This window comes from Hypanus sabinus, chromosome 1 (assembly GCF_030144855.1).
Source record: "Hypanus sabinus isolate sHypSab1 chromosome 1, sHypSab1.hap1, whole genome shotgun sequence".
Classification (NCBI taxonomy): Eukaryota; Metazoa; Chordata; class Chondrichthyes; order Myliobatiformes; family Dasyatidae; genus Hypanus; species Hypanus sabinus.
Window position 1 is genome coordinate 10075413 of NC_082706.1, and position 72089 is coordinate 10147501.

The following is a 72089-nucleotide window of genomic DNA, read 5'->3' on the forward strand; positions in this document are numbered from 1 at the left end:
TTCTATCACCTCTTCATTCTGTGAGCTGAATTTACACTCCCCCCCGTGTAGTACGCTTAAAGGTGATACTCCTAATCACGTGTTGTCTGGTCAGCAGACGTGATCAGGGCATCTGATGATACCAAACAAGCTCTTTCCAACCCGACCCTACTGGCTTCCCAATGCACCCACAGCCATTACTACTGATGCTTCAGATTATGCTGTGGGTGCTGTGCGTGAACAGTTGGTCAAAGGTGTGTGGCAGCTGCTCGCCTTCTTCAGCTGGCAGCTCCGCCTCCAACCCCCCCCCCCACTGAAAGGAAGTACTGATGTACTGATCCTCTGACCGTGAGCTTCTCAGTCTCTATCAGGCCATCATTGTTTTCTTCTAGAAGGTCGCCATTTCACAGTGTTCGTTGACCACAAACCCCTTGTGCACATGATAACTAGAATATCAAACCCTTGGTCTGCACAGCAACTATGCCACCTGGCCTACGTATCAGAGTTCATAAATGAAATACAACAAATCAAGGGGAAAATTAATGCCATGGCTGGTTGGTTCTTATGGCCAGCTGTTGAGGCCGTACACATTGAGGTTGACTATGCCAGCATGGCAGTTACCAAGCTACTGACTCAAGCCCAGGCTTAGCAAACAGCAGTCATGGGCCTGCGGTTAGCTGACATTAGGTTCACTTGTACTATTGTGGCTTTTCTTTAGCTTTGTGACCAAAATTCTACACTCTACCCAGGCTAATTAATGCTGTATACAGTTTCAGCATATCTTAAAAAATATATATTTATTTGTAAATTGGGATCTGAGTGCACCACCCAGGCACCCTGCAAGGTCAGAGCTTATTGCCTGTCACTCACAGTCTCTGACACAGTGGTGGTAAGCTGACACCTTGAACTGCTACTGTTCTTTTGGCAAAAGTACTCCCACAGTGCTGGAGGGTGGAAGTTCCAAGACTGCAACCAGCAACAATGAGGGATTGGCTGAGGCATGGCAAAAGCATGTGAGCGTCATGCAGCCAATGTACTTCTGATTGAATGATCACCAATGAGGTGGCTGTGTATTTGTACTTTAAACAACCACAGTCATCTTCCTTTGTGCAATGTTGGACAGCAGACACTGGAGTCTGTTCCCATTTATGCCATTGATTTCAGTGCACAGGGCTCCTAGGTTTTGCCGTCAGTCAAATGATCCCATAAAATGGAGGGCAGTCAATCCTTCCTCACACTTGGATCAGGGCTGTGAAGAGGTCTGGCGATGAGTGGTCCTGATGAAACTCAAAGTATTGGTAGCAGATTATTATTAAGTGTCACTTGAAAGGACTGCCATTGACACCTTTCAGCGCTTTGTTTCAGACTGAGATGCCTACTCAGCAGATTGGCTTTTCCTATCTTTTATAGAAAAGCTAATAGAAATGAGCTCATCTATTATCCTGAAATAAAAAAGCCGGAAGAACTCAACCAGTCGAGCAGGTGATAAGCAACATCAGTCCTGAGTGCACAAGACCATTTAAGAAAGCCATGAAAGACAGATAAATATAATGGTGGGAAGTGACCAGAGAGCAGTTTTACACCAAGGTAGAAAATTTAGAGGGTTGCAAAGTTCTGTGACAGAAGTTAAAATGTTGTTCTTCTAGCTTGAATTGGACCTCACCACGGCAGTGGAAGAGGCTGCATACAGACAAGTTAGAATGGGAGCAGAATTGAGAATAAAACTGACGTACAACAGGAAGCTCAGTGTCGTGCTGCATTCAGAACACAGGCATTCCACAGAGCAATCACCCAATCTGCATTTGGTTTCTCTGACGCAGTGCGGACAATGGCGTGAACATCAAATGTAATGCACTAGATTGGAAGAAGTTCAAGTGAATTGTTGCTTCACTTGTTTGGGCCCTTAGATGGAGGGAAGGGAAGAGGTGATTTGCTCTCCTCAGAAGGTGCCTTTGGACGAGGCGTGGTGGTGAGAGCATGGACTGGTGAGCCCCAGTGAATGGTCTCTGTGAAATGCAGAAAGGGGAGCAGAGGACAGATGATCAACTGATCTGACTTGTCTCCACTTGGTCTTTTGCCTTGAGGTTCACCTCCCCAACACCCTCTCTTCATCTGTGCTTTGAAAACTGTAAACCCCTTCTCCCCAACTCTGAAGAAGGATCCCTTAGTATTGGTGAATCTTTGGAGTTCATCGCCACAGATGGCTATGGATGCCAGTTGATTGGGTATATTTAAAGCAGAGGTTGATATGTTCTTGATTAGTAAGGGCATCAAAGGTTACGTGGAGAAGGCAAGAGAATGGGTTTAAGAGCAATGATAAATCAGCCATGATGGAATGGCAGAGCAGACTCAATGGGCTGAATGGTCTAATTCTGTTCCTTTGTTTTATGGACTCAAAACATTAATTGATTTCTCTTCCACAGATGTTAGTTGACTGGTTGAGTTTTTCCAGCAATTTTTGTTTCATATTCCAACATCTACTCTTTATTTATTTTCCGGCAATGAGTCGGATTGGATTTGCCCTGCTTTTCATGTGGATGCCTGAGGAATTTTCCACACTGTCAGGTGGATGCTAGTGTTGTAACTGTACTGGAATGGTTTAGCTGGAGATATAACGTCGCTCTGGAGCACGGGTCTTCCGTGTTCAGTTCTACAGCTCGGGAAGGTGCTCATTTTTGTAGCCTTTGCCCTGTCCAGTTCTCTGAGCTATTTTCCTGTTCTATAGGAAAATAACATGGTTAAAGAAGGCATTTTGTTTGTTGCTTTCCCCTTTTAGCTGAGAGGTGGACTAGAAGAGCAGGTAAGTTATTTTGGGACATTACCTTGACTGTATACAGTTCTGTTTAGTAGAGTAATGGAGGGGATAAAGAGGAATTTTGCTAAGACTATAGAAAATTCAGCTGTGAGAAAGATTGATTGGGAATAGAGGTGTATAAAAATCTGTTGAACTAAAGGAAGACCATATTTCCTTTAGTGTAAGGGTGATAAACACCAGAGGACAGAGATTTAAAAGTAATTGGAGGAAGTATTTAGAGCAAAGGTGAGGAAACCTTTTTCACATAGAGAATAGTAGAGTCTGGAACTTATTGACCCGATAGATAACAAGTGCAAAAAGCCATAAGACATAGGAGCAAAATTAGGCCATTCGGCCCTTCAAATCTGATCACCATTTCATTATGACTGATCCGTTTCCCTCTTAACCCTATTCTCCTGCTTTCTCCCCATAACCTTTCATGCCCTAATTAATCAGGAACCTATCAACTTGCACCTTAAATGACCCACTGACCTGCCCCCACAGCCACCTGTGACAAAGAATCCCACTGATTTACCACCCTCTGACTAAAGAAATTCCTCATCTCTGTTCTAAATGGACGTCCCTCTTTTTGAGTCTGTGGCCTGTGGTCCTGGACCATTCCTCCCCCTCCCCCCAAAAGAAACATCCTCTTAAAATCCATTCTCCCTAGGCCTGTTAACATACGATGGGTTTCAATGAGATCTCCCCTCATTCTTCAAAATTCCAACAAGTACCAGCCCAATATCTTCGATTGATACTCATATGATAAGCCTTTCATTTTTAGAATCATTTTCGTGAACTTGCTCTGAACACTCTCCAGTGTCAACGCATTCTTTCTTCATCCTTCTAGTCCTCTTGAAATGATTTTGCCTTCTTCACCCATTCAACATCCAAATGAACCTTCAGGGAACCCTGCAAGAGGACTCCCAAATCCCTTTGCACCTTGGATTTTTGAATTTTCTCTTCATTTAGAAAATAGTCTATGTTTTTATTCCTTCTACCACAGTGCATAATCATAAAATTCCCAACATTGTATCCCATCTGCCACCTTTTTGCCCATTCTCCTAATCTGCCAAAGTCCTTCTGTGGCCTCTCTGCTTCCTCATCATTACCTGCCCCTCCACCTATCTTTATATTGCTTGCAAATTTGGCTACAAAGCCATCTACTTCGTCATCACAGACCCCTGTGGGACACCACTAGTCACCGGCAGCCAACCAGAAAAAGCCCCCTTTATTCCCACTGTTTGCCTCCTGCCAATCAGCCAACACACTATCCATGCTAGTATCTCTCCTGTATTACCCTGGGCTCTTATCTTGTTTAGCAGCTTCATGTGCACCACCTTGTCAAAGGCCTTTTTAAAATCCAAGTGCAAAACATCCACCGATTTTCCCGTTGTCTATCCTGCTTGTTTGTTCTTCATTGAATTCTATCAGATTTGTCAGGCAACATTTTAACTTCAGGAAATCACGCTGACTTTGGCCTAATTTGTCATGTGCCTCCAAATACCCCCAAACCGTATCCTCAACAATTTACTCCCAACATCTTCCCAATCACTGAGGTCAGGCTAACAGGCCTATAATTTCCTTTCTTCTGATTCCCTTCCCTTCTTGAAGAATGGAGTGACATCTTCAATTTTTCAGTCCCCCTGAACCATGCCAGACTCTTATTGATTCTTGGAAGATCATTTCTAATGCTACTATAATCTCTTCAGCTACCTCTTTTAGAACTCTGGGATGTAGTCCATTGTGTCCAGGTGACTTATCTATCTTCAGACCTTTCAGTTTCCCGAGCATTATTCCCTAGTAATAGCAACTCCACTCACTTTTCCCCTTGACATTCTCAAACCTCTGGCATCTTACTAGTGCCTTCCAGTGAAGAATGTTGCAAAATACTCATTCATTTTGCCATTTTTTGTCCCTCATTGCCACCTGTCCAGCAGAATTTTGCAGCTGTCCAATATCTACTCTCTCCTCTATCTTATTCTTTATATATCTGGAAAAAAGCCTTTGGTGCATTTTTGTTATTATTAGCTAACTTACATTCATATTTCATCTCCCCCCCATGTTTTTTTAGTTGCCTCTGTTGTTTTTTAAAATTCCCAATTCTCTATCTTCCAACTAATTTCTACTCAATTATATGCCCTCTCTCTTGCTTTTATGTTGGTTTTGACTTGCCTTGTCAGCCACGGTTGCATCACCTGCCATTAGAATACTTCCTGTTCTTTGGGATGTATTTATCCCGTGCCTTCTGATTTGCTCTCAGAAACCCCTGCCACTGCTGCTCTGCCATCATCCCTGCTAGTGTCCCCTTCCAATCAACTTTGGCCAGCTGCTTTCTCATGCATCTGTAATTCTCTTTACTCCACTGCAATACTGATACATCAGATTTCAGCTTCTTCCTCTCAAATTACAGGGTGAATTCTATCATATTATGATCACTGTTACTTTAGAGTTCCTTATCTTAAGCTCCCTAATCAAATCCAGTTCATTACACAACATCGTTCAGAATTGCTGATTCCCTAGGGAACTCAATCATAAGCTGCTCCAAAAAGCCATTTTGGAGGCACTCCACAAATTGGGATTCTCTTGGGATTCAGCATCAGCTTTATTTTCCCAATCTATCTGCATATTGAAATCCCCCATGACTATCATAAAATTGCCTTTTTGACATGCTTTTTCTATCTTCTGCTGTAATTTGTAGACCAAATTCTGGCTACTTTTCGGGGGCCTATAAATAACTCCCTCAGCCCTATCGTTCTTACCCTTGCAGTTACTTAACTCTACCCCAAAGGATTCTACATCTTCTAATCCTATGTCTCCTCTTTCTAAAGATTTGATTTGATTTTTTACCAGCAGAGCTACTCCTCCTTCCCTGCCTACCTGCATGTCCTTTTGATAGATTCTAAATTCCATATCCTTGGATATTAGGCTTCCAACCACAACCTTCTTTCAGCCATAATTCTCTGATACCTACAGCATCATACCTGCCAATCATTAACTGCACTAAAAGATCATCTGTCTTATTCCATATCTTGTGTGCATTCAAACGTAACACCTTCAGTCCTGTAATTGTCACTTTTCCATTTTGTCCGTTACACTGCAACCCATCCCACAGACTGCAATTTTGCTCTATCATCTGCCTGTCCTTCCTGACAGTCTCACTATACACAACCTCTGCTTGTAAACTAACATCTCTGTCCTCAGCCCTATCACTCCAGTTCCCATCCTCTTGTCAAATTGGTTATAACCCACCCTATCAGCTCTAGCAAACCTGCCCACAAGAATATTGGTTCAGATGTAGCCCATCCCTTTTGTACAGATCAGACCTTTCTCAGAAGAAATCCCAATAATCCACAAGCCTAAAAGCTTTTTCCCTGTTACCTTTGGCACAGGGAAATCAAGAATCTATCCATCTCTGCTTAAAATATACCCAATGACTTGGCCTCTGTAGCCACCAGTGACAATTAATTCCACAGATTCACCATCCTCTGGCAACAGAAATTCCTGTCATAGAGGGTCTTTGAAGAAATGAGATGTGCGTGGTTATGTTGGGAGGTTCATCATCAATGAACATGACAGTAATAGCTTCATAATGTGTTATAACTTTTTTATGTGTTTCTTTTTTGATTTCCAGTCCAAGTTTTATTTGCATATTACTTACCTCAAGATCTGTACTGGTTGGTCTGAGTGTGTAAACTGGGAAATACTGCAATTAATTGTTTGACCTGACACATGATACTATGTGCAATTTTTGCTTACATAAGTAACATTCTTGCAGAATATAATGCTTTCAACTTTTTGTGCACTCCTGTCAGGGTACAGGGAAGTGGTACGAGCGGCAAGATTTACAAGTAATTGACATCTTGCTACAAATGATTACTTTATTTGAGGCTTCAGGACTGAAGAAGAGTCTTGGCCTGAAACGTTGACTGTTTGTTTATTTCCATAAATGCTGCCTGGCCTGCTGAGTTCCTCCAGCAATGTGTGTGCGTTGCTTCTTCCCATTATTTCTCTCAAGGGTGAGGGTGAGCATTCAGAAGTGTTGGTACATATTGTTAGCAATGATATAGGTATACGTGGTGAGGAGGTAGCGAAGAGAGATTTTAGGAAGTTAGGCAGAAAGCTGAGAAACAGGACCTCTAAAGAAGTAATCTCTGGATTGCTGCCTTTGCCAGTGAGGGTCAGAATTGGATGATTTGGCAGGTGGATGCATGGGTGAGGAACTGGTGCATTCAGATTGATGTCTAATTGGAATCTCATCTGGGCATGGCATGACCCATACAAACGGGGAGACTGAACTTAAGGGGGATCAATATCCTTGTGGGCAGGTTGACTTCAGTTGATTGAGTGGATTTAAACTCATTTGGCAGTGCAACTGGAACTGGAGTGATAGTGCTGAAGATGAGGTAGTTGGTTTACAAACAGAGGCAGTGTGTAGTCAGACTCCGAGCAAGGTGAGGCTGATGAAGGGGCAAAATTGCAGTCAACAGGATGAGTTGCAATGTGAAAGGTGAAGAAAATTGACAGACATTGTATCGAAATGATAGCCAGGAAGGCAGACTGGGTGGCGTGGCTCTATTTGTAAAAAATAAAATTATATCATTAGAAAGAGGTGATCAGGGGTCAGAAGGTGTTGAATCATTGTGGATAGAGCTAAGGAACTGCAGGGGTAAAAGATTCTGATGCTAGTTATATACAGACTCCCAATCAGTAGTAAGGATGTGGTCTACAAATTACAATGGGAGATAGAGACTGCATGCCAAAAGGGCAATGTTGCAATAGACACGGGTGATTTCAATATGCAGGGAGATCGGGAAAATCAGGTTGGTGCTGGATTCCAAGTGGGGGAATTTCTAGAATGCCTCCGAGATGGTTTTTTAGAGCAGCTCATGGTTGGGCCCACTGGAGGATCAGTTATTCTGGATTGGGTGTTGTGCAGTGAACCAGAATTGATTAGAGAGATTAGATTAAAAGAGCCCTTAGGGGCAAGTGATAATAATATAATTGAATTCACCCTGAAACTTGAGAAGGAGAAGGTAAAGTCAGATACATCAGTATTATAGTGGAGTAAAGGAAATTACAGAGGCATGAGAGAGGAGTTGCCAGAATTGATTGGAAAAGAACACTGGCAGGGATGACACCAGAGAGCAGGAATTTTGGAAGGCACAGGATAATTACACCCCAAAGAGGAAAAAGTATTCTAAAGGCAAGATGACACAACCATGGCTAACAAGGGAAATCAAAGCCAACATAAAAGCCAAAGAAAGGACATATAATAGAATAAACATTAGTGGGAAGTTAGAGGACTAGGAAGCTTTTAAATACAAACAGAAGGTTAAATACAAACAGAAGGTATTAAGAAGATAAAGATGGAAAATGAAAGTAAGCTAGCAAATAATATTATCGAGCATACAAAAAGTTTCCTCAGATACTTAAAGTGTAAAAGAGAGGTGGGAGTGGATATTGGACCAGTGGAAAATGATGCTGAAGAGGTAGTAATGGGGGACAAGGATGAATTGAATAAGTATTTTGCATCAGTCTTTTCTCTGGAAGACACTTGCAGTACAGTGGAAGTTCCAGGCATTGGGGGCATGAAGGGTGTGTAGTTACAAAAGCTAGAGAGAAGGTTCTTGGGAAACCGAAAGGTCTGAATGTAGATAAATCACCTGGACCAGATAGTGCACACCCCAGGGTTCTCAAAGACATGGGTGAAGAGATTGTGGAGGCATTAGCAATGATTTTTCAAGAATCACTAGATTCTGAAATTGTTTTGGAAGACTGGAAAATGGCAAATGTCACTCCACCCTTCAAGAGAGAGAGGCAGAAGAAAGGAAATTATAGGCCAGTTAGCCTGACCTCAGTGGTTGGGAGATGTTGGAGTCGATTGTTAAAGATCAGGTTTTTGGGGTACTTGGATTCACATGATAAATTAGACCATAGTCAGCATGGATTCCTCAAGGAAAAATCTGTTGGAATTCTTCGAAAAAATAACAAGCAGGATAGACAAAAGGAGAATTGGTTGATATGTACTTGGATTTTTAGCAGGCCTTTGACAAGGTACCATACATAAGGCTGCTTAACAAGATAAGAGCCCATAGAATTACAGGGAAGATTCTAGTATGGATAAAGCAGTGGCTGATTGGCAGGAGGCAAAGAGTTGAAATAAAGGGAGCCTTTTCTGATTTGATGCTGTTGACTAGTGATGTTCCACAGGAGTTAGTGTGTGTTGTCCCGATTCTTTTTATGCTATATGTCAATAATTTGGATGATGGAATTGATGACTTTGTTGTAAACTTGGAGGGGAAGGTAGTTTTGAGGAAGTAGAGAGGCTAAGAAGGACGTTGACATATTAGAAAAATGGGCAAAGAAGTGGCAGATGGAATATTGTGTCGGGAAGTATATGGTCATGAACTTTGGTAGAAGAAATGAAAGGACAGTATTTCCTCGGTGGAGAGAAAATTTAAAAATCAGAGGCGCAAAGGGACTTGGGGGCCCTTCTGCAGAATTCCCTAAAGGTTAATTTGCAGGTTGAGTCTGTGGTGAGGAAGGCAATTGCAATGTTAGCATTCATTTCAAGAGGACTAGAATATAAAAGCAAGGATATGACATTAAGTCTTTCTTAAGTGCTGGTGAGGCCTCACTTAAAGTATTGTGAACAGTTTTGGGTGGAAAAACATGATGCTGCTGCTCAGGTGCATAGTTCACGATCAGAATCAGAATTATTATCACTGACATATGTCACGAAATTTGTTGCTTTGTGGCAGCAGCACAGTGTGATACATTAAAAAAACAGAAATTACAGGGAGAATCAGCTGACACATGATTATCGCAGCCTTGACATGAGCAGATCTGGAAGCTGTTGGCAATAGCTGAACCAAACTCTGACTATATCCCAGTGTTCGGCAGATATGGATTGAACTGATTTGTCATTGATGCAAAGTGATTTCCCACCTCTGCTGCTGCATGTCTAAAGGAAAGAACAGGAAGTTCACTACTGACTTGTGAAGGGAGTACAGTAACTCAGATCCTGCTACCTGGAGGTATTGCCATGACTATTTTGATGGAATGAGTCTCATTTGACAGAGTGCCATGCAACAGCAGCAATTATTTAATTTGCCTGGAAATGGCACCAACTGATCTAATCAACTGTTCTCTTCAGTTTTGTCCTTGCGTTCTGTTCGCTGGAACACTGACAATGATTCCCATAGGATGTTGCAGAACTCACTGTATTTTTGTTATGACCTTGCCTTATTTTGTTCAAGCATTCTGGCTGATGTTTCAAATGTTGCAGAGCTGAGAAGAGAGATAATTTACTGTGTTTTACAGCCATTCCAGGTTGCAGAAACTGGCTGTTTGTCTTGTTTCAGGCTGGAAACATCAGTGTGTGATTCCCAGGTCTTAATTTTGTAAAATGTTTTTGAGTGGATTCAACTGCGTAAGACCTTTGGTCAGTCCTGAACACTGAAGGAGGGTGGTCTGGGGATTTGGGGTGTTTTTTGGATTGGTTGAAATAATTTTTATAAAATAGAGCAAGAGTAAAAATTATCACTGAAATATTTCCCTGTCTGCTTCCTACCTTTCAGCTCATTTCTGTCAACCAGGGTAAATAAAATTTTCAGAATTGTTTAAGCATTGAGCAATTGGTGTCAGTATGAATGCTGCGTTGTTGATATAACTGAACAAGCCTTAGCCACCTGAAGAGTAATGCCATATGTGTGTATATTTTTAAGCATTTGGCATTATTATATATATATTTTTTAATCTACTTCTCTATTGCTAGTTCCAATTCCTTGCTTTCTGCAGATATAGCTTTTACTTTGTGTCTAACAAATGTACAAGCCCGGATGGTGGTGATCGACAATCTTATTTGATCAGGATTTGGTCCTCAGGGAACTGTTTGTTTTGTGCATACCCTTACCCTGGCACACTTTGGATAATGGAAAACTAATTAAATTTATAGTTTTATAGTTCAGAGTTGCACAGTCACACAGAACAAGGCAGCAGGCCATTGACATCCCAAGTCTGTCTCAACTATAGAGTACATCTTTGCATGAACCCTACACAATCCTGTTGTTATTCTCCTCAGATTCTACTAGGGACAGTTTACTGGGGACTTCAACCTACAAACCTGAACATCTGTGGGATGTGGAAGGAAACTAACAGCACCTGAGCAAAAGCCACATGGTCACAGCAGGAACATGTAACCTCCAAACGGTCGGAGGTTTAGGTTTAAATCTGGGTCACTGGCCAGCATTCTATAGCGGGGAAGATGGATTCCTTATAGGAAAGTCAAATGAGGAAGAAGCGGACTGTTGGGTTGTGTTGACATTTTGCTATGGCATTGTGTTTTGACATCAAATCATCGAGAAGTACAGAACAGAAACAGGCCCTTTGGCCCAACTAGTTCATGCTGAAACCACTTAAACTGCCTACTTCCATCCTGTACCGGGACCAAAGCCCTCCATAGCCCTACTATCCATGTACCCATCCAAACTTCACTTAAACATTGAAACTGAGCTTGCATGCACCACTTGTGCTGGCAGCTCATTCCACACTCGCACAACCCTCTGAGTGAAGAAGTTTCTCCTCATGTTCCCTTTTTAAAATATCTCTGCAAGGGCTCTGGCAATTTCCGCAATTGCCTCCCGTAGGGTCTGAAGGAGCATCTTGTCAGGCCCTGGGGATTTATCTACCCTGATTTGCCTCAGGGTAGCAAACACCTCCTCCTCTGTAATCTGTACAGGGTCCATAAAGTTGATGTTGCTTTGCCTCTGTATTCATCCCCTGAGTAAGTACAGATGCAAGAAATGCATTTAAGATCTCCTCCATCTGTTTTGGCTCCACACATGGATTACCATTGTGATCTTCCAGAGTACCAATTTTGTCCCTCTGGGTCACTGGACTCCACTTTGAGGAAAATGTTTGCATATAGGAACCTCAAATGATGGAAGGGCTGACCACAGGGCTGTGTTGATATATCTGCTGTGGTGTCATGTTTTGTTTGGGTAGGAAAGGCTGTGTTCTCAAGTTGATTTGTTTATGATGCCTTCTACAGCAGGGAAGTGTTGAGCCTTGTATGACTGACTACTTGAGGCAGGTTCAGCAGCCAGATATTGAAGGGTACGAGAATGAACCACAACTCTAAAAGCTTATTTAAGAAACAGAACATGATTTTAAAGCACTTTAGTCTGCTGAATTTTTACAGTTGATGAAATCAAAACCCCAATCAATATTTGTCATTGAAACTCTGCGTATATGGCATCTGGCAATGTTGATTCGCTGGAAGTAAAGGATTACCAATAATCTCGTCTCTGTAACATCTCACAATAAAAGAGATTGCATTGAATGCACAAGCTACAGCAACACAAAATTGCTTAAAGGAAACATGCAAACACACAAGCAGAATCATCATTTAACTGGTACTAAAGGAAGAGCCTTTGCATTTTTTTAAGTATTCAATTTCTGTTGCCTTCCACCAGTGATATGAAATTAGCCCTGTTTCCAGCGGTGTTTCTTACAGTAATCAACAGCCTAAAAAAAAATCCAAATAGAAATAAGATATTTTTGTATTATCAAATTCACAATACTCTTTCATTTTACAAGCACCTGATCTTTAAAATTGCTTACATTTTTCTTAAGTTCCTCTAGATTGATTATAACCTGTTATGGGTAACCCTAGGTAATTTCTGAATTAAGTACATGTTCAGCACAGCATTGTGGGCCGAAGGGTCTTTATTCTGCTGTAGGTTTTCTACGTTTCTATGTTTGTTAATTTTATTTAGTGATACGGCATGGTAGCAGACCCTTCCAGCCCAATGAGCCCATGCTGTCCAATTGCACCCATACGCCCAATTAATCTAGTAACCAGCAGGTCTTTGGAATGTGGGGAAACCAGAACACCTGGAGTAAACTCACGCAGTCATGAAGAGAATGTACAAGCTCCTTGTAGACAATGGTGAAATTGAATCTGGGTCACTGGCACTGTAGTAGCATTAGGATAACTGCTATGCTACTGTGTCTTGTCACCATTTTGGCTGCATATGGCATGCTGCGTGACAAGAAGGGCAATGTGTTTTTTTAAGTAGAGAGATAACTGCAAGGTGTATCTGAAAGATCAAGAAAATGGCACAGAAAAGGAGTTGAGGCGGGCATATATCATAGTGAACGGTGGGGCAGGCTTGAGAAATGGAGTGTCCTACTACCCCTCCTAACTTTTCTTTTGTGAAAGAACACAAGAAGTTAACGTGAGGGCATACCGAGTAATTAAGATAAATGTTACTTTAGCCCACAGCGAAAAAAAAGTCAGAGTACAAGTATAGAGATGTCTTCCTCTAATTATTTAGATCCCTGGTGAGACTGCATTTGAATTACATACAGGTTCAGTTTCCCTACCCAAGGAAGGATCACAGTGACTTATCCAACTTGATGCTTTCCAAAAGCTCCAGCACATCCTTTTTCTTAATGTCTATAAGCTCAACCTTTTCATTCCACTGTAAGTCATCCCTACAATCACCAAGATCCTTTTCTGTAGTGAATACTGAAGCAAAATATTCATTAAGTACCTCCACAATTTCCTCTGGCTCCATACACACTTTTCCACTGTCACACTTGATTGGGCCTATTTTCTCACAACTTATCCTCTTGCTCTTCACATACTTGTAGTATGCCTTGGGGTTTTCCTTAATCCTGTCTGCCAAGGCCTTCTCATGGCCCCTTCTGGCCCTCCTAATTCCATTCTTAAACTCCTTCCTGCTAGCCTTATAATCTTCTAGATTCATATCATTACCTAGTTTCTTGAACCTTTCATAAGCTTTTCTTTTCTTCTTGACTAGATTTTCAGCAGCCTTTGTACACCATGGTTCCTGTGCCTCACCATCCTTTCCCAGTCTCATTGGAATGTACCAATGCAGAACACCAGACAAATATCCCCCGAACATTTGCCACATTTTTGCCGTACATTTCTCTGAGAAAATTTGTTCCCAATTTAGGTTTCCAAGTTCCTGCCAAATAGCTTCATATTTTCCCTTACTCCAATTAAACCTGTCTGTTCCTGTCCCTCTCCAATGCTATGGTAAAGGAGATCAAGTACAACCTCTCCTCTTGTAGGCTTATCTACATATTGTGTCAGAAAACCTTCCTAAACACACCTAACAAACTCCACCCCATCTAAACCCCTTGCTCTAGGGAAATGCCAATCAATATTGGGGAAATTAAAATCTCCTACCATGACAACCTGGTTATTATTGCATCTTTCCAAAATCTGTCTCCCTATCTGCTCCTTGATGTCCCTGTTACTATTGGGTGGTCTATAAAAAAACACCCAGTGGAGATATTGACCCCTTCCTGTCCCTAACTTCCACCCATAGAGACTCTGTAGACAATCCCTCCATGACTTCCTCCTTTTCTGCCACCGTAACACTATCTCTGATCAACAATACCCTGCCCTCACCTCTTTTGCCTTCCTCCCTGTCCTTTCTGAAACATCTAAAGCCTTGAACTCTTAAGTAGCCATTCCTGCCCCTGAGCCATCCAAGTCTCGGTAATGGCCACAACATCACAGCTCCAAGTATTGATCCATGCTCTAAGCTCATCCGCTTTGTCCATGATACTCCTTGCATTAAAATAGACACATCTCAAACCATCAGTCTGAGCGAATCCCTTCTCTATCACCTGCCTATCCTCCCTCTCACACTGTCTACAAGCTTTCTCTATTTGTGAGCAAACCACCCCTTCCTCCATCTCTTCAGTTCTGTTCCCACCCCCCAGCGATTCTAGTTTAAACTCTCCCCAATAGCTTAAGCAATCCTCCCTGCCAGGATATTAGCCCCCTCAGATTCAAGTGCAACCTGTCCTTTCTGTACAGGTCACGCCTGCCCCAAAAGAGGTTCCAATGATCAAAAAATCTGAATCCCTGCCCCCTTCTCCAATCCCTGAGCCACGCATTTATCCTCCACTTCAGTCTATTCCTATACTCACTGTCATGTGGCACAGGCAACAATCCCAAAATTACTACCTTTGAGGTCCTGCTTCTCAACTTCCTTCCTAACTCCCTGTAGTCTGTTTTCAGGATCTCCTCCCTTTTCCTACCTACGTTGTTGGTACCAACATGTACCACGATCTCTGGCTGTTCACCTTCCCACTTCAGGATATCGTGGACATGATCAGAAACATCCTGGACCTTGGCACCTGGGAGGCAATCTACCATCCGTGTTTCTTTCCTGCGTCCACAGAATTGCCTGACTGACCCCCTAACTATAGAGTCCCCTATCACTTCTGCCATAATCTTCCTTTCCCTACCTTTCTGAGCCACAGGGCCAGACTCTGTGCCAGAGTCTCAGCCACTGCTGCTTCCCCCAGGTCAGATGTGGGAAGTCCAGGAGTACTTATTGTAAAGGGGGACAGCCACAGGGGTACTCTCTAGTATATGACTCTTGCCCTTCCCTCTCCTGACTGTTACCCTCTTATCGGTTTCCTAAGGCCCCGGTGTGACTACTTGCCCATAGCTCCTATTACCTCCTCACTTTCCCTGATCAGACGAAGGTCATGGAGCTGCATCTCCAGTTCCCTAACACGGTCCCTAAGGAGCTGCTGCTCGACGCACCTGGCACAGGTCTTGCCGTCCAGGATGCTGGCAGTCTCCCGGACATCCCACATCTGAACACATCCCAGTACAGAACACCGGCCTCACAGACATACTTTCTATTCCTATTCTTCACAAGTAACTTACCTTGCCTCAACCTGTTATCGCTGAAGCCCCATTAATGCCAAAGCCCTCCTGTTCTGACTCCTTCTACTCTGTCTCCCGCTCTATAAAGCTGTCTTATTTTAAAACTGTTCCTGCTGGTCTAACTCACTGGCATCCATGCGCCTGCGCAGTCGTTCCTTGATCTTTGTTCCTGATAGCTGTAACACACTTGTGGAAGAATGAGGTTCTGTTCCCTGAGATTGCATTGGGCTTCATTGGAAAAGAGTAAATAATACATTATCTATCTGATGTCACGATAGTATAGTGGTAAGCATGACACTATTACAGCTCGATGCATTCCAAAGTTCATTTCCAGAGCTGTCCTGTCTCTGTATGTCCTCCCCATGAAATATGTGGGGTTTCCCTAGTTGCTCCGGTTTCCTCCCACATTCCAAAGACATAGCAGGTAGGTTAATTGGTCATTCAAAAATTGTCCTGTAACTAGGTTAGGGTTAATTGGGATCGTGGGGTTGCGGGGCCGGTGCCTGGAAGGGCCTAATCTGTGCTTTATCACTAAATAACCGTTGCAGAATACCTTGTTCCTGTTGTAGTCATGGTGGCTCTAGTGCAGCCCCCCTGATATTGGTATAAATTATATTAAGGTCTTTAAGTTGGATGCGACCACAGTGTGAAAGGCAGGCTCTCGGATCCCAGTTTTGTTGGTTCAGTGCAATACTCCAGGAGGAAAAATAAACAATCAGATCTGTTTGTCACCCACTGTCTTCTTTTGTATCTCTGGCTGCTAAGACTATTCCTGTATCACATCAAAAAATGACGTTTACTTACATGACACTTGTCAGCTGTTTTTCGGTCCTTACACCACTGTGCTGGTCCCCAAGTACATTCATTCTCTCCAAGCAGTCGTTCAGTCTGTTTCCTTACACAGAGGTCCAGTTCCTATCAGTAAATCAGAGGCATAGATAGGGTGGATAGTCAGTACCTGTTTCCCAGGGCACCAATAGCAAACACCAGAGGGCATATGTACAAAATTAAGGGAGGGAAGTTTAGGGGAGACTTCAGGGATAAGTTTTTTTTACACAGAGGGTTCTGAGTGCCTGGAATGACTTGCCAGGGATGGTGGTGGAGGCTAAAACATTAGGGGTATTTAAAGAGCAGGGAATCTGCAGATGCTGGAAATTCAAACAACAACACACACAAAATTCTGGTGGAACACAGCAGGCCAGACAGCATCTATAAGAAGAAGCACTGTCGACGTTTCGGGCCGAGACCCTAGTCCTGACGAAGGGTCTCGGCCTGAAACGTCAACAGTGCTTCTCCTTATAGATGCTGCCTGGCCTGCTGAGTTCCACCAGCATCTTGTGTGAGGGGTATTTAAGAGCCTCTTGGACAGGCACATGGATAAAAGAAAATTAGAGGGTTATGGGGTAGTGTGGGTTTAGTACTTTTTTTAAAGGATTATATGGGTTGGCACAACATGGAGGGCTGAAGGGCCTGTACTGTGCTGTAGTATTCTATGGTTCTAAATGTGCAACATTACACTAGTTAAAATTATTTTGAACCATTATGGGTTTGTACAACTCCAAAAGATCATGCTGGAAATATTCAGCAGCTGAAGAAATAAACAAAACTATCACTTCAGGTTGATTAAAATTACTTTTCGCCGAAACTAGTAAAGGTTTGGAAGCAAGTGTAATTTAATTAGAGAACAACTGGGAAAATAATGGAGTGAAGTCAAGATGGCGCTAAGTGGCGACTCCTCTGTTTGCATCTTCAGAAACATTTATATCTTTGATATCTCTCTTTTCCCTTTTCAAGGTTCTTCTGAAGACTCTGGCCCGGAGTTACTCTCTGACTTTGGTTCTCGGTGGGAATGGGACCCGCTCTCAGGGCTTAAAACTGGCTGCTTTTCAATATCTCAAGGAAATGGCCTGAAAGGTGAGCCTGTCTTTTTCCCTTATTGGGGGGGGGGGGAAGAGAGAGAGAGAGGAAGGAGAGGAGAGGAGGAGGAGGGAGAGGGGGAGGGAGAGGGAGGGGAGAGAGAGAGAGAGAGATGGAGGGAGAGAGAGAGGGAGGGGGAGAGAGAGAGGGAGGGGGAGAGAGAGGGGGGAGAGGGAGAGAGGGACAGAGAGAGAGGGAGAAGGAGAGAGAGAGAGGGAGGGGGAGAGAGAGGGAGGGGGAGAGGGAGGGGGAGAGAGAGAGACAGAGGGAGGGAGGGGGGAGAGGGGGAGAGAGGGAGAGGGCGAGGGAGAGAGGGAGAGAGAGAGAGATCAAATTACCAGGAAAATGAGTTGTCTTTGGGGTACTGCAAGTCTGTGTCTTTATTGATGCTTTGCTGCATGCTTGAGTGCTTGGTGTTGGGCTCAGGGGCGTTTGGGGTTCTAATATTTAACAGTCATTCATTCTTTGAGGAACTCCTCTGTTTTCGTGGACGTTCGCAAAGAAGAAGAATTTCAGGATGTATATTGAATACATTTCTCTGACATAAATGTACCTATTGAACCTATTGAGAGAACAAAGGGTAGAGAGCAGAATGACCGTGGACACAGTTTGTTGATTGTCGCTCACCTGTTTGTAGATGTGAACTGAGGTAAATAAAGGGAATGGCAGACAAAAGTATGTGCTGGGACAATAAGATTTGGAACATTGGAACTTAAAACAGTACAGGTCCTTCGGCTTATCATGTTGTGCTGACCCTTTTACTTATGACAAAATCAATCTAACCATTCCTTCCCCATACAGCATTCAATTTTTCCATCATCCATCTTAAATGTCCCAAATGAATCTGCTTCTAGCAGAACCCCAGGCATTGTGTTCCATGCACTCAATATTGTTAAAATAATTCACCTCCTATACTTTCCTCCTTAAACCTTAAAGTTAAACCTCTCACTGCTCTGGGCAGAAGTTCCCACTTGCTTCAAAAGGAAACAATTTTACCAGTGCTTAAGAAGAATAATGTGAGCGGCCTTAATGACTATCACCCAGTAGCACTCACATATACAGTGATGAAATACTTTTGAGAGGTTGGTTATGACTGGACTGAACTCCTGCCTCAGCAAGGACCTGGACCCACTGCAACTTGCCTATTGCCACAATAGGTCAATGGCAGATGCAATCTCAATGGCTCTGCACACGGCTTTAGACCACCTGGACAACACAACTACCTATGTCAGTGTGCTGTTCATTGACTACAGCTCAGCATTTAATACCATCATTCCCACAATCTTGATTGAGAAGTTACAGAACCTGGGCCTCTGGTGTGTGCTTAGCCCACTGCTCTATTCTTTATATACACATGACTGTGTGGCTAGGCATAGCTCAAATACCATCTATAAATTTGCTGAATTTATATAAATAATATAATATAATAATATAAATACACCCATTGTTGGTAGAATCTCAGGTGGTGACGAGAGGGTGTACAGGATGGAGATATGCCAACCAGTGGAGTGGTATCACAGCAACAACCTGGCACTCAACGTCAGTAAGACAAAAGAGCCGATTGTGGACTTCAGGAAGTGTAAGATGAAGGAACACAGACTAATCCTCATAGAGGGATCAGAAGTGGAGAGACTGAGCAGTTTCAAGTTCTTGGGTGTCAAGATTCCTGAGGATCTAACGTGGTCCCGACATATCGATGCAGTTATAAAGAAGGCAAGACAGCAACTATACTTCATTAGAAGTCTGAAGAGATTTAGTACATCAACAAATGCACTCAAAAACTTCTACAGATGTACCGTGGAGAACATTCTGACTGGCTGCATCACTGTCTGGTATGGGGGGTGGGGTGGGGGGGCTACAGCACAGGACCAAAAGAAGCTGCAGAGGGATGTAAATTTAGTCAGCTATATCTTGGGTACCAGCCTACAAAGCACCCAGGGCATCTTCAAGGAACGGTGTCTCAGAAAGGCAGCATCCATTATTAAGGTCTTCCAGTAGCCAGGGCGTGCCCTTTTCTCACTGTTACTATCAGGTAGGAGAGATAGAAGCCTGAAGGCAAACACTCAGTGATTCAGGAACAGCTTCTTCCCCTCTGCCATCCGATCCCTAAATGGACATTGAACCTATGAACACTACCTTACTTTTAAAAATAAATACTATTTCTGTTTTTGCACAATTTTTAATCTATTCAATATATGTATAGCATAATTGATTTACTTTATATTAAGTATTATTATTATTTTTCTTCTTCTACATTATGTATTGCATTGAACAGCCGCTGCTAAGTTAACAAATTTCATGACACATGCTGTTGGTAAAAAACCTGATTCTGATTCCTTTATATTAGCTTATTCCCAACTACCCCCCCCCCCCACCACCACCTCGGAAAGTCTGGTTGTCCACTAAATCTATGCATCTTATCATTTCACCTCTCATCCTCCTCTCCAAAGAGAAAATCCCTAGCTAGCTCAACATATTCTCATAAGGCTGCTCTCTAATCTGGGCAATGTCTTGGTAAATCTCTGTACCCTCTCTGAAGCTTCTACATCCTTCCTATAATGGGCCATCTAGACATAACACAGAAATCAATGTGAGAAATTCTCTACTGCTCCTAACTGATTCTATAACTTTCAAGGGCTCTTTATAATTTTATTTGCACAGTTTATCTTCTTTTACTTATTGGTTTATAGCTGGCCTTTGTTTATGGATAGCTTTTTGTAAAATTTGATTATGTCTTTTTTTTTCTGTAAATGCCTGTCAGAAAATGAATCAAGGTAATACTCACAAAATGCTGGAGGAATTCAGCATCTATGGAAAAGAGTAAACATCGACTCTTTATTCTTTTCCATAGGTGCTGCCTGACCTGCTGAGTTCCTCCAGCACTTTGTGTGTGTTGCTTTGAATTTTTAGCATTTGCAGCCCTTCTCGTGTTTGCGAGTACATGCTAACATTTGCACAATGATAATACACTTACTTTGAAATTTGAATTAATTGTTATATTTGATGAAGCCTCATCACAACTGGCCAGTCTTGACACAAACTATATTGGCTGGCTACCTGAAATTGTTGAATTCAATATTCAGCCCTGATGACTGTAGCACAGCTATGGGAAAATAAGGTTCTTTTCCCCAAGATTATGTTGGGTTACATTGGAGAAATGAAGGCAAAGTCAGAGAGTTCAGAGTTGGAGCAGGATGGAGAATTAAAGCAATAATCAGCCAGAAATTCAGGATGTCCTTACAGATGTCTCAGACGTGTTCTCTGAAGTGGTCAGCCAATTCATCTTTGCTTTCTTCAATATACAGGAAACCACAATGTGAGCACCCAATGAGCAAAGTCTGGGGGAAGGAAATGGGAATCACTCCCTTGTGGATGGAATGTCTGGGGCCTTTGGTGAGGAAGGAAGTAGATGGATAGGGGTTACTTTTCCTGCAGCTGTAGGGAAAATGGTGTGAATAGGACAGGAGGTGGATGAATAAACCACTATGTTAGGAATGATCCCTTTGGAATGCTGGATGGGAAGGTGATGTCTCTTGATGACATGACATCAGAGGTAATGGAAATTACCAGGAAACCATTGCAAAGTGGACAGGGAAACCATTTTTGGTGTGGGGAGGGGAGAGGGTGTAAAAGCACAAAAGGAGGAAATGGAACAGATGTAGTTGACCCTAGGGGAAGGAAGCTGTGGATATGGAAGCACGGGTGGGTAAGTTTCCTTGGTTAAGAACAGGTGAATGGAGCCATCAGAGGGAAGCAAGATGGGAGGAGATGCAGTTGAGGTAGCCGTGTTCCAGTTTAAGATGGCGTTGGTGAAGTACAGCAACAATTTGCTGACATCAAACACAACTATTAACTACATTTTATTAACTACACTATTAACTATATTATTAACTACACTTTTTCTCAAATGATCACTGCAATCAATAGCTTATAACTTAGGTTTCAGAGCTGAGCTTTTGAACTGCCTGTACAACTGGGCATTTTTGAGGTGTGAACTGAATTCTCGAAGCTGCTGGACAGTTGCAGCATGGCATGTATGGGCTGAATTGAGACAGGGGGACCCAGGCCCAAAGGCAGGGAATGAGCCAATACTTGGCTGCTGGACGGACTTGGAGCTGATTTGAAAAAGCAGAACATAGGCAAGGCAGAGTTGAGTCAGCAGGGCCTTGGCCCGAGAATGAGGAACAAGCCGAGGTCTAACCGATTTAAGTGCCAGGCAGAATTGAAAAGGTCAGGTATGGGCCAGCTTAAGGCAGCATGCTCTGGGCCTGAGAGTGTACTGAAGTGACTGGGACCCGATTCAAGAGTGAGGAAAGACTGAAGTTTGGCCAATTTTAGCGCCGGGCTGAATTGAAATGGTGAGGGTGTTGGGGCGGGAGGCAACCTATGGGCTGGTGTTCAGCTCGCTGCTCTATGAAGCTTACTCATCTCTGTGCCGAACTGAGGCAGTGGCCTGCAACTAATGGGCTCCTGGATAAGCCGCGACCGTCTTCGTGGCTGTGGACTCGCTTCATGAAATTCAGCCTATTAACTACTTGCATGACTCACTTGGCTCCCACTATTACAGTAGTTCTTTGTTCTCTCCAACTTCAGCCACAATAGTTACCCATTTCTGATTAAAGGTCACTGACCCCAGATATTACCTCTCCTCCTGCTGAGCTTTTCTAACGTTTTGCAGTTGTGCAGAGATCCAGTATCTGCAGATTTTTTAGCTTTCCAAATGGATCAATCATGCCCATTTGTAATTCCAAAGGCATTTTGTAAAATAAGGGGGATACATCCTCGTGGAATAATAACATTAACTATCTGCGATATTTTAAACAGCCCAAATTAGTGTGAGCCACAGCAGACAGGATCAGCAGCTCACATAACTTGTCATGCAGCAAAGACCCCTGTGCTCCCTCCATATTATCACCTACCAGTCTCACGATTCATAATGGTGAATGCAAGCAGTCATTATTTCAACTAAACATTTCCATAAAGAAATATCTGAACAGTAATTACAAAATATCCCTCTTTGCAAACGTGGAGAAAAACTGAAGGATATCATTTAAACTTACCCGACAAATGTCCTTTTCCTCCTGGGACTTTTGAAGCAATTTGCTAAGCTCTTTCTTGTAAGATTGAACGAAGTTTTCACACTGAGAAGACCAAAGCAAACAAAGAAAATCAGTTCCATCCAGGTAGAAGTAACAAATTCTGCTGTACATTGTTCTTACCATCAGTACAGTGTACACCAACTACCAGAAAGCAAAATGAGACAGTTACAGATGAGCATGGGGAAGTATTACATAGAACACTTCAGCCCACATTGTTGTGCCGATCTTTTAACCTACTCTAAGATCAATCTAACCTTTACCTCCGACATAATCATTTTTTTATCATTCATGTGCCTATCTAGAGGTCCTAATCAAAATCAAATCAAATCATCTCTAGTTATCATTCAAACAAACATAGATACAGCTGAATGAGACAATGTTCCTCTGAGGCCAAGGTGCAAACACACAAAATAGCAAGCAAAAAAGCATATTCATTAAAGATAATATAGATAGCCCAAGACTCAGATGGTACAGTCTCCCAGCAGTCCACAAACGCACGGAGTCCAGCCTGTTACTCCATTGCTCGAACACAGGAGAGTGGCACTAACGGGAGAGGCCAGTCCCCAGCCAAGCTCGGATGCCACACTACAACACTCACACGTCTTCTCACCTGGTCCAGCAGCAGCAGGCAAGCCTGATCATTGAGGCTTAGTCCTCACTACATGGAGGCTGCACAGCTCCCATGTCGCCTGTCACGCCACCAGACAAGGGTAAAAGGCTGTGGCAGCCTACATTATCATTGCTCAATAGAGAGTGAAATATCCGAGACAATCTCCTACCGTTATACCGCATGCCACCTTTGCGCACCAACTTCGATGCCTTGGAGTAGCAGGCAGTAAAATGCTCTGCAGCCAGGTCTGCATCTCCGAACCCGCATCTGCTCTGACATCCCAAATGGCTCCTTACCTGAGTTTCTTAAATGCCCCTAATGTACTTGCCACTGCCAGTACTTCTGGCAGAGCAATCCATGCACTCACCACTCTCTGTGTAAAAAAATATAGATGTTACCTCTCCTATATTTTCCTCTAATCTGCTTAAAATTATGCCTCCTTGTATTAGCTTTTTACACCCTAGGAAAAAGTCTCTTGCAATACACTTGATGTGTACCTCTCACCATCTTCCACACCTCTAGCAAGTCACCTCTCATCCTCCTTCACTCCAAAGAGAAAAACCCTAGCTCACCCAACCTATCCTCATATGACATTTCCTCTGGTCCAGGCATCATCCTGGTAAATCCTTTCTGCACCCTCTCCGCTCTCCAAAGGTCCACATCCTTCCTATAAAGAAGTTTCAAAGTACATTTATTATCAAAGAATGTAAAAATTATACAACCTCGAGATTTGTCTGTTTACAAACAGGCACAAAGCAAAATACCTGAAATAACCCAATTAAAAAAAAGACCAACACCCGATGCATAGAGAAAGGAAAAAAAAACAATTCATGCAAACAATAGGAGCGAGCAAGAACATTTCGAATCAAGTTGAGTCCTTAGATCCAAATCCTTGGAGCAGCCCGGACTAGGCCCAAAGCCTCAGTCTCAGTTCATCATATTAGCGGGACAAATCTTCATGAAACACAGCAGCCAGGGCAGTCTCATATCCTCAGCGCCATGGAGAGAGGAGTGAACATCACAGAAGAATGAGCAAAATTGGCTCTCCCTCCAATTCTGACACCCTGTCTTTCCAGTTTACCTGGGCCAGCAGATCATACCTCACATTAGGACCCAGGTACCACTGCAGCAAAAGGCTCAGGGCCTAGAACATGCTGCCTAACAATTCACTCTGGGCCCAGACTTCACTTTGAGACTTCCTACCTACTTTTGATTTCTTCTCAATTTTAACAGTCATTTCACTCTGTTGCACAAATATTTTCTGTAATCAGGGAGTGGATGCAAGGTTAACACTTACTGCTTGTCCCTTCTTTTAAGTGCTAACGTTCCTCTGGCAAGACCGTAAGACCAGAACAGAATTAGGTCATTCAGCCAATCAAGTCTATTTGATCATGGCTGGTTTTATTTTAGGTCAGTACTCCCACAATGTAGTTGGGCAGGGTGTTCAAAGACACTAACAATGAAGGACTGGCAGTATTTCCAAGCCAGACGTTCTCAGGCACCTTGGCCTAGGTCAGTGGAGATGCAGGTTTGGGTGGCACTGTCAGAGTAGCCAGGGTGCGTAACTGAATTGCATTTTATAGATTGTGGAGATCTCCTGCACAGACTGCTTCATTAGCTTTGGCAGTTCCACATGTATTTAAACATTGTCCATCCTGCAGCAAGTATCCTTCTGACCAGCAGGCTCCTGTATGGAGACCGCAGGGAAGGTTTGGGAATTACTGATACTCCTTTGCTGGCTTTTCCAATCCCCACTACATCAATTCACAAGCCAGGAGAGATCATCCTGCCAGTCACAGTCACGCCAGGAAATTGTCAAAGTAGACCCAACAGACTGCATGGCCTCATTTTGCGATGTCTTGTGGCATTACAATGGAAGATTGTTTCGAATTCAGCTCTCTGGACAAGCTCAGTATTGGCTTGTGAAGTCCTTGTGAAACCCAATCTGAATGTTGGTGAGTCCGGTTTGCTGAAAAATGCTGTTGAATTCTCCTTCTGAGACTCTGTGGAGAACTCAGAGTGAACCTACTAGGCAGTGATTAGATTGGATTTTCTTGCCTTTTTATTAAAAGGACTTCCTAGGCAATTGTGCATATTAGTAGTTTAGTAGTTGAATATGGAAATGGGGCCAGAGATGCGACTATTCAAGTTAGCAGACTTTCAGTTCTACCACTGGGACGTTGTCAAATTTGAAAGCCTTTTCTATTTTCCGAGTTATCAGTTTTGTCTTGATATCTAAAGCATCAGAAGACTGGCTTGTGAGAGCCTTGGAGAAGCTGGGATGGATCTTCCATCCATGACTTCTTGCTGAACAAATATATTTTGGGAAAATGTAACCAGACATTTCAATGTGCTGACTCACTCTTAACATGAGTGTCGCACACGCATCAACCAAACCCAGCATCTCCACCAGTCACCCTGGAAGGGCAGAATCTGGAGGTGTTTGAACGTTTGCTGGACACCTTTAAAAACAAATTATTTTAGTGAAATTCTGAGTGAAGATGAATTTCTGGCATCATTGCTGTTGGAGTCCAAACGTACACTTTCACATCCCCATTAACTCACCAGAGAACGTTGGGTTCCAGACAAGGAGTTGCAACCTTTCTCCAGCAGTGTCTTCACTTCTGAACCACTCTTCTGAGCCTGTCTGAGATGTTGCGCAATGCTGTCACATGCATCACAGGATATGATATCCCGCTGTTCATACAAAAGTTCTGGATTGTGGAGGGATTTGTATTAGATAGGCTACAGATTTTATCAGGGCAACATTGATCTTTATAATGTATAACTGCAATAATGGAGAAATCCAACTATAAAAATTTCACTTGCACTGGTGATCCTACTGTGGGGATTTAGAAAGTTAGGAAAAAAAAAACTACTGTGTGGTGAACTTTTGGAATTCTTGAGTTTGGAGTTGTGGAGGCTCACTCATTGAGTTTGTTCAATTTGACTTCCCATTCCAATGTATCAGGCCAGGGTCTCCTCCTATGACGCAGCAGCGACACCCCAATCTGTTTGGATAACCTCCAGCCTGATGGTGTGAACGTCACACTTTAATGGAAATACAGTGAAATGCATTGTTTGTGTTCAGACTGGACTGGAGGCAGGCTGCAAGTGTTGCCATATCTCCAGTGCCAACATAGCATGCTCATAATTTACTAATCTTAACTTGAAATGGAAACTGAAGGAAACCCGTGGTGCGGTGGAGAGAATGCACGAAACTCCTTACAGATAGCAAATCTTGAACTTACAGCTGGCACTGTAAAGTATTATGATGACTGCTATGCTACTGTGCTGCCCCAATATTGTGGAACTGAATGAAACCATTAAGTCATAATACCTATCACTTCTCATTCACAAATTCCACCATCGTTCCTTTTTTCCCCACTTTCTTCCCAGGAATATCCAACAATTAGATCCATTTTTAGTTCCTTTTATAAGACTATAACTGAAGGAGGAAATATTGGGTCCATGTTTACCTCAGCATTCAATACTTTCATGATTTCCATCTCAACAATTTAGCCACCCACCCATATCCCTCAGAATCTGAATCTGCTGATCTTTAGCTTCACTCCTTGTTAACGCACAATCCCAGCAATCTACAAATAGGCTGAATATTGTTGGGATTAAAGAGGCAAGAATTCCATCAAACTCCTGACTTGGGCTGTGCAGAGATATTTTGGTGAGTCAGGAGGCTAGCTACCTGTTACAGCATATCAAGCCTTTAATTGTGTAAGTACAGAAGGTACAGAAGCAAGTCAATCTGGTCTGATGGAAATTGTATATTTCTCCTTATAGTTCTATACTTGTATTTAGAAACACACGGTGAACTTCCAGTTCTGCTTTACCATGGCAATGAACTACTTGTTCAGTAGATTCAAGCCACTTCCTCATGAGAAGTGGTGAGATCATATTTCAGCTCCTCGAGTGCAGCGGCTGCAGGATATTTTGAGGTAATATTGATCAGAAAACAAGAGGAGATGGAGAGGCAGACCTGTGAGATTGAACAGTAAGATGTCAAATGACAATCTCAGACTCTCCTTGACTTACTTGCTATATCTTAATGCCCTGTAATCTAAGAAAACAGCTGAGTTCTGAATGACTCTGTCTTTGAAGCTCACTGGCATAGAGAAAACTCAAGATTCACAACTTTAGAGGAAGGAGGGAAGAAACTCTTCATTTTGGTTTTGTGGTAGAGACTCCACCATTGATTGAACTCTTCCCAGCATTATCTTTCCAAAGACCTTTCGATCTGTATTTCTAAGCTCCGGAGGCCCAACTTTCCCCCTTCCTTCACAACAAGCCTCTCATTCTAGGAATGGGCTACTGGTCTTTTATCACTCTACCTGCAAGAACCCCAAGAGTAGGTGAGGCACCAAGGTCTCTGGTTCCCCCACCACCCACCGGCTTCCTCCTACATCCCAAGGTGTGCAGGTTGTTAAGTTATATTAACCCTAACGTGTAGCTGAATGGTAGAAATCTGAGGGAATTGATGATGGAGTGCTGAGAATAAAAAACAAGAGTAGAATTAGTTGATATGATTGGTTGATGGATAGCACAAGCTCAATGGGCCAAAAGGCCTACTTATGCCATGTATTTCTATGGATGGATGAGTAGGACAGAAGGAACAGCATTCAAAGAGATTACAGATATTTGTGAAAACTATGTAGTGGTTGCTTTGGAGAAATAAAAGCCTGTGTTATGAACTAGAAGATTAATATCACTAAGCACAGAGTGTACAGGATAATTTTCTGGAGCAATACATTTCTAGTTCGGTGAGGCAGGAGGAATTGCTGGATCGAAGAATACGGGGAAGTAAGTTTTATATAGAACTGCACAGCATAGGAGCAGGCCATTCGGCCCACAGCATTGTGCTGAACCAACTAAAAAGCAATTCAGAAATACCCAAACACTAATTCCTCTTACCTACACAATGTTCATGTCCCTCCATCTTCCTTACGTTCATATGCGCATCCAAATGTCTTTTAAAAGCCTGTAATATATTCGTCTCTACCACCACACCAGGCAGCACATTCCAGACATCCACCACTCTGTGAGTAAAAAACTTACCCCTCACATCTTCTTTGAACCTATGCCCTCTCACATTCAATGCCATCTGGTATTAGACATTTCAGCCCTGGGAAATAGATATTCCCGGACAACACTATCTTTGCCTCTCATAATCTTATAGACTTCTATGAGATCTCCCTTAATTAAGCCTGAGCTCCAGAGAAAATGACACAAATTTATCCAGCCTCTCATAATAGCACATGCCCTTTAAACCAGACAGCCTCCTGGTAAACCTCTTCTGTACCCCCTCCAAAACCTCAATGTCCTTCCTATAGTGCTGTAACCAGAACTGTCTGCAATACTCCCGATGTGGCCTAAGCACTAATAAAATGCCTCGACTAATAAAATAATTCCATCAGCCTTCTTAACCACCTTATCGACCTTAAGGAGCGTTGAACTTGGATCTACGGATCTCTCTGATCAGTAACTCTGTTAAGAATCTTGACCATAACTGTGTACTGTCTCCTTCCATTTGCCCTACCAAGGTGGATCACCTCACATTTATCTGGGTTAAACTCTATCTGCCATTTCTTTGCCCATATCTGCAACTAATCTGTCATGCTCTATTCTATGCCCGGATTCTACACCATCCACAACTCCACCAATCTTGGTATTATCTGCTTACTTACTAACGCATCCATCTACATTAGTCGAATCCATGTAGAACTCCACTAATCACAGACCTCCAGCTCAAATAAGTCCCCTCAACTTCTCCCATCTTCTACATGCAAACCAGTTCTGAATCTAAAGAGCTAATTCACTGCATCTTCATCTTCTGGATTAGTCACCCATGAGGCACTTTGTCAAATGCCTAACTAAGTAATGTAGACAATGTCCATTGCCCTGCCTTCATCAATCTCTCTTGTCACCTTAAGAAAAAACTCAATGAAGTTAGTAAGATATGACCTGCCCCTCACAAAGGCATGCTGACTCTCCATAATTAGGCCATGGGTTTCCAAATGCTCATATATTCTATCTCTAAGAATATTCTTAAGCAAATGTCCTGCAACTGATGTGAGACTCACCGGTCTATAGTTCACAGGATTTTCCCTTCTTACATAGAGGTACAGTCTTAGCCACTCGTCAGTCCTGCAGGACCTTACCCGCACTACAGAGGACATGAGGCGCCAGCAATCTCGTCTCCTGCCTCCTTCAATAAATTGGGGTAAATCCTATTGGGTCCTTGGGACTTATCCAACTTTATACTCATTAGGAGGCCCAACAGTTCCTCCTCCTTGAGCTCTAAATGCCCTAATGTATTTATGCACTCAGCTCTGGTTCTCCATACCCTTTTCCTTGGTAAGTACTGAAGCAAAGTACTCTGATTACTTTGCTCACATTCTCAGGATCCAAACAAATGTTCCCCTCTTTATCCTGAGTGGTCCTGCCCTCTCCCTAGTTACGAGATCATAAGATATAGAAGCAGAATTAGGCCATTTGACTCATCGAGTCTGCTCTACCGCTCCATTCTTCCTCTCAGCCCCAATCTCCTGCCTTCTCCCCATTTCCCTTCCTGCCCTGACCAGTCTAGAATCTATCAACATTTGCCTTAAATATACATAAAGTCTTGGCCTCCACAGCTGCCCGTAGCAATGATTTCCACAGATTGACCATTCTCTGGCTGAAGTAATTTCTCATCTCTAATCTAACAGGACACCCCTCTATTCTGAGGCTGTGTCCTCTGGTCCTAGACTGTCCCACTGTAGGAAACATCCTCTCCACACCAATTCTATCAGTAGGTAGATAGGTTTCGATGAGTTTCAATGGTTTCAAAGGTACATTTAATGTCAGAGGAATGTATACAATATACATCCTGAAATGCTTTTTCTTCGCAAACCATCATGAAAACAGAGGAGTGTCCTAAAGAATGAATGACAGTCAAATGTTAGAACCCCAAAGTAACCCCCAACTCCCCTCTCCCATGTGTAAGCAGCAGCAAACAACCCCCACCGGCAAGAAAAAGCATGGCACCCACCACTGAGCACTCAAGCGTGAACAAGGCAACAGCAAAGGCACTGACTTGCAGTTATCCCAAAGGCTTTGCGTTTCACCTCGTACTCAACATACCACAGGTTCTCTCTCTCCTTAATAAAGGAGAAAGAGATGTCTCCATTTTCCCAGCGAGCAGGGAGACATAACAACTCGCTGGTTTACGATGGTTTACGTCCACCACGTCGCTTTTTTTTAGCTCTGTACCCTAAAAACTAGGCACTCAACCGCAGATATTTCGAAACCCCCAACGACACATGGGTGTCCTGTCATGACACCGACTCTCAATCCGCCCATCTCCAGAGCCCCAAGATCCTAGGCTTCCAAATTTGAGCCAGACTCTTAGGCCGAGCCCTCAGTGTGCCGAACAACAACGGCTGCTTATGAAACCCTGACAGCGGATCCCATTCCCGCAAAGAACTGTAGTCAGCGTGTAACTCCAGGACAGGGTCTTCAAAAGAACCCTGAAAGGGAAAAAAGATGGAAATGGAACTGTTTATGAACATGCAAGCAAAGGAGTCGCCATTTAGTGTCATCACCACTCCGTTCTGCCTTCTTAGGTCACCCCTCATTCTTCTGAATTCCAGTGAATACAGGCCCAGAGCCATCAAATGCTCTTCATATGATACGCCGTTCAATCCTGGAATCATTTTGTGAACCTCCTTTGAACCCTCTCCAGTTTCAGCACATCCTTTCTAAGATATGGGGCCCAAACTGCTGACAATACTCTAAGTGAGGCCTCACCAGTGCTTTATAAAGCTTCATCATTACCTCCTTGCTTTTATATTCTAATCCTCTTAAAATGAATGCTAACATCACATTTGCCTTTCTCACCACAGACTCAACCTGCAAATTTTCCTTTAGGGAATCCTGTACAAGGAGTTCCAAGTATTTCCTCCATTTAGAAAATAGTCTACCCTTTTACTTCTTCTACCAAAGTGCACAACCATACACTTCTTAACACTGTATTCCATCTGCCACTTCCTTGCCCATTCTCCTAATCTGTCTCAGTCCTTCTGCAGCTTCTCTACTTCCTCAAAACTATTTGCCCCTTCACCTCTCTTCATATTGTTTGCAAACTTTCCGGTTAAGATGGCACTACTGAGCGTATGCGACATTCCACTGGTAGTTCAAAAGGCAAGAAATTTGACTAAAAACATTACTAACAACACCTTTTCTGTAGTAAATTGTTGTAAATTATCACCACTAGCAATGAAGTGGCAAGTGAAAGCGAAACAAGTTCGGGGATGAGCTGTGCTGGTGTGTTGCAGAATTGACACAAACGGAGTGAGCCGCCATTCAGAAAGGAGAAGTTGGGCGGAGGAGTTCTGATGCCTGTACAACTGGCCTGGGTGCGAGGTTGGATAGTCTGGCTGCCGAGCCGATTTTAAGAGTTTGAGAGTGGCAAAATCTGAGCCCGGAGCAAGCTGTTGGGCGGCATGGTCTTGGCCCGGAGCCCTTCGCAGCAGTGGTTTCCAGGTCCTAATGCGAGGTACATTAAGCTGTCTGGACAGTTTGCACACTGGCCAGGCATCTAGGGATCAGAGTTGAGAGCCAATTTCACTCACTCTCTGCGATGTTCACTCCTCTCATCATGGTGCTGAGGCTATGAAGATTGCCCAGGCTGCTGTGCTCTGTGCCTGATAATATACTGAGGCTTTGGGCCTACTGTGGGGTTTGGATCTGAGGACTCAACCCAATTCAGAATGTTGATGCTCGCTTCTTTTGTTTGCATGGTTTGTGTTCGTTCCCTCTTTCTCTTGCGCATTGGGTATTGGTCTTTATTATTATCTTTTGATTGGGTTTGTTGGCCAGAAAGAACTACAGTCAGCAAAGCAGTGAGTTCAAATGAATTAAGGGCACTGGAAGCAGACAGACCAATTACCTTTGTTCTTGCCAGGAGGGAGGAGATGGAGGCTACCATTTTATGAAGAGATTCTTCATTTTGTGAGTTAGTCACTTGGCTTGATCAGTGTTTTAAAGTCAATATAATGATGCCTCAGGTAATCTGCTGGACTAGAGGTCATTTCCAGATAAGAAGTTATTTGTGAGATATCCTTTGGTTGGATGGAACATGCAGGTTTTTGACTGTTGGAGTCTGTATCTGTTCTGCCTGATTCACACATGTTACTGATTGAGAACAAGCAGCTGTCACGGTCCGTAAGGTCCGCATTCCGGTTCACGGTCTGGTCCGTGGATTCCGTATTCTGGTTGTTTCTGTTTTTCCTTGTTCCATTGGGTCCTTTAATTGAGGCAACTGATCCTCATTTCGAGCTTGCAACATAAATAGCTCAGGGGTCCATCTATTCCTTTTCTGGACCATCCCTGTCAAGAAACCCGCACCAGGAAGCTTGGCGTCTGAAACCCACATCTGGAAGCTCAGCATCAGAAACTCATACCAAGAAGAGTCCCGGCTCTGTGTCCTGTGTCCAAGAAGAGTCCTGGCTCTGTGCCCTGTGTCCAAAAAGAGTCCTGGCTCTGTGTCCTGTGTCCAAGAAGAGTCCTGGCTCTGTGTCCTGTGTCCAAAAAGAGTCCCGGCTCTGTGTCCTGTGTCCAAAAAGAGTCCTGGCTCTGTGTCCTGTGTCCAAGAAGAGTTCCGGCTCTGTGTCCTGTGTCCAAAAAGAGTCCCGGCTCTGTGTCCTGTGTCCAAGAAGAGTCCCGGCTCTGTGTCCTGTGTCCAAAAAGAGTCCTGGCTCTGTGTCCTGTGTCCAAGAAGAGTCAAGTCTAGTCAAGTCTGAGTCTGAGCTTGAGTCCGAGTTCCAGGTCAAGAGCAAAGTCAAGATGCAGGTACCTAGTCCCGGCCAAGACCCGAGTTCTCAGTCAAGTTCAAGTCTCAAGTCCTAGTCCAGGTTTTCCAGTTTGTTATTTTACACTCATGTCCAGGTTGATATTTTTTCCTCGCTCCTTGGCTTCCCTAGTATTGTTAATAGACATAGTCTTGTTCAGACAACTACAGTGTCTGTGATTTGCATTTGGGTCCATTCCCAACGCCCCCTTGTGACAAGAGAAATAAATTACCGATTGTCACTTGCTGCGAAGAAGGCAATAGATGGATGCTGGCTTGCAGCAGAGCCACTAGCTGTGTTAAAGGCCAGACACATGACCTACAGCCAATGACACTGGAATGCAATATCTGAATTGGTAAGAAAGGAATATAAAAGCAGTGCTAGTGACTTTAACTCTGTAGGAGAACAGCTATCGGGGATGCGAGGTGCCCTGCTGACACCTGGAGATTTGTAAAAGGACGATGAGGAACATGTGGCCAGCAGCAGAAACTCCTTTTTAACCGGTATTATATTTTCTGTTCTTTGACTGTTCATGGAAGGTCAGGAAAACTTAGCTGGTTTGCACACAGGTATTGGTTGTCTAAGTTCACATGTTCTTCCGTTGAGACAATAAAGGTACTTGGCGGTAAATACAGATTCTCTCTTGTGCCTACAAGGGGTGATTCTTGTAACAAATTCTTTCAGGTTTCTTGCTTTGTGGCTACCTGTAAGCAATCAAATCTCGATGTTGTATAATTTACACATTCTTTGAAAATAAATGTACTTTGAAACAAAGCTACAAATTCCATCATCTAAATCATTGACATACAACATAAAAAGAAGTGGTCCCAACACAGACTCCTGTGGAACACCGCTAGTCACTGGCAGCCAACCAGAAAAGGTTCCCTTTATTCCCACTCTTTGTATCCTGCCAAACAACCACTGCTTTATTCACAAAATACACTGCTGGATTCCATGCTGGAATCTCTCCTGTAATACCATGGGTTCTTAACTTGTTAAGCAGCCTCATGTGTGGCACCTTGTCAAAGGGCTTCTGAAAATCCTAGGACACAACAGCAATCGATTCTCCTTTGTCTAACCTGCTTGTTATTTCTTCAAAGAACTCCAACAGGTTTGTTAGGCAAGATTTTCCCTTGAGGAAACAATGCTGACTGGCCTATTTTATCATGTGTTCACATCCTGAACAATCAACTCCAACATCTTCCCAACCACCGAGGTCAGGTTAACAGGCCTGTAGTTACCTTTCTTCTGTCCCCCTCCCTTCTTAAAAAGTGGAATGACATTTGCAATTTTCCAGTCTTCCAGAACCATTCCAGAATCAAATAATTCTTGAAAGATTGTTACTAATGCCTCCACAATCTCTTCAGCCATCTCTTTCAGAACCATGGCGTGCATACCATCTGGTCCAGGTGACCTCATCTACCTTCAGGCCTTTCATTTTCCCCAAGAGCCTTCTCTCTGTAACGGTAATTTCATACATTTCATGACTTCTGATACTCTGGAGCTTCCACCATACTGCTAGTGGCTTCCACAATGAAGACTAATTCAAAATATTTATTCCGTTCACCTGCCATTTCCTTGTCCCCCATCACTACCTCTCCAGCATTGTTTTCTAATGGACTGATATCCACTCTCGCCTCTGTTTTACACTTCATGTATCTGAAGAAACTTTTGGTATCCTCTTTAGTATTATTGGCTAGTTTACTTTTGTGTTCTATCTTTTCCTTCTTAATGATTTTTTTAGTTACCTTCTGTTGGTTTATAAAGGCTTCCTAATCCTCTAACTTCCCACTAATTTTTGCTCGATTACATGCTCTCTCTTTGGCTTTATGTTATCCTCTTGCTCTTGATGTATGTACAGAATGCCTTGGGATTTGCCTTGATCTTTTCATGGCCTCTACTGGCTTTCCTAATTCTTTTCCTTAGTTCTATTCTGGCTTCTGAATACTCGTCATCTGCTCCATTTGATTCTAATTTCTGAATCTTTACATACTTTCCCTTTTTCTTCTGGACTAAATTCATCAGCTCTCTGTGGTCTTGCCAAGAAAAGGTGGTCCCAATTAACTCTTCTTAGTTCCTGCCTAATGCCCTCATAATTTGCCCAATTCCAATTTAAAACTCTCCCATAAGGACCATACCTATTTTTATCTAAAGTTAAGGAGTTGTGGTCACTGTTCCCTAACTGAAAGGTCAGTAACCTGGGCACACTCATTACCCAATGCTAGGTCCTCTCGTTGGTTACCCACATACTGATTTAAGAACCTTCCTGGATACACTTAACAAATTTTGCCCCATCTAGACCCCTTGCATTAATAAGGTCCCAGCTTATATTAGGGAAGTTGAAATCTCCATGAAAACAGCCCCATTATTTGTTTACACATATCCTTAATCTGATTACATACCTGTTCCTCAATGTCCCAGAGGCTATCAGGGGATCCGTTGGACAATCCTATCAGTGTGATTGCACTTTCCTGTTCCTGAGTTCAACCCGAATGGACTCAGTATCTGACCCCTCCATTATGTCTCCTCTGAATGCAGCTATGACATTGTCCCTGATTAATAGCGCATCTCCACCCCCTTTTTTACCTCCTGCTCTATTTTTCTAAAACTTTACAAACCTGGTACATTAATCACCCATTCCTGCCCCTCTCTCAACCAAATTTCAGTAATGGCCACAACATCATAGTTCCTCGCACTGATCCATGCTCTAGGGTCATCACCCTTCCCTACTATAATACTCCAAGCATTAAAATATAATACTCCAAACTATCCAACCAATCATATCTGTTGTTTTGATTTTGCCTTTCAATACTATCCCTGATGTCTACCTCTGGTTCGATCCTTCCCTTACCAACCTGATGTTCCAGTTCTCAGTTTTCTGTAAAACTAGTTTCAACTCTCATGAATAGAACTTGCAACCCTCCCGGCTAGGATATTGACTCCCCTCCATTTCAGGTGCAACTTGTCCCTCTTGTACAGGTCATTGCTTTCCCAGAAAAGGTTCCAAGAACTTGAAATCCTGTCCCTGCACCATCTCCTCAGCCACTTATTCATCTCTGCTTTCACCCCAGTCCTACTTGCACTAGCCCGTGGTACTGGGAGTAATCTGAAGATTACTACCTTGGAGGTCCTTCTCTTTGGCCTCATTCTTAACTTTATATATTCAATGCGTAGGACCTCTTCCCCCTTTTTGCCCATGTCATTGGTGCCAATATGTGCCACGATCCCTGGCTGTTCACCCTTCCCATTAAAAATATCCTGCAGCCACTCTGTTACATCCTAGCACCCAGGAGGCAACAGAATCTCTTTTGTGGCCACAGAATCTACTTTCTATCCTGTTAACTATCAAGTCCCCTATAACTACCGCACTGCCCGACTTTACCCTCCCCGTTGAGCCTCAGAGACAGCGACTTTACCACCAGGGCTGGTTTTTGCTGCCGTGATCTGATGGGTTACTGCCCCCCTCCCCACCCCCAGCAGTATTCAAAGAGGTATACCTGTTGCTGAGGGGAATGGTCACAGGGGAATCCTGCACCTTGGTGGTCACCCATCTACAGTCCAAAGCCTGACTCTGTGTCTCACCACCTATTCAAAAGTCTCATATACGTATTAATGTCTTCAGCCTCATGAATGATCCGGAGCACATCCAATCCCAGCTCCAACTTTTTAACCCAGTCAGCCAGGTGCTGAAGTTGGGTACATTTCCTGCAGATGTAGTCATCAGGGAAACAGTCAGGTATCCAAAATTTCCATATCTGACAGGAGGAGCATTCCTTTCTGACTACTCTGACCTAAAAAGGCTTACCTCTCCTTAACTATAAATCTGCCTGTTCACACCAAAGCCTTCCCACTCTGTCACTGGCACATTCAAACAATGGCCGCTCTGCTTAAGCCTACCTTCCTTTTATTTGCAGCTGAGTTTAGGCATCTGATGCTGACACTTACCATGCCCGCGCAGCTGAAAATGTTCGGCCTTGCCCAAATCTGCTGCTTTTAGTTGGGGAACACCTAGGAGACAGTGAAGAAAACATCATGAGATTAAAGTTATCTTTAGAAAAGGAGCAATGCAAAGTAAAAGTCATTAATTGGAGAAAGACTAATTTCAATAGATTGATGGAACTTGACATTGAGGGTTAAAACTGCAAACAGAGATCAATCAGATTTCCTGAACTTCTGGTAATGCTCCAACCACCCCCCCTTCATTTCCCATTTCTGTTTCCCTCTCTCATCTTATCTCCTCACCTGCTCATCTCCTCCTCCTTCCCTTTCTTCCACGGTCCTCTGTCCACTCCTCTCAGACTGCCCCTTCTCCAGCCCTTTAACAAACCAATCAGCTCTTTATTTCACTCCCTCTCCCAGTTCCATCTATTATCTGCCACCTTGTACTTCTTCCTCCCCTCCCCTCACCTTCTTATTCCGACTTCACCCCTCCCTTTCCAGTTCTGAAGAAGGGTCTCATCCTGAAACGTCAACTGTACTCCTTTCCATAGACATTGCCTGGCCTGCTGAGTTCCTTCAGCACTTTGTGTGTGTTTCTTTGGATCCCCAGCATCTGCAGAATTTTTCAAGTTGGTGGCACTCTGAAATCCACAAAATCTCAGATGCACTCAATAGATTAGGAAACATTCACAGACAGGTTAAACGCAGATAGGAAATCTGCTGATGAGCACCCACCAACCCCAGCTGATGAATCAGCAATCTCTCACAGACAATCAATAACAATAGTGAACCATGGATGGGAAACAACATCACCAACAGAGACTCTGTAGCACCATCACTGACCTCCTGAAAAATCCTAGAAAGGTTCTTGGTTATAGACCACTCCATCACAGATAAAACCCTCTCCACCACTGAGCACATCTACATGGAGCACTGTCATAGGAGCACAGCGTCTATCATCAAGAAACCCCACCACCCACCCAGGCCATGGTCCCTTCTCACTGCTGCCACCAGGAAAAAGGTACAGGAGCCTTGGAACCCACACCACCAGGTTCACAAACAGTCATTACCCCTCAATCATCAGGCTCTTGAACCAGAGGAGATAACTTCACTCGTCCCATCACTGAACTATTCCCATAGCCTATGGACTCACTTTCATGGACTCTTCCTCTCATGTACTTTATATTTATTGCTTATTTATTTATTATTATCTTTTTCTTTTTCTATTTGCACAGTTTTTTGTGTTTTGCACTTTGGTTGTTGTCTGTCCTGTTGGGTGTATTCTTTCATCGACTTTACTGTGTTGCTTGGATCTACTGTGTAAGTTTGCAAGAAAATGAACCTCAGGTTTGTATATGGTGACATATATGTACTTTGAATTTTTGATAATAGATCTGCAAACCCAAAATGTTAGTACATAGGGAAAGCATGGTGGTATAGCAGTTAGTGCAACACTATTACAGCACCAGTAATCCAGGTTCAATTTGGCGACTCTCTGTAAGGAGATGGCACATTCTCCCTGTGAATGCATGGGTTTCCTCCCACATTCCAAAGACGTATGGGTTAGTAGGTTCATTGGTCACATGGGTGTAATTGGGTGTCATGGGTTCGTGAGTCCAAGCTTTCCAATGTTGTGCCTAACTTGCTGTGTTTTTCCCAGCAGGAAGAGTTCTGCTTTTATTTTATTATTGCTTCTCTGTATTTGATTTGGGAAAGAGAAAAGATAGATAAGGTGGCAAAGGCAGCAGATAATATACTTACCTTTACTGGCTAAAACATTAAATACAAGAACAGGGTGTGTCACGCTAGACCAAATAATACCTCAGAAAGACCACCATGTTAGCATGGCATACAGTTCTGTCTGGAAGGATGTGATTTCTCTAGAGTGTGTAGAGATTATTTGTGGCACAGAATAATACCATTCAGCCCATTATAACCATGCTGGAAAAAATAATTGATAACAGGTTAATCCCAAGTCCAAAATCTTGGCTCTTAATGAAAGGATCATCTTTAGTCAGAATCAGGTTTATTATCACTGACATTTGAAATGAAATCTGTTGTTCTGTGGCAGCAGTATAGAGCAAGAGAAAAAAATGCTATAGGTTACAATAAGAAATTTAAAAATAAAGATTAGGATTCTTGAGGGTTTTTCACCTGAGGTCATGAATGAGCATTGCTAAGTTCAAAGAGGTTATGTCGGAGCTTTTTAAACAAAGGTTTAAAGCCATCTCTTCATTATCCTACTCATCTTAGAATCACTCTGTAAGATGGTTCTAAAGAATGGTTTCACTCGAGTGGAGAAACTCAGGATTTTTTAAAGACAATGGATTGACTGTTTAGTACCTTGTTATAAGAATAATCGCTTCTCTTACTTCTGGTGAACCTTCACAGCTAAACTTCCTTGTGATTTAAATGGTTTACTTAGAGAATAAGATTTTAATGAGTTAATGCCAAGTGTGATTATATGTTATGACTTTTGATAAGTTTTTTATTACTTTATACACTTTTCTAAAGGTTTTTTAAATCAATATGGCTTATTTTTGGGTATTTTTCATTCTATTGTTTTGAAACTGTAATAATTAATCTATTTGTGTTATGAGGGCTAAGTTTTTTATGGCCATTATTTAGTCTAGCCTGGAATACAGTTGATCTTGGAATTAATTTGGAGTCAAATCAGCAGGTTGTTTTGGGAGGGTGATGTCATTAGCTGTAGCTGCCAGCCTTCTTTTGGCTGGCCTTCTGACTTTGGGAGGGATAGGTGTCTTTCTTTGGGACGTTAGCCAAATCTGTTGTTTGGTTACCCTATTTCAAGGCTTATTCTTTGGTTTTAATGTTCATTTTACTGGTTATTACTTTAATTTCTCTATTAAATAGAATAATGGGTCATACTATTAACTGACCCAGTCTTAATATGAAAGGACTAAATCACCCTGTGAAGCGGAATAAGATTTTTGCCTATATATTAAAAAAATTTAAGGCCCCCAATTATATTTTTTTACAAGAAACACATGTATGTAATTGAGACAACTTGGGTCTTTTCTGTAGATGGAAAGGACTACATTTTTACTTCTCTTTCCATCTCTAAGTCTAGAGGAGTTTCAATTTTTATGGATAATTTAGTTCCCTTTGTTCAACATAAAGTAGTGCCTGATAATAATGGGTGTTTTGTCATAGGGTCAGGAAAATTAGATAATAAATTAATGGTATTTGCCAATCTGTATGCTCCGAATACATACGATCCAGGTTTTTTTGAGTGTTTTTTTTTTTCGATTCTGCCAGACTTGAGCCTTCACTCATTGGTGATGGGAGGAGATTTTATTTGTTGGTTAGATCCAGTTTTAGATCGGTCATCTTTTGAAACAGCAACACTGAATAAATCAGCTTTGTTTATTCAATCTTTTTAAATGAAATACGGCATTGTTGATATATGGCATTTCTTACATCCACTAGGTAGGGAGTATTTGTTTTTTTCTCATGTCCATCATACTCAGTCCAGGATTGATTACTTTCTTATTGATAGTCAAATGATTCCTTTAGTTCGATCCTGTGAATACAAAGAAATTGCTGTTTCGGATCATGCTCCGGTGCTTTTATCTTTAAATCTACCTGGTCTTCCTGAAATAAACAGATCTTGGCATTTTAATTTAACTTTGTTATCCGACAAAGATTTCTTAAAATTTCTGGAGAGACAAATTATTCTTTTTTTAAGAGAATACTTCGGAAGAAACTTCTAGTCTTATTAGATGAGATGCCTTTAAGACTTTTATTAGAGGTCAAATTATTTCCTATACTGCAAATGTCAAGAAAAAAAGCTAATAAAGAGAGAACTGTTAGCTAATCAGTTAAAACAATTAGACCAAAAACATGCCTTGGCTCCAGATCCTGTTTTATATAAAAGGCATGTTGAAATTTGAACTAAATATGATCTTCTTTTAACATATCCAATTGAAACACAACAGGTAAATTATTGGCTAACCAATTAAAAACCTTTATAGCTAAACGGCAAATTAAAGAAATTTGTAAAGCCAATTGGTGATAGGACAACTGACCATTTAGAAATAAACGATATTTTTAAAGAATTTTATTCTATACTTTATTGTTCTGACTCTCCCAAAGATAATACTGTAATGAATAATTCTTTAGATCAATTAATCATTCCTACACTTTCTGTTGATAACCAAAAACGGTTGGATCAACCTATTTTGTATGAGGAAATTTCCGAGCCTGTACATTCTTTGCACTCAGGGAAGGCTCTGGGTCTTGATGAATTTTCTGGAGAATTTTATAAGGCTTTTTCCTCACTGTTTATATCTCATTTATGTGCAGTTTTTTTGGACTCCTTTCAGTTGGGTAGGTTGTCACAATCTTTTTATGAAGCTTCTATTTTGCTCACTCTTAAAAAGAATAAGAATCCAACTGAATGCTCTTCATACGGACCAATTTTTTAATGTAACGTTGATACTAAAATCTTATCTAAAGTTCTAGCCCGTAGAATTTAAACTATTTTACCATCTATCATTTCTGATGATCAGATGGGATTTATTAAAATTGATCTCTTAATACCCAATACCTTATTGGAGGCTCAAAGAGCAATAGCAAGAGGTTCCAGAGCCAGGTTAAATAACAACAGACTAAGAGGGCAACCCTGCCAGGTACCTCTGTATAACCTAAAATAAGAGTTTTGATTATTAGTTATAATAATCAAAACATACTCTTTTATTTAACCAATAAAAAATTGATAAAGAAAGAAGAAAAATCGATATTCCCATTTTAATATTCATTGTTTATTAAGCGCTATTTATTCCCCTTCTAAGGAGATATCGGAATGTGTGATTTTTTTGGATGCTGAGAAGGCTTTTGATTGGGTTGAATGGAATTACTTAAAACTTCAGAAAAATTTAATTTTGGGCCCGATTTTATTCAATAGATTAGATTACTGTATCTATCTCCTTCTGCTAGGGTCCTTACTAATTTTTAGTATTCCAAACCTTTTAAAGTTCAACGTGGAACTAGACAAGTTTGTCCGCTGAGCCCTTTGCTCTTTGATTTGGCTTTAGAACCCTGAGCCATTGCCTTTCGAGAAAATAATGATGTTATTGGTATTCTAAGGAGAGGGAAAGTTTTGCTTTATGCTGATGACCTATTGGTTTTTATTTCTAATGTCAAGGCTTCACTACCTCCTGTGCTTTCTCTACTTTCTTGTTCTAACCAGTTTTCAGGATACAAACTGAATTTACATAAGAGTGAACATTTCCTCTGAATAATTTATTAATATTAACCTTCCTTTTAAAATTGTAAGAAATTTACCTATTTGGGTGTAACAATTACCAAGAATTATACATACCTATTTAATGAAAATTTTCTTACCTTACTGAATTTTGTAAAAAGGACACTATCAAACTGGTCACCTTTTACGTTATCCTCGATTGGCCGAATCAACTCTCTTAAAATGAACATTTTACCTAAATTTATATACCTTTTCAGGTATTACCTGTTTTTAATTCCTAAATCTTTTTTTGATTCTCTTGATTCTATTTTATCTTCTTATATATGGAAAAACAAACGTTCTTGACTAAATAAAGCTCATCTTCAAAAATCTAAGAAGAATGGAGGTTTAGCTTTACCAAATTTTAGGTTTTATTATTGGGCAGTCAATATATGAAATCTTACATTTTGGTCATATTATATTAACCGTGAGAACCGTCTGATATGGGTTTCTTTAGAAGCTAACTCTGTTAACAAATTTTCTATTATTTCTCTTCTCAGATCCTCACTCCCTTTATCTTTTAGTAAACTAACTGAAAATTTGGTAGTTAAACATACTTTAAGGATCTGGGTACAATTTAGGAAATTCTTTGGTCTATTGAGATCTTCTTTGTCGAGTCCCATTTGTTTTAACTATTTTTTTAAACCTTTGATGGCCAATTCAGTTTTTAAAGAATGGGATAGATTGGGTATTACAAACGTTTGTAAATGCTTACAGGAGTTGTTTGTTGGAGGAAGTCTTCTTTCATATGAGCAAATGTCAGTTAAGTATAGCTTATCCAAAACTCATTTTCTTAGTTATTTACAAATTAGAGACTTCCTGCGTTCTCAACTATATACATTTCCTATAAGTTCTGATAAGGACTTAGTAGATATAATTTTTAATTTAAAACCTTTTTATAATGGTTCAATATCCAATATTTATGGTATGTTGCTTGGAATGAGAAACGTTCCTATAGACAAAATTAAAAATCTTTGGGAACAAGATTTACAGACTTCAATTTCCGTGGAAACTTGGAATGAAAATTTTTAATTGGTGAACACTTCCTCATTATGTGCTTGTCATTCCCTTTTACAATTTAAAATGGTTCACAGGGTTCTCATGTCTAAAGATAAGCTATCTCATTTTTATTTGGATAGATCTTCTTTCTGTGATAGATGTAATAATGGAGAAGCTTCATTAATTTACATGTTTTGGACATGTCCAAGCCTTGAAAGATACTGGAAGGAAATATTCAAAACTTTCTCGGTACTTTTCAAGGTAAATTTCAAGCCTCACCCTTTGGCCGCATTATTTGGTATTGCTGGAGGAAAAGACTTTATTTTGGAGACACCTGATTTGCATATTTTGTCTTTTACTTCTCTTATAGCTAGGAGGGCACTCTTGCTTAAATGGAAGGATGCTGTTCCGCCTACTCATGCTGAATGGTTACGGTATTTTATGTCATGCTTAAATTTAGAGAAGATCTGATGTTCAGTTTTTGAATCTAGCCAAGACTTACATAGATCGTGGGGGCCATTTTTGAGTTATTTTCAAAACCTTTGATTTGTTGTAAAAGTACAGATGATGGTTAATAATAATTTTTATTATATGATAAGGGTTCCCCCCCACTTTTTTCTTGCTTTTCCTAACAGATCTGACTTTGGTAGTGGGTTTAAGTTTTTTTTTCTGTATAACAAAATTATTATATTTCAATATTATGATTTAATTTACTTTTTATGAATACAGGATTTTGTGATTGTAACTGTATTTTTAATACAATGTATTTGGTACTATTTTATTTTTTTCTTTTGACTTATAATATATATTTTCTTGTACTCTGTATTCCTCTATGCAGAAACTAATAAAAAATATTGAAAGAGTCACTGAATATTATTTATTTATTTAAAAATAAATAAATATTCATAAAGAACAAATAGTTTAAATGGCGTCAGGCTTCTGGTTTCACAACACTCAGACCATATCACATAGAAGCAGTTTGCTCCACCATTCCATCATGGCTGACTTATTTTCTCCTCACACCCTATTTTCCAGCCTTCTCCCTATTACCTTTGATGCTCTTTCCCCTATTAATCAAGAACCTATGCTTTAAATATAACAACTTGACCTCCACAGACATCTGTGACAATGAATTTCACTAAGTCTGGCTAAAGAAATTCCTCATGTTATGAAGGAATGTTCTTTTCTCAGTCCTAGACTCTACCACTATAGGAAACATCCTCTCCACCTCTATTCTATCTAGGTCTTTCAATATTTGGTAGGTTTCAATGATTCTAAACTCCAGTGAATACAGGCCCACAGTCTTCAAATGCTCCGCAAAAGTTAACCCTTTCATTCGCAGGATCCCTTCAGAGAATAAGTTCCAGCTCTTCACTCACTGAGCAAGATAATTTTCTCTCATCTATTCCCTAATCCTTTTAACAATTAACATAAAACTAATCTCCCTAGTTACTGAACAATCCACCATGGAGTACTGGTGAATCCTGTTCCCTTGTCCAAGCCTCCCATGATTTTATACACCTTTATCAAATCTCCACTCACACTTGCTTCTTATATAGAAACCCAAAACTGGCCAATCTCGCATCTGCAATTTTCCACACCTGGAAGCAACCCTGAGGCATATGGCTTGCATCTTGCCTCAGGCACAATGGCTTCTTCTCTCATTTGATGTAAACAAGGTTGTTGCTGGGTCTGGCAGACCTGATTTATAAGGAAAGATTGAATGGGTTAGGACTGTCTTCCTTCGAACAAAGAAGACTGAGAAGATGTTTGGTAGAGCTATACAAAATTATAAGGGGTATAGACAGGGTAAATTCAAACAGGATTTTTCCACTGAAGTTGGTGGGACTCTAACCAGAGGTCATGGGTTAAGGGTAAAAGGTGAAATGTTAAGGGGAACGAGGGGAAACCACACAAAGCAGACCAACATACAACCAATGTGCAAAAGAAGTTGACCAGGGACATTCTGAATCGCAATATGTTCAAGCTAGGGTCATAGACCGAGTTGGTGTTACTGCTGCCGGAGATGGAACAAGTGATTTGGAGAGGAGTTAATGCAGAAGAGATTCAATGCCCTTCTACTTAACCCAGGTGCGAGGATGGATTACTCCAAGCGCTGAGTTAATTTGGTGAGATCGAGGATAGCTTCGGGCTGGACGGTCCAAGCGTATTGCGACGCCAGGGTCTGGGTCTTAGAGTGAGGCACTACCGGGCGCTTGGATAATTTAAACATTGCAACAGAGAGACTGCCTGAATGATGGAAACAGAGGCGAGAGCCAGGCTGATTTTGCTCCCTCTCTTGTGAACTGATCCGGCTGCTGTGCGTTTTTGCCTTGCTGAGTTGGGACCAATGCTTGGGCCTACTCCGGTTGTTTTGGGAGTAGATCTAGGGACTCAGTCTGGTTCAGAATGCTGTTGCCTTGCTCCTGTTGTTAGCATGATTTGTGTTTTTTCTCTTTCTCTGTGCAGTGGTTTTTTCGAAATTGGGTCATTCCAGTTTCTTGCTTTGTGGCTGCCAGAAAGCAGACAAATCTCAAGGTTGTATAATTTATAGATTCTTTGATAATAAATGCGCATTGAATCTTTGAGAATTCATAGGGCGGACAGACCACAGTTCTTGAATGAACCATAACGCACCTAAGGTGAATCTGCAAAGTAACTAGAGACGAGCTTTTAACAAAGATTTTACAGCACAAACCATTGTAAACAGTAAAGAATTAGGCAACAATGGTACATCAAGGTGCCCTGTATCGTAAGAGAACGTTTGATACTGCATACCACTGACCGAGAAGATCTCTCACCTCTCATGCTTAGACTGAGAGCCACTGGGCTCACAGGTAGAGTCAGAAAGCCATCAATCCTGGGCGCCAGGGACTTAAATAAATCAGTGGATTGCACTCTTCTCTGTATGTTATTCCATTAACATTTCACTTTGACATTTAATTATATACCACCAAATCCACTTGAACTGGCATCGGGATGGTTACAGGGAAGGAAGGAATCTGCTCTGGATTTAGGGATTGGGTTCGTGTTGGGATAAATCTGGTGAGGATGAGATGAAGCTGAATTTGTCTCAACACGTGGCGCAATTTCGGTGAGAGGATGCAGAGTTCCTTCAGCAGGAGTTTAAAAAAAAATTAGCAGAAAGTCAAGTCAACTTTTATTGTCATTTCGACCATAACTGCTGGTACAGTGCATAGTAAAAATGAGACAACGTTTTTTTCAGGACCATGGTGTTACATGACAGTAGAAAAAACCAGACTGAACCACGTAATAAAAAAACACAGAGAAAGTTATACTAGACTACAGACCTACACTGGACTGCATAAAGTGCACAAAAACAGTGCAGACATTACAATAAATAATAAACAGGACAGTAGGGCATGGTGTCAGTCCAGGCTTTGAGTATTGAGGAGTCTGTTGGCTTGGGGGAAGAAACTGTTACATAGTCTGGTCGTGAGAGCCCGAATGCTTCGGAGCCTTTTCCCAGACGGCAGGAGGGAGAAGAGTTTGTATGAGGGGTGTGTGGGGTCCTTCACAATGCTGTTTGGTTTGCGGATGCAGAGAGTAGTGTAAATGTCCACGATGGCAGGAAGAGGGACCCCGATGATCTTCTCAGCTGACCTCACTATCTACTGCAGGGTCTTGCGATCCGAGACGGTGCAATTTCCAAACCAGGCAGTGATGCAGCTGCTCAGGATGCTCTCAATACAACCCCTGTTATTAAAAGAGTTTGACAAACCCACGTCGCTACAGGGTCGCAATTACTAATCGGAGCGGTGCCTGGTGCAGAAGGAGCCGGTGAACCAAGAAATTAGCCAGGGTCTGTCCGGATGGAATCGCTCAGTCCCGGCAAAGTTATTTCGGAGCCCATCCCGCGTAAAGAACGCAAACAATATCCCAGTTGGTTGTAAACAGAGACCGACTCGGTTACACTGCTGCGGGCAAGCAGTATTAACAACCCGTGCCCTACCTGGCGAGAGACACAACACAACGAGGAGGAAGGTGAAGCCAGCCATCGCCACTTCAGTGTCGAGAGAGGAGGAACCGACACGAACAGCGACTTGCCCCGACAGCAGCCCCGCTCCCTCTCTCCTGCTTTAAACACCAAGGCTCGGCCAATGAGGAGAAGGGCGCGCCTCTTGCCGCGCCCAGCACCTTATGTCTCTCAGATTGTGCCCCCTTTCCATCTCTGTGCGATTTTCACATCTCCGTGCTGGAGTAGATTAAATGTTGAACTTGTTACTTGCATCAGACTCATGTTGCGCTGAAACAGGGCCTTCGCCGCGTCCCATGCCCGTTCTCCAAGATGCCTGTCTGAACCGGTCACAAACATAAACACAAGAGACTCTGCAGATGCTGGAAATCTTCTGGCAAAACCCACAAAAGGCTGGAGGGACTCAGCAGGTGAAGCAGCACCAAGTCACTCTTTCCCTTAACCATTTCTCCCCTCTAAGGTCACCCCTCAACCAATCTCCTCTGCTCTAGGGGAAAAAGTCCCAAGACTATCCTTACAACTCAAGTTGTCCAGACCTGGTACATTCCTCATAATCCTTCTCTGAACCCTTTCCAGTTTTTTCTTTATCAATCACTGCATAAGTCTATTTTTGGTTCTTTGGTCAGTTGCCTATATTTTATGTCTCTGTCTTTGTTCAGGTCCAGAACATACAGTGAAATGCATTGTTTGTGTTAATAACTTACACATTATGGCACCAACATTTCATATCCCCAATGCTTGGCAGAACAACACAGAATACAACAAGCAACAAAGCAACCTCCTCCCTCCCACCCATCCATATCATCTGTAGCAGTTTCCATCAACAAACTTGCTTTCATAATCTTAAATCACTCTACTAGATATTCTTCTTGTTCAAAGAACAGTCCCACCTCATAATTGAAGCCCCTCATCCCTGTGATCATATAAGTAAATCTCTTCTGTTGCCCTGCTAAAAACCTTTTATCTTTTCTCCATGACTCTCTTCTTGTACCTCTTCTGAAAATATTCCCTCCAGGTAACAATGTTTCGTCTCATTATTTTGAAAGAGTTCAAACACCGCAGTACTAAATTTCACTGCTATTTCTATTAGTGGGAGGCTGAGAAGATTTGGAACATTACCAAAGACTTGTACAAATTTCTATTTGTGTATGTTGGAGAACATTCTGACGGGCTGCATCATAGGCTGGTAAGAAGGCTGCAATGCTACAAGGCTCAAGGACAGCTTCTATCCCACTGGACTTTTCACCTCACAATCTACTTTGTTATGATCTTGCACCTTATTGTTTACCTGCACTGTGTCGTGCCTGCATTCTATTCATTCGAGGAGTAGGCAGGCCAGCTGTACTTGCCTGCTGCTGTTTTGGCATAGGAATACATGAATTAGATCCATGGCTGATCTGACCGTAACTTCATCTCCATACTTCTATCCAACTAGGGGAATGTTTCAGTCCTTTGGTTAACCAAAATCTCTGCCTTAAAAATAGGCTCCACATGTATCACCCTTGAAGAAGAGAGAAAAGGACTTCTCTGCTCCTCCAGTCTTGTGTGTGTTGATCCATCTTCTTTCCACCTTAGATGGGCAACCCTTGATTTTAAACAGCTAATTCAGACTCTTCTACAAGAGAAAACACCTCCATATCCACCTCAAGACCCCTCAGGATCTTACATGTTTCAATAAAATTACCTCCCATTCTTCCGAACTGTGGGGAAATACAAACTTAGGCTGACCACCTTTCTACTGGGTTTCCTAATTACCTGTTCTGCATAATAACCTTTTGCAAATCATCTACTTTGCCTTTATTTCTTCAAATTGTGTCCTTTCTTGTGTAATTTCAGTTTATTTTATATACATTCAGTGGATACCTTACTAGGTACTTAATAATTTGAGTTACTGTCACATTCCTGTCAGTTTGAACCAGTCTGACTGGTCTCCCATGACCTCTCTCATGAACTAGATGTTCTTGCCCACAGAACTGCCACTCATTGGATTTTTCTTGTTTTTCTTCACAACATTATCTATAAATTCTGGAGACTGGTGTGCATAAAAATCCCAGAAAGTCAGTATTTTCTGAGATACTCAAACCACCCCATCTGGCACCAACAATCACTCCATGGTCAAAATCACTTAGATCACATTTTTTCCCATTTTGAAATAAATAATGTGACCACTGATTTATGTCTTTCTTGTGAATGTTGTCTATCTGATATCCGTGATGCTGCTGGAAGTAAGCTTTTCATTGCACCTGTGCTGTACGTAAATTTGACTTTGACACCTAGACTCTTCTGCACGTCAGAGCTCTGCAACCTCCCACCATTTAAAGAATATTCCTTTTTAAAATGTTTTCTTACCAAAATTTCATATTTTTCCCCTTTATACTCCATTTTCCAGATCTTTGATCAGTTAATGATAGTTAGGGGAGCAGACGGGAGATTCTGTGCATGTGAAAAGACACCGGATTGTGTTTGCCTCCCAGGTGCAAGGGTCAGGGATGTCTTGGATCAGGACCACAGTATTCTGAAGGGGGAGGGTGAGCAGCCAGAATTTGTGGTACATATTGCTACCAATGACATGGGAGAAATTATGAACATTATGAAACATTATAACATTATGAAATGGGAGAGGTCTTGAAGAAAGAATATAGGGAGTCAGGCAGAAACCTGATATGCAGGACCTCCAGGGTAGTAATCTCTGAATTGCTGTCTGAGCTACCTGCCAGTGACGGTAAAAACATGATGATTTGGCTGAGAAATTGGTGCAGAGAGCAGGATTTCAGATTTCTGGATCATTGGGATTTCTTCTGGGGAAGGTATATAAAGTATACCTTTACAGGTATATAAAGTCATACTTTATAGGTATATAAAGTGATACTTTATATATTTATAAAGGTATAGGAAGGTATACATGGTTATAACTGAACCCAAGGGGGATCAATATCCTTGTGGGCAGATTTGCTAGAGCTTTTGGGGAGGGTTTAAGGTAATTTGGCAGGGGTATGGGAACCTTGAGGATGGGGCACTCTGTATACAAGTAGATGCAGTGAGTAGTGAGACTGTGAAGAAGGATACAGCTACGAATACATGGCTACTCCATAGAAAGAGTTAAATGCAGCAAGTTCCTGGGAGTTCACATGACAGATGACTTCACTAGGTCCCTTATTAACAGCGTCCTGAACAAGAAGGTACAGCAGTGCCTCCACTTCCCAAGGAGATTGAGGCAAGCAAGGCTCCCCCACCCCCCATCTTAACTGTGTTTTACAGGCGCATGATTGAGAATATCCTGATAAGCTGCAGATCCATCTAGTACGGGAGCAGCTGAGCATTGGACTAGAAGTCCGTACAAAGGACTGTGAGAACAGATGAGAGGATCATAGGGTCTCCCTACCATCCATCAGGGACATTTATCAGGACTGATGCATACTTAGCATTATTAAGGATCCCACCCATCCATCCAGCATCCTGTTTGACATTCTGCCATTAGACATGATGCTATGAGGCATAAAAACAAGAACAGTCAGGATGGGAAACGGTTTCTCCCCCCAGGCCATTAGGGTTCTGAACTCCCGGCAGCATTGTATTCAAAGTGCCACTGGCTAATTTGTTCTGTACTTACCAATATTTAAAATTAATTCACTTTAGTTTATTATTTATGTGATTCATCTGTAGACTTTTTCCGTGTCTTCATGAGTTATCGTGTGCTTTACACCCTGGTTCGAAGAAACATTATCTTGTTTCTATATACATTACATGGCTATCTATATTATATACATGTATATAGTTAAATGACAATAAACGTCACTTGACTTGACAGGCAGATCACAGGGCAAAATTGCAGTCAATGGGATGAGATGAAGTACAACATGAGGGCAAAATCAAAAAGGGTGATGAATACAGAAATGAAGGCATTATATTTGAATGCACACAGTATATAATGTAGCACAATTAGAGATAAGCTGGTACAACATTATGGGCATCACTGATTCATGACTGAAAGAAGATCATATTTGAGAGCTTAACATCTAAGGAGTGTATCAAAAGGACAGGCAAGTAGTCAGAGGAAGTTGGGTAGTGCTGTTGGTAAAAAAATGAAATTAAATTCTTATTAAGAGGTGACATAGAAGATGTAGAATCCTTGTGGGTGGAGTTAAGAAACTGCAAAGTTAAAAAGACCCTGATGGGAGTTAAATGCAGGCCTACAAATAGTTGCCAAGATGTTGGATACAAATTACAATGTGAGATAGAAAAGGGAAATTTTATGATAGACATGGGGAATTTCAAAATGCATTTAGATTGGGAAAATCAGGTTGGTGCTGGATCCTAAGAGAGGGAATTTGTAGAATACCTACGAGATGGCTCTTTTGAGTAGCTTGTGGTTGTGCCCACTTGGGGATCAGCAGTTCTGGAGTGAGTGCTGTGTAATGAACTAAATTGGATTAGGGAGTTCAGGGTAAAGGAATCCTTAGGAAGCGGTGATCATAATATGACAGAATTCACCATGCAGTTTCAGGGGGAGAGGATAAAGTCAGATGTAGCAGTACTACAGTGGAGTAAAGGAATTTTCAGAGGCATGAAAGAAAAGCTGGCCAAAATTGACTGGAAATGGACACTAGCAGGGATGATAGCAGAATGATAATTTCTGGGGATAATTCGGAAGGTGAAGGATAGATAGATCCCAAAGATGGAGTATTCTAAAAGGAAGATGAGGCAACTATGGCTGACAATGGAAGGCAAAGGCAGCATAAAAGCTAAAGAGAGGGCATAAAATATAGCAAAAATGAATGGGAAGTTATAAGACCGGGAAGCTCTTAGAAAACTAAAAGAAGGCAACAAAAAGCTATCAGGAGAGAAAATATGAAATATGAAGGGAAGCTCGCTAATAATATAAAAACAGATAGCAAAGGTTTTTTTCACATATCCATATTATGCACACATATAATATGCTAGAAGACACTAGCAGTATGCCAGAAATTTGAGAGTGTTAAGGGCAGAAGTGAGTGTAGCTGCAATTCCTAAGGAGAAGGAGCTTGGGAAGCTGAAAGGTCTGAAGGTAGATAAATCACCTGGACCAGATGGACTACACCTACATCTGAAAAAAGTATCTGAAGAGATTATGGAGACATGATGCACCATCAATAACTCTCCGAGACGTGAGGCGAGATATAGGCTTTTATTGGCTGGAAGAAAGGACAAGCAGCAATTGACCACCATACTACATCCTGGAGACTGAGACCAGGGCTCAGGCCCCAATCGCCTTTATACCGGGGTCCGTGGGAGGAGCCACTGTCAGTGGGAGGAGCCACAGGAGCAGTCAGCGGGGGGGGGGGGGGGGCGTGTCCAGACAGGTATATGTAGTTCACCACAAGACATTAGTAGTGATCTTTCAAGAATTACTAGATTCTGGAATCATTCCTGAGGACTGGAAAATTGTAAATATCACTCCACTGTTTATGAAAGAAGGGAGGCAGAAGAAATGAAATTATAGGTCAGTTAGCCTGACTTTAGTGGTTGGGAAAATGTTGGGAGTCCATTACTAAGGGTAAGGTTTTGGGGTACTTAGATGCACATGATAAAATAGGCCAAAGTCAGCAAAGTTTCCTTAAGTAGAAATCTTGCCTGACAAACTGTTGGAATTCTTTGAGGAAATAACAGGCAAAGTAGACAAAGGAGAGTTAGTGAACGTTGGATTTTCAGAAGGCCTTGACAAGGTACCATGCACGAGGCTGCTTAAGAAAATAAGAGCCCATGTTGTTACAGGAAAGGTAACACCAGGGAGAGAAGATTGCTGACTGGCAGGAGGCAGGAGTGGAAATAAGAGGGGCTTTTTCTGGTGGCTGCTGGTGACTAATGGTATTCCACAAGAATCAGTGTTGGAACTGCTTCTTTTCATATTACATGTGAATGATTTGGATGATGGAATTGATGCTAAGTTTGAAAATGATATAAAGAAAGTGGAAGGACAAGTAGTGTTGAGGAGGTAGGAAGTATGCAGAATGACTCAGGCAGATTGGGAAAATGGCAAAGAAATGGCAGATGTCATGCGCTTTGGTATAAGGAATAAACGTGTAGACTATTTTCTAAATTAGAAGAAAATTCAAAAATCAGAGGTGCAAGGGGACCTGGGAGTCCTTGTGTGGGATTTCCTGAAGGTTAACTTGCAGGTTAAGGTTATGGTAAGGAAGGCAAATGCAATGTTAGCATTCAATTCGAGCAGACTAGAATATAAGGGCAAGGATGTAATGCTGAGGCTTTATATTGGCAGTGGTCAGACTGCATTGTGAATTTGTGATTTGTGAATAGTTTTGGGCACTTAACGAAGGAAAGATGTGCTGGCATTGGAGAACATCTGTGGAGGTTCACGGGAATGATTTCAGGATTGAAAGGGTGAACATGTGAGGAGCGTTTGATGGCTCTGGCCTGTATTTGCTGGAGTTCAGAAGATTGGAGGGGGGAACCTATCAAATATTGAAAGGTCTGGATAGAGTGGATGTTTCCTTTAGGGAGTGAGCCTAGAAACAGGGGGCACAGTCTCAGACTAAAGGGAGGTCCATATAGAACAGAAAAAAGAAGGGATTTCTTTAGCCAGGGGGATGTGAATCTGTGAAATTCATTGCCACAGGTGGCTGTGGCGGCCAAGTCATGGAGTATATTTAAAGCAGAGGTTGATAGTTTCTTGATTAATCAGGGCATCAAAGGTTACATGGAAAAGGCAGGAGAATGGGGTTGAGAGGGATAATAAATCAGCATGATGGCACTTGATGGGCCAAATGACTCAACTCTGCTCCTTTGTTTTATGGTTTTAATTTTTATCCCTTTATGGTGTTTTTATGCATTCTTTGTAACTAACCTATCATTAGTTTATTAGTAAATTTAGTATCTGTGGCTTTACTGGCTTCTTCCAAGTCCTATGAGTAAATACTAAAGTGTTGAAAACATAGCACTGGTGAGCTGCTTACACCTTGGCACCCAGTAAAGAACCCATTTATGCCTTTTTTCAGAACCAAACTCAGATTTATAATCATTGACTTATTGTAAATGATGTGAAATTTGTTGTTTTGAGACAGCAATGCAATGCAAAGAAATACAATTACTATAAATTACAAAAATAAATAAGTATTGCAAAGTAAAGGAATAATAAGGTAGTGTTCATGGGTTCATTGACCACTCAGTGTCAGGGGGGATAAAGCTATTTCTGAATCAAGGAGGGTGTCTGCCGGCTTTTGTGCAACACACTCAAAATGCTGGCGTGAGCTGACCACATAGCATCTACGGAAGGGAGTAAACAGTTGATGTTTTGATCTGAGTCCCTTCAACAGGCTCCTGTGCCTCCTGCTAAAGGCAGTAAGAAGAGGAGGCAATTTTCTCTGATGACAATAATGGTCTTTAATGATGGATGCTGCCTCATTGAAGAGGTGCTTTTTGTAGATATGGTGGGGAGGACCATGCCCATAATGGAGCGAGCTGAGTCTATAACCCTCTGCAGCCTCTTACAATCCTGTGCATTGGAGGCTTCATACCAGGCTCTGATGTAACCAGACTGAATGTTCTCCACTGTACATCTGCTGAAATTTTTAAGTGTTTTCAGTGACGTACCAAATCTCCACAAGCTCTGCTCCGAATGATAGAGCCACAGGCATTCTTTCTTTCTGATTACATCAATGTACTGGGCCGAGGATAGATCATTCCTGTTAACATAGAATACTACAGCACAGTACAGGCCCTTCGGCCCACAATGTTGTGCCGACCCTTAAACCCTGCCTCCCATATAACCCCCCCACCATACCTGTCTTGTAATCTCTTAAATTTCATTAGTGTATCTGCCTCCACCACTGACTCAGGCAGTGCATTCCATGCACCAACCACTCTCTAAGTAAAAAACCTTCCTCTAATATCCTCCTTGAACTTTCCACCCTTTACCTCAAAGCCATGTCCTCTTGTATTGAGCAGTGGTGCCCTGGGGAAGAGGCGCTGGCTGTCCACTCTATCTATTCCTCTTAATATCTTGAATACCTCCATCATGTCTCCTCTCATCCTCTTTCTCTCCAGACAGTAAAGCCCTAGCTCCCTTAATCTCTGATCATAATGCATACTCTCTAAACCAGGCAGCATCCTGGTAAATCTCCTCTGTACCCTTTCCAATGTTTCCACATCCTCCTATAGTGAGGTGACCAGAACTGGACACAGTACTCCAAGTGTGTCCTAACCAGAGTTTTATAGAGCTGCATCATTACCTCGTGACTCTTAAACTCTATCCCTCGACTTATGAAAGCTAACACTCCATAAGCTTTAACCAAGCAGTCTTCTGTTCACACTGCAAGTACACCAACACTTTTAATTTCCTCACTAATATTTGATGTAGCATCTTAACAAGTGCCTCTTGGATATATCAAACCTACAAATTCCGTCTTCCTGCCCCTCACCCACCACATGACATTCTTCAAATATGATCAAGTATGTTTTCCTTTACAAAATCATGTCAATTTTCCTGATTAGCTTGAACTTTTTCTGACCTGGTACAATGTCTTGATTAATAGCTAATTTGTCTGTAACAATACACTCAGTAGCTACTTTATTATGAGGGGTGATTGATAAGTTCATGGTCTAAGATAGAAGGAGTCAATTTTAGAAAACCTAGCACATTTACCTTTCAACATAGTCCCCACCTACATTTACACACTTAGTCCAGCGGTCGTGGAGAAAGTGTCCACAGATGGGTGATTGATAGGTTCGTGGCCTAAGGTAGAAGGAGATGAGTTAAACAGCTCTCGTTACATGCACATGCAGGTCATCTCTTTGACTGATTATGCAGGAGGTTTGAAGTTAATAACTCATCAGTTAATAATTCATCAGAGGTGATTGATAAGTTTGTGGCCTATGGTAGAAGGAGATGAGTTTATTAACTTCAAACTTCCTGTATAATCAGTCAAAGAGCTGACCTGCATGTGCATGTAACATCTCCTTCTACCTTAGGCCACGAACCTATCAATCACCCATCTGTGGATACTTTCTGGAGGTCCAAGATCCGTATGCTCCACGACCGCTGGATTAAGTGTGTAAATGTAGGAGGGGACTATGTCGAAAAATAAATGTGCTACGTTTTCTAAAATTGACTCCTTCTGCCTTAGGCCACGAACTTATCAATCACCCCTTGTAAGTACCTCCTGTATATTCATGGTCTCCTGCTGCTGTAACTCATCCACTTCAAGGTTCAATGTGTTGTGCGTTCTGCATGCCACTGTTGTTACGCATGTTTATTTGAGTTACTGTCACTGATCTGCCTGCCTGAACAGTCTGGCCTTTCTGCTCTGGCATCCCTGATAACAAAGCCTTCTTAACTCACAGAACCGCTGCTCTCTAGGTGCTTTTTTGTCTTTTTGCACCATTCTCTGTAAACTCTAAACTGTTGGGCGTGTAAACCCCAGATCAGCGGTTTCTGAGATACTCAAACCACTCCATCTGGCACCAACAAACATTCCATGGTCAAAATCACTTAGATCCCTTTTCTCCCCTATTCTGATGTTTGGTCTGAACAACATCTAAACTTCTTGCTCATGACTGCATACTTTTATGCACTGAGTTGCTACCACATGAATGACTGATTAGACATTTGCATTACAAGTAGTGTATAGGTGTAGCTAATAAAGTGGCCACTAAGTGTAAGTTTCAACTCATAAAGATGTGGACAGTAGGATATTGAAAAAAGAGTTTTAACACTTACCCAAAAGGCTGGAATATGTCTAGGGGAAACGGAGATCCAGCCACTCACCAACCCACCTCCCGTATGCGCAGGTGCTGTGAGAATCGAGTTTATGCCTCGCGCCCGCCAACAGTATCAAACCCACAACAAATACCATTATGAAATACACTTTAAAGAGTTTACTAAAATTAAAAGAGTATTAGGCAATACAATATATATATTTAAGGAAAAAAACAAAAGGCGCCAACTTATCAAAGTTCAGTCTGTTTAGTGCACTCGTTGGAGCTCAACCATCGAACCATTCGACCCCTCGTCGCTTGCCTCCGACTTCCACGTCTTCCACCCCGGACTCCCCGGTGGTCTTCCGAGCGCACGAACACCTCCCTCGGCGTCTTTCTCCCGACTCCCCTCATACCAAAAACCCGCGAAAACCCCTCCCCCAAGTTCCCAGCCTCACAAGACACAATAACATTCCCCATTGATTAACAAATGAATACAATTACCATATCAGCCATTCTAAAGTGAAACAACAGCGAGAGAAACACTTATCAGACAAAGAAGCATTCCTACTCGTTACAAACCAAAGAAGCCATTTTGAGTAACATACACAGGACATTGTACATTCTCTCCCCACCAGCAAATGTCATGCCCTCATGTCATTACTAGAGTTCCCCAAAGCTTCTTGCAAAACACAAAACCCAACCCAGGTGCAGAAAGCAGTGACATAACTACCCAGAGCAGTAGAAATCACACTCGGTTCTCCCGGTACCACATATGTCAACCGCTCCGGGGGGGCGCCTAATCCTCTGAGATCTCCATACCCCTTCTGCCCCACTGGGTTGCCTCGTCACTTGCGAACCCACTGTCTCGGATACCCCAGGTCTACCTGACAGACCCGCACCCCTTTCCTCACGGGGGTCCTCCCTCACCTGAGATCTCTCCGGCTCACGCTCGGGTTCCACCCTCTCTCCCACCAATGTAGGCTGCCTCTCCATCTGACCCTCAAGACCTTCCCTCCTCTCACCCAATTCAGTATGGGAAGGGCCAGGAGCCTCCTCTCCTGGTACTGGAGCACCAGCGAATGGGAACGGGGCCCACTCATCTGAGTCGTCCTCTTCCGAATCGGTAGCCATTCCCAGGTGAGGGACCCGTCCCCGCTCTTCAGCAGCGGGCTCTTCCCTTTCTCCGTGCCCTCGCAGAGTCCTTGTACTAGGCGTAACCTCCCACTCGGGCTCCTTATCCACCTGCACCGCTTGACCCAGTGGTAGCAGGTGATTCCGATGGAGTACCTTGATAGGCCCTTTCCCATCCTCAGGTTTCACCCGGTAAACTGGCAGGTTCGGCATCTGGCTCTCTATTACATAGGGGCTGGCCGCCCATCGATCTGCCAACTTGTGCTCATCAGGGAGTCCCAAATTCCGTAAAAGGACCCGGTCGCCTGGCAATAATTGGACAGACTTCACCTTTCGATCATACCGCATCTTATTCCTCTGATTTTGTTTGGTAGCCGCCGCCTCGGCCAACTCGTACGCCCGCTGTAACTCCCTCTTCATGTCGGACACATACTTTAGATGGGACTTCCCGGGTAATTCACCCACTCCACCCCCAAAACACAAGTCAATGGGCAACCTCGCTTCCCACCCGAACATCAGATAATAGGGCGAATACCCTGTAGCATCATTGCGAGTACAATTGTAACAGTGAACCAATTGTCCAATATGACGACTCCACCTGCTTTTCTGCCCAATCTCCAGCGTCCCGAGCATATCCAACAGGGTCCTGTTGAACCTCTCTGGCTGAGGATCTCCCTGTGGGTGATAAGGGGTAGTCCTGGATTTCTCAACCCCAAGCATAGTCAGTAATTCCTGGACAAGGCGGCTCTCAAAGTCCCGCCCCTGATCACTATGGATTCGCCTGGGAAGGCCGTAATGCACAAAATACTTCTCCCATAACACCTTCGCCACTGTCGTCGCCTTCTGATCCTTAGTGGGAAATGCCTGAGCATAGCGAGTGTAATGATCGGTGATGACTAAGACATTCGCGGTGTTGCTGGTGTCAGGCTCAATCGACAGAAAATCCATACATACCAGGTCCAGAGGTCCCGCACTCTGCAAGTGCGACAGTGGAGCCGCCAACGCTGGCAGGGTCTTCCTCCGGATGCAACGACTGCATCCCCTGCAGTATTCTTCGACTTCCCCCCTCATCCGGGGCCAGTAGAACCGGTCTTTGAGTAATCCATAGGTCTTTTCCACCCCCAACTGTCCAGAATCATCATGTAAGGCCTGGAGTACAGCCTGCCGATACTCCTCCGGCAGGACCAGTTGCCAACCGCGGGATTGGTCCGGAGGCGTCGTTACCCGGTACAAGATTTTGTTCTTTAACTTCAACCGAGCCCACTCCTTCAACAACAGAGGCACGCATGGGGGTTTCGCCTTCTCAGCCAACGCCCCATCCCCCTTCTCGACCACTCTCCACACTGTGCCAATGCCCGGGTCATTTTGCTGAGCAGTTGCCACTTCCCCCGGACTCAGTTCCGGCAACTGTTTAGTCCGCAGTGCGGTCAGGTCACAGTAAGCTAGGGTTATGGCGTCGTCAAAAACCCCCAAATGGTCCACGGCTCGTTCCAGCCTCCCTCTTTCCTCGGCCTTCACGGTGATAGCAAACTGACACATCGCCTTCACTCCAGGGGCAGGGACACTCTCCCAATCCTCGTCCCTCTCCTGTTCCCCCGGCTCCCGACGAGACAAAGCATCCGCATCAACATTCTTGCTTCCGGGACGGTACCTCAGGCTGAAATCATATACCGACAAGGCCGCCAGCCACCAATATCCTGTGGCATCCAGCTTCGCCGAAGTCAAAATATAAGTGAGAGGATTGTTATCCGTTCTCACCTCAAACTTGGCTCCGTACAGGTAATCGCCCAGCTTGTCCACCACAGTCCACTTCAGCGCCAGGAACTCCAACTTGTGAGTGGGATAGTTTCTCTCTGATGGCGACAAGCTTCGGCTGACAAAGGCTACCGGTCTCAATGCTTTGCCATGCTCCTGGTACAGAACAGCCCCGAGACCCTCTCAGCTGGCATCCGTATGCAGCACATATGGCTTCTGGGGATCGGCAAAAGCCAACACCGGGGCCTGGGTCAGTGCCCTTTTCAAAGATCGGAACGCCTCTTCACATCGATCATCCCATCTCGAGCCAAAAGGTTCTGCCGGGTTCCAGTATCCTCCAGCGTCCTGCCTCTGGTCCCCCGTCCTCTTCTTTCCCACCGGGGGATAACCACACAACAGCTGAGTCAATGGGTGACACACTTTGGAGTATCCTTTCACAAATCGCCGGTAATACCCACAGAAATCTAAAAATGAGCGCAGAGCGCCCACTTTCTGGGGTCTCGGCCAGGTGGTCACGGCCTCTATCTTGGTTGGATGAGTAGCCACTCCCTCTCGCGAAATGATATGGCCAACATAGCTAACCGACGACTTGCAGAACTGGCATTTGTCCAGGGAAAGCTTCAACCCTTCTTCATTAAGCCGGCCCAACACCTTCAACAGCCTCTCCTCATGTTCCTCCAAAGTCGATCCAAACACTATCAAATCGTCCAGGTACACCAGCACCTCCAACAGATTCATATCCCCCACAGTTCTCTCCATGAGCCTCTGGAAGGTGGCTGGGGCACCCGATTTGCCTTGGGGCATTCGTTCGAACTGAAAGAACCCCAGCGGGCAGATAAAAGCGGTCTTCTCTTTATCGCCCGCACTCATCGGGATCTGGCAATACCCACCTCTTAAATCCAGCACACTGAACCACTTCGCACCGCTCAGGCAGGCCAACGCATCCTCGACTCTTGGGACAGTATAGTGATCAGGGACAGTTCGCCGATTCAACGTGCTGTAGTCAACACACATGCGCACTCGCCCATTCTTCTTCATGCCACCACTATTGGGGACGCATAAGGACTTCGAGACTCAGCTATGATTCCGGCCTCCTTCAACTTGCACAAGTGCTGCCGGAGCCAGCTGCCGGGATCTCTCTTGGAACGGGGTGTCTTCCGTCACCCGGATGGTGTGGCGAGTGCTTTTGGAGCAGCCAACATCAAACTCGCCCCGAGAAAAAACAGCTTCCATCTTCAGCATCTTCTCCACTAGCTGGTGTCTCCACTCCGGTGACACAGGGGAATCCCCGAAGTTAAAGACTTCAGCGGTCAGCTCCCTTCGATGCTCCGATCCCTCCCCGGTAGGGGTCCTCACTGGTGCGCTAGACATTACCGTCACCGGGAACAGATGTGCCTGTGGCATTCCCCTCTTAAAGGTGATTTCTCTTGCCGTGGTGTTCCTGACACTTACGGCTATACGCCTCATATGTACCACCTCTGGTCTCTGCACTTCGGGCCTCACCAATGCCCCCGATGGAAATCGTGTCTCCCCTTCAAGATCGTCTAGGGCGTCTACTAACAGGGCTTCTCCCGTCGGCACTCCTGGGAATCTGGGGGTCCCCATCACGAGTGCTACCTCCCCTGGTCGGATCACCTTGGGCCTCGCCTGCGTACACCACACCGTCCCTCGTTTACACTCCAGGTCCAGCCCTAGGGAGGCAACCCCTTCTTTGAACACTGCTCGAAACACTGGATGCCAAGAGGGTCTCCGGAAAGTCTTCACCCCCTTTCTCCTTACAAGCTCCCAGGAGCCGTCGCACCACAGGGGAGTTGGTCCCCACCAGGAGGGCAGCACCACCGGTTTCCACCGGGTCAGGACACACCAACACCAACGTCTCAATAGCTTCGGACACTCCCACATCGCCCTCCGAGAACTCCAATCTCACCGATAGGTACCCATCGTATGGGTAGTCACCCTCGCTCACACCCCAAATCTGCAGGGCGTCAAATGGGGTTATGGGCAAATGCTTTAGATATTGATTGTAGAAAGACCGGTACAATAAGGTCACCTGTGATCCCGTATCAAGAATGGCTTTTGCGTAAACTCCCTCTATCCGTAGACCCACACTGGCACGGGGTCCTACCAGCCCATCCGGAATACAGGCATGGGCACCCGGTGGTCCCCTGGCTGTTCTATGGGAAAGTGTTCCTCCAGATGCTCCAGTCCGTTCCGTCACTGAGCTTCTCCTAAGTTTCCCAACACCTCTCCCTTTTTAGTCGTAGGGGGGCTTGTCCTCCGCGGGACTCCTTGTCTCTCACAATCCCACCAAAAGTGTCCCTCCTCTCCACAGCTATAGCACACCCTCGGCCGCCCACTGTCCCGCCTGAAATGCCCCTCTTTCCCACAGTTAAAGCACACGCTGCCTGCCGCCCCTCCTCTCCCAGGACGGCTCCTGCTCCCAATCCACTGCACTGATCGCCCCTGAGAGTGGGTACCTCCCCTGTCCCTCCCGTCCAGAGGGGGTTCCCTACTCCCCGGGGGGTTGTCATTCCTCCACCCAGCCACCACTTCTTGTATCGCTGAGGATCGTTCCTGTAGGCCTGCGCCCCTTTTCCGCCCCAATGCTCTCTTTTCCTCTCGCACCTCTCTAATCAGTTGCCCGAAGGATGGAGGGGGGCCTTTCCTATAAGCCTGCCGGATAGTCCACGCCACCTTGTCCTCCTCCAGAGAGCCACTGAATAGCTGACTCATCCTCACGCTAGCCACGTCAGTCGCCTTCACTACCCCCCGGCGCCGCAGCCCCGAGAGCATCCCCTCCATCCTAAATATGTACTCGGAGAGCTTTTCCCCTCTCCATTGTTCCAGGCGTTGGAACTCTGCTAAAAGCAGCCAGGGTTCCCCTGACAACCCAAACGCTCCCTCCAAAACTTCTATATATTCCTCCACTGAGGCCCCAGGCTTCTCAGCTTTCAACTCCCGGACGGTTTTGGCTGCTAAACCCCTCAGACTTCCCACCAATCGCTGCCTCTTCTCCTCCTCTGAGCCTGGCCACTCCTCTAACATCAAGGACATATGCTCGATCCAGGTCTCATAGTCCACCTCCCAGTCCGGCGTAGGCTTGGCTCCGGAGAACACCCCCAGCTTCAGCCGTGGCCTCTCGGCCACCCCCACCAGGGAGTTAAGTGCAGCTGTCAGCTCCGAGGTTTCCACCCTACCTGGGGGGCGGGGCCTAGTCACGACTCCCTCTTCCCGCCTCCCTTTACTAGTGCCGGCCACCTCTCGGGGGTCCACCTCTAGCTCTAACTCCTCCTCCGATGTCTCCTCAGCCTCATCCTTGGAAAAGGAGTGGAGCCCCCACAGCCCCTCCTCCCCCGGTACACTGACCGTCGCCGGCAGTTCCACCGTCCTGACGTCAGCACTCGTACTAACCAACACCCAGCTAGACTCCACCTCTTTACCACACCGTCTAGCTACCAATTCTACCTGCCCAATACCTTTTGCCAAACTTAACCCCTGCACTACCGCGCCTCCCGAAACTCAAAAATCCACTCCGCTCACTACGCATGCATACTGCACCGGTACACCTTCAAATTCGCACCAACAAACAATCTTATCTCTGTCCATCTCCGCTCTGCTGCCTGCGCGATTCCACAGTCCCTGACAATCCAATCCGGGACGAGCACCACAGAAAAGGCTGGAATATGTCTAGGGGAAACGGAGATCCAGCCACTCACCAACCCACCTCCCGTATGCGCAGGTGCTGTGAGAATCGAGTTTATGCCTCGCACATTATCAAAGTTCAGTCTGTTTAGTGCACTCGTTGCAGCTCAACCATCGAACCATTCGACCCCTCGTCGCTTGCCTCCGACTTCCACGTCTTCCACCCCAGACTCCCCGGTGGTCTTCCGAGCGCACGTCCATCTCCCTTGGCACCTTTCTCCCGACTCCCCTCACACTAAAAACCCGTGAAAACCCCTCCCCTAAGTTCCCAGCCTCACAAGACACAATAACATTCCCCATTGATTAACAAATGAATACAGTTACCATATCAGCCATTTTAAAGCAGAACAACGGCGAGAGAAACACTTATCAGACAAAGAAGCATTCCTACTCGTTACAAACCAAAGAAGCCATTTTGAGTAACATACTCAGGAAATTGTACAGAGTCTTGGCCCAAAATATCAACCGTTTGTTTGTCTCCCTAGATGCTGTCTGTCTTGCTGAGTTCCTCCAGCATTTTGTGTGGTTTGCTGTGGAAAACAAGTTTGGTTAAGACATTAAGTCTGCAAATGTATTTAATTATTCACATTAGTATGCAGTCTAGCGTAATGCAATTCCCTCTCATGAATTAAAATGACTCAAAAAATAAGAAAGAGGACAAAATATTTGAAGATGCTATTTACAGGGATTAAAAATTCAGCATTTTTGGATGCCTTTTTTGTGTATAGACATTCACTCTGCAGACCCTGAGGGTGAACTTCTCCTGCACAGACTGCAGATCCTGCAGCTATTCAATGTGGTCAGTAATTCTTGGAATGCTTCCCAGGATCATTGCTTGGCAGACTTCTCACATTTTGGATTTTGGCATATGTGGCACCATTTCCAAATTTGCACTCGACATAGAGCATGGAGCTGCAGTGAACTATGACAGTGACAGATTTCAAGAAGATATAGACTGGATAAGAATGGGAATCATTGATAAGTCTCTATATAGTTCTATTAGTCAGAATTACAACTGACTGATAGGGTCATACAGCATAGAAACAGACCCTTTGGCCCATCTAGTCCACACTGAGCTGTATTCTGCCTAGTCCCATTCACCCACACCTGGACCATAGCCCTTCATACCCCTCCCATCCATGTACTTATCCACTTTGCAGTCGACACCCCATCCACTACTTCTGCTAGCAACTCATTCCACACTTGCACCACCTCCTAAGTAAAGAAGTTCCCCTTCAGGTTTCCCTTACATATTTAACCTTTCACCCTTAACTTATGACCTCTAATTCCAGTTGCATCCAATAGAAAAAGCCTGGTTGCATCAACCTTATCCAATTAACATTTAACTTGTATGTATTTTTCTTACTGTAATTTATAGTGTATTTTTTGTATTGTACTGTACTGCTGCCTTAAAACCACAAATTTCATGACATATGTCAGTGACAATAAACCTGATTCTGATTTAGATTCTGTACTCTTCATAATTTTGTGTACATCTCATTCTCCTACATTCCAGGGAATAAATTCCTAATCTATTCAACCTTTCCCTAGTTGTGATGCTTACGGAGTATTAGAGATGCAAGAGGACACTTAAGAAAGAAATCGGGAGGGCTAAAAGAACACATGAAGTTGCTCTGGCAGACAAGGTGATGGAGAATCCTAAGGGATTCTACAGATATATTAAGAGCAAAGGATTGCAAGGGACAAAATTAGTCCTTTGGAAGATCAGAATGGTAATCCATGTGTGGATCCAAAACAAATTGGGCAGATCTTAAGTAAATTTTTACATCTGTATTTATGGACCCTATATAATTACAGAGGAGGAGGTATTTGCTGTGCTGAGGCAAATCAGGGTGGATAAATTCCCAGGGGCTGACAAGGTGTACCTATGGGAGGCAAGTGGAGAAATTGCTGGGGTCCTAACAGAGATAATTAGCTCATCCTTAGCAAGAGGTACCAGAGGATTGGGGGATAGTCAATGTTGTTCCACTGTTTAAAAAAAGGCTCTAAACATAAATCAGGAAATTATAGGCCAGTGAGAGTGACCAGTTGTGGGAAAGTTATTGGAAGGTACTCTAAGGGATTGGATATAAAAGTATATGATAGACAAAGACTGATTAAGGATTATCAGTATGGCTTCTGTGTAGTAGGTCCTGTCTAACCAATCTTATAGTTTTTTTGAGGAACTTAACAAGTAAGTGAATGAAGGCAACGCAGTGGATGTTGTCTACGTGGACTTCAGTAAGGCATTTGACAAGGTTCCGCATGGGGAGGCTGGTCAAGAAGGTTCAGTGACTTGGCATTCAAGATGAGGTAGTAAATTGGATTAGACATTGGCTTTGTGGGAAAATTCAGAAAGTGGTTGTAGATGATTGCCTCTCTGACTGGAGGCCTATGACTAGTAGTATGATGCAGAGATCGGTGCTGGGTTTATTGTTGTTTGTCACCTATATCAATGATCTGGATGATAATGTGGTTAACTGGATCAGCAAATTGGTGGATGATATCAAGATTGGGGGTGTCATTGAGGACAGTGAGGAAAGCTATCACACCTTGCAGAGGGAAAAATAGCTGAAAAATGGCAGAAATAATTTAATGCAGACAAGTGCAAGGTTTTCCATTTTGGTAGGATGAACCAGGGTAGGTCTTACAAAGTGAACTGTAGGGCACTGAGGAGTGTGGTAAAACAAAGGGATCTGGGATTACAGGTCCATAATTAATTGAAAGTGGCATTGCATGTTGTTAGGACATAAAGTAAGCTTTTGGCACATTGGCCTTCATGAGTCAATGCATTGAGTACAGGAGATGGGATGTTATGTTGAAGTTGTATAAGATGTTGGTGAGGCCGAATTTGGATTGTGTTGTGTGCAGTTTTCGTCACCTACCTACAGGAAAGATGTAACCAAGGTTGAAAATGTACAGGTAAAATTTACCAGGATGTTGCAGGGTCTGGATGACCTGAGTTATAAGTAAAGATTGAATAGTAAGACTGTATTCCTTAGAACATAGAGATTGAAAGGCAATTTGATAGAGTATACAAAATTATGAGGTGCATAGATAGGGTAAATGCAAGGAGGCTTTTTCAGCTGAGATTGGATGGGACAACAATCAGAGGTCATGGGTTAAGGGTAAAAGGTGAGAAGTTTAAAGTGAACATGAGGGGAAACCAGGCATATAGAGGAGGGTAGTGCAGTGGATGTGATCTACATGGATTTTAGTAGGTTTGGTGGCAGGGTGGAGATATGTCTCTACCAAAGGAGTTGTAAGGCACTAATTCCCACTGCTAGCCCACAGGACACCATTGGACAAAGTGTAGTACCTGCATAGTGCACCCCACCCCCCCCCAACCTGATCAGGGTTATGTGAAGCCAAGGGAGCAGGTGGTGGATGGTCGTACGAGCAGCTGGCGCAGATCACAAGTCCTGGTTATGTGACCACTGACGCCAGGCAGACAATCTCTGAAGAGTATTGATAATGGCTGGGATCACCCATCTTATAAAGACACTGCCCTGAAGAAGGCAATGGCAAACCACTTCCGTAGAAAAATTTGCAAAGAACAATCAGAGTCACCATGATTACCCATAAGACACGACACATAATGATGATGATGATAAGTTGCATAAAACAAATATTCCTGTGAAGTATAAAAACACAACATGACGAATGGTTCATCTATGTCGAGAAGTTAGAGAAAACAAGAAGAAAGAGGCTGTTAAACACACTCTGTGGCCACTTTATGAGGTACTTACCTTTATGGTCTGCTCCTGTAGCCCATCCACTTCAAGGTTTGATGTGTTATGTTTAGAGATGCTCTTCTGCACACCATTGTTGTAACGTGTGGTTATTTGTGTTATTGTCGCCCTTCTGTCAACTCGAACCAGTCTGGCCATTCTCCTTTGATCTCTCTCATTAACAAAGCTTTTTTGCCCAAAGGACTGCCGCTCACTGATATCTTTTTGTGTTTTGCACTATTCTCTGTTGTATGTGAAAATCCCAAGAGAACAGCAGTTTCTGAGATTCTCAAACCAACCTGTCTTGCACCAACAATCACTTCACAGTCAAAGTCACGTAGATCATAGTTCTTCCCTAGTCTGATGTTTGGTCTGAACAACAACTGAACCTCTTGACCATGTCTGCATGCTTTTATGGATTGAGTTGCTGCCATGTGATTGGCTGATTAGATATTTGCATTCACAAACAGGTGTACCTAATAAAGTGGCCTCTAAGTGTATATTAATAACATAGTAGGAATGTAGGTGGCCCATGTGTTGTTGGTAGTAAGGAGGATCATAAGTAGGCTACAGGATAGTTTTGAACATTTGGTAAGAGAGACAAAGTCATGGTAGATGGAATTTAATCCTGATAAATGTGAGATGATGCTTGTTGAGAGGACTAATTAATAGTTGAGATTCTCGCACAAACTTACCCAAGAAGTGTCTCAGACAATGTACGTACATAACCAGAGCACATTGCACTGGGTTTACCCAATGAGGTTACACACCTTGCCACAGTCTTCCTTTCTCTATATATATCCCCTCCCTTACCCCCCTTCCCCTACCCCTACTGCTCTCAGATTGTGGTGGACATATATTGGATCTTTGGCCTTTGTTTGTGACTTTCTTCAATATTAGCACATCACTCTACAATGCCAGCAATCACCGATTACAGTTGATGTTTCGGGCCGAGACGTCGACTGTTTACTCTTTTCCATAGATGCTGCCTGGTCTGCTGAGTTCCTCCAGCATTTTGTGTGGGTCGCTTGGATTTTCAGCATTTGCAGATTTTCTCTTGTTTATGAGAGCAGGGCTGAAATTTTTCCTTCTGAAGGGGGAGAGAAAGATGTTGAGTTAAAGAAAAGGCAGAAAATGAACGAAATTCATGGGTGATAATCATAAATAAAAGCTAAAGCAGAAATGGCTGATTACATCAAAAATATAAAAGTGTTCAATTGCACAACGGATAACTGGCTGATGTATACTGGACAAATTGAGTAATATTTTGAAGCAAATGAAATAGCCAATGAGAAATGAGTGCTAGTTTTGCTGAGTGAAATAGGTGGAAAATCACACAGTTTGCTCAGAAGTTTAATTGCTCCAACCAAATCAGCTGAAATTAGTTTTGCTGATATCATGAAAGTTATGCAGGAACATTTAGAATTGAAACCATTATTAATTGAAGAATGCTTTAGGATTCACAAGTGGAACCAAAAGGGAAAGAAATCCATTTCAGCTTCCGTGGCTGAATTGAAGAAATTGTCTGAGCATTGCCAGTTCAGTAATGGGCTTAATGATGCACTGAAAGATTGTTTAGTTTGTGGATTCTTACAAGAAAGCATTAAAAAGATGACTCCTAACTGAAGCACAAAGCATATTCAAAAAAGCAGTTGAAATTGCTGTATCAATGGAAACTGCAGAGAGAGATGCAATTGAGTTGCAGGCAGGAATGAAAGTGAGTGTGAACAAAATTGCACCGTCTAAACAGAAATCTGTTTGGCCAAACAAATTGTGTTGCCATTGTGGCAGGGGCTCACATACACCAGACCAATGCAGGTTCAAATGCAAAATTGCAGAAAATACAACAAAGTAAGACACACACAAAGAGCATGTTGGGCAGTCAAAAATAAATGGACTGCACAGGGAAGAGAAGAAGATAAAAAGTCAAGTGGCAGTTTCAAAAAGGGAATTAATCTGCATGTTATTGATGAAAAATCTCATAATGTAGAGAGTGACAGAGGACTGAGTAACTTTGAGATTTACAAGTGAAAAAGAACACCAGAAGTGAACAGTAAATTAATTAATATGGAATCTGACACTGGCTCAGCTGTTTCAGTCATTCCATAAAATAAATTTGAATGGCATTTCAAAAATACTGAATTGAAACTTGCAGATATCCAACTTAGAACTTGTACTGGAGAAAAGATAACTCCTGTAGGAATGACATTTGTAACAGTGAAATACAACAAACAATAAGCCACATTGGGATTTTTTTGGGGTAAAAACAGGAGGGACCGTGTTGTGGGAACATTAGTGACTGAGGCAACTACACTTGATTGGAGATCCATCCACCATTTGCATGCCGCATTCCCTGCAATGGAGTCAACTGAAAGCTAATTAAGAAAGGGACTGAATGAGGCTAAGGCCACAGCAGTGTTCAAGGATGGCAATGGAAAACACAAACGTTTCAAGGGTAAAATAATGTTAAATGAAAATGCCATATACAAGTTTTACAAAGCCTGTCCTGTTCCATATACCATCTCTGATAAATTAGCCAGTGAGCTAGATTGCATGGAGGCTGAAGGAATTCTTTCCAAGGTTGAGTGGAGCCCATGGGCAACACCAGTGGTCCCAGTGGTCCAGAAGAATGGGTCTGTCAAAATCTGTGGTGATTTAAAGGACACTATCAACCCAGTACTGAAAGCAGATCAATAGAGAATATCTTTGTAAACATTTCTGGAGGAAAATATTTCAACAAAGTGGACTTAACTGAAGCCTACCTACAGATGGAGATAGAAGAAAAGTCCAAAGTGTTTCTCACCATAAACACTCACGACAGCTTTATCACTATAATAGTTTTTTTTTGGAGTAGCATAAGCATTTGCAAATGGTGGAAAGCTATGTGCCTGTTGCTGCAAGGCTGCTCAGGCACTCAGTATTATCTGGATGACATCATTGTTACCAGCAAGGATGACAAGGAACATCTCCAAAATCTTAAGACAGTGTTAAAAAGACGATAAGTTTATTGGCTCAGAGCACTACACAACTCATGTGAATTCTTTAAACCAAGCATCACTAACTGTGGTCACACTATTGACGCATAAGAATTACACAAGTGTGCTCAGAATATTCAAGCAGTGGTGGATGCCCCAAGGCCAAAGGGCATGCTACAGTTCATTTTCAGTTTATTGTCATTTAGAAACCACAAATGCAATGCAGTTAAAAAATGAGACAACGTTCCTCCAGAATGATATCACAAAAGCATATGACAAAACAGACTACACCAGAAAATCCATATAACATTTAGCAATCCCCAATCCAGAGTCCGGAGAGGCTGCTGCGTATTAATATTGCGCTACCATCTAGCGCGTTCCCTGGAAAGGAGCTCCCCAGACAAAACAAGACCAAAAACTAAAGCTACAAAACCTGCACAAAACCACATAGTTACAAAATATAGTTACAACAGTGCAAACAATTGCATAATTGATAAAAAACAGACCATGGACACAGTAAAAATAATCCAAAGATGTTAAAGGACTATAAGTTCAAAAGAAATCACCACACAGTTTCCACAAGTCCCCAGGATCCTGACAGACTTGCCATGCCATGCCGGCGGCAAAAGGAAATACCCCCACTATGGACTTCCACGGCGCCGCCCGACTCAGCCTCGCAGACGCAGCACACACCGAAAACGACCTGTCCGCAGCGGACTCCGAGTCCGTTGAATCTCCGAGCCTCCGACCATCCCCTCCGGTACAGTTTTTCCAAGCACCATCCTCTGCCGAGCGTGTTAAGACGGCCCGCCAACGGCCATCGGTAACGCGACCCCAAGGACTGGGGGCCTGTACTTCCCAGCAGAGTCCCGGACCTCACAACAGCAGCAGCAACGAAGAAGGTCTTCCTGGAGATTTCCCGATGTTCCTCCGTGCTCCCACGTCGGTTTTCAATCGATTATGATTGCGCACGGCACCCCACTTCACAAATAACAGATAATCAGTTCCGGAGTGGCCGCTGCAAGTTGCGTCGCGCTGCCCTGTTGGAAAATTGTTGTGATTCTTTTTAGGATGTGTCAATTACTATGATGGGTTCCTGCCAAACCTGGCTACTGTGCTCCACCCCTGTGCTACTGCACTCATTACCACAGATCGGGAAGAATTGGTAATGGACAAAACAGTGTGAGGTGGCTTTCCAAAAGTTAAAGGAAATGGTGACATCAGACACTGTACTCACACATTATGATCTACCTTGTCCAGTGAAGCTTGCCTGTAACCCCTCGCTTTATGGTATAGGTACAGTCCCTACCATTGCCAAGAAAAATTATGAACAGATTAACAGAGAAGCCTTGAGTTTGGTTGATGTAAAACATATGGGAGAGAGTTTACCCTCATTACTGACCATCAAGCGCTGGTGCTCATTTTTAATCCGCTGAAGGGTTTGACACTAACAGCAGCAGCACAAATACAGAGATGGGCTCTGTTTCTTGGAGGACACAACTACAAGGTCGAACTCAAGAGGATAACTAATCATGAAAATGCTGATGGATTGTCCTGTTTACTCTTGGAAACGGAAATAGGTGAAAATTTTTAAAAAGATGTTCCTTTTGACGTATTCTTCCTAATACAAACTGGAAGTCTTCCTATCATGGCAGGAATGATCCGATGAAAGGATCCCCCACTGTCTCCGGCTTCCCAAAGTGGCTGGGATGTACAGCAGGAATTCCAGTTCCCCCATCTTTACCATGCCAGGATGAACTTGCCCTTGATGGATGTTACCTTATGTGAGGACTGAGAGTTGTACCATCCAAGCTTATAGCTGAAGTATTGGAAGAGTTACATGTCGGTCATCTGAGCATGGTTAAAATGAAAGCATTGGCTCAAAGCTTTGACTGGTGGCCTGGGATAGATCGGCAGATCAAGCAGCTTG

At 43.1% G+C, this 72089-nt stretch overlaps 1 long non-coding RNA gene across 1 annotated transcript; it reads right to left on the reverse strand.

Annotated features, from left to right (window-relative positions):
- Positions 1-11601: 11601 nt before the first annotated feature.
- LOC132391270 (uncharacterized) lies at positions 11602-38126 on the reverse strand. Its single transcript, XR_009511154.1, has 5 exons — positions 36917-38126; positions 25692-30649; positions 22478-22558; positions 16305-16415; positions 11602-12304 (listed from the first exon to the last, which is right to left on the reverse strand). It is a non-coding gene; the product is annotated as an uncharacterized LOC132391270 (long non-coding RNA).
- Positions 38127-72089: the final 33963 nt, after the last annotated feature.